The 72,089-nt window shown below is 41.2% G+C and overlaps 2 protein-coding genes, 1 long non-coding RNA gene and 1 pseudogene across 3 annotated transcripts in view; 3 read left to right on the forward strand and 1 right to left on the reverse strand.

Moving 5' to 3' along the window:
- The first annotated feature begins 10,524 nt into the window (after positions 1 to 10,524).
- On the forward strand, positions 10,525 to 22,975 carry LOC139562468 (peroxiredoxin-like 2A; annotated as a pseudogene).
- A 533-nt stretch (positions 22,976 to 23,508) lies between these two features.
- On the reverse strand, positions 23,509 to 38,461 carry LOC139562467 (sideroflexin-1-like). Its single transcript, XM_071380186.1, has 11 exons — positions 38,298 to 38,461; positions 33,903 to 34,089; positions 32,930 to 33,100; positions 31,516 to 31,614; positions 29,681 to 29,756; positions 29,492 to 29,577; positions 29,150 to 29,277; positions 28,342 to 28,391; positions 27,781 to 27,830; positions 27,506 to 27,553; positions 23,509 to 27,353 (listed from the first exon to the last, which is right to left on the reverse strand). Exons 2-11 carry the CDS (start codon positions 34,064 to 34,066, stop codon positions 27,257 to 27,259), a joined length of 969 nt encoding a protein of 322 aa, XP_071236287.1. The 5' UTR covers positions 34,067 to 34,089; positions 38,298 to 38,461; the 3' UTR covers positions 23,509 to 27,256.
- Positions 38,462 to 52,335: 13,874 nt separating this feature from the next.
- LOC139562624 (uncharacterized) lies at positions 52,336 to 57,056 on the forward strand. Its single transcript, XR_011672419.1, has 3 exons — positions 52,336 to 52,474; positions 53,183 to 53,266; positions 53,493 to 57,056. It is a non-coding gene; the product is annotated as an uncharacterized lncRNA (long non-coding RNA).
- Positions 57,057 to 62,022: 4,966 nt separating this feature from the next.
- Positions 62,023 to 72,089, forward strand: part of LOC139562623 (PDZ domain-containing protein 7-like) — a 17,536-nt gene continuing 7,469 nt past the window's right edge. Inside the window, exons 1-2 of the mRNA XM_071380442.1 lie at positions 62,023 to 71,549; positions 71,915 to 72,008. The gene's annotated coding sequence lies outside the window, so the exon portion shown is untranslated. The remainder of the gene's footprint in view (positions 71,550 to 71,914; positions 72,009 to 72,089) is intronic.

Below are 72,089 nucleotides of genomic sequence, written 5' to 3' on the forward strand. Positions count from 1 at the left end.
ATCATGATGCCATCTATTTTGTGAAGTGCACCAGTCCCTCCTGCAGCAAAGCACCCTCACAACATGATGCTGCCACCACCGTGCTTCACGGTTAGGATTGTGTTCTTTGGATTGCAAGCCTCCCTCTTTTTCCTCCAAACATAACGACGGTCATTATGGCCAAACAGTTCTATTTTTGTTTCATCAGACCAGAGGACAATTCTCCAAAAAGTACGATCTTTGTCCCCATGTGCAGTTTCAAATCGTAGTCTGTTTTTTTTATGGTGGTTTTGGAGCAGTGGCTTCTCCCTTGCTGAGTGGCCTTTCATGTTATGTCGATATAGGACTAGTTTTACTGTGGATATAGATACTTTTGTACCTGTTTCCTCCAGCATCTTCACAAGGTCCTTTGCTGTTGTTCTGGGATTGATTTGCACTTTTTGCACAAAAGTACGTTCATCTCTAGGAGACAGAACGCGTCTCCTTCCTTAGTGGTATGACGGGTGCATGGTTCCATGGTGTTTATACTTGAGTACTATTGTTTGTACAGATGAACATGGTACCTTCAGGCGTTTGGAAATTGTTCCCAAGGATGAACCAGACTTGTCTATACATTTTTTTCTGAGGTCTTGGCTGATTTCTTTCGATTATCCCATGATGTCAAGCAAAGAGGCACTGAGTTTGAAGGTAGGCCTTGAAATACATCCACAGGTACACCTCCAATTGACTAAAATGATGTCAATTAGCTTATCAGAAGCTTCTAAAGCCATGACATCATTTTCTGGAATTTTCCAAGCTGTTTAAAAGCACAGTCAACTTCGTGTATGTAATTGTTTTAATTAACAATAATTTTGATCCAAATGTGCAAATTGTCCAAACAGATCCTCAAGGTAGATGGATTATTTTAAATATGTTATTGGACAATAAACAAATATGGCTTGTTAACCTATACCGTCCGAATAATGATGATCCAAGCTTCTTTGAAAATATATATAAGAATTTATCAACTCTACAAGCAACACTAGACTCTATTATTATAGTGGGAGATTTTAATACGGTCTTAAATACCTCTATAGACCGGAAAGGAAATCACACTACAAACTATCACCCTCAGGCACTTAAGGAAATCATGAATGTCATGGATATATTGGAATTAGTGGATATATGGAGACTTAAATACCCTGATTTAGTGAGATATACATGGCGGAGGCTGAATCAAGCTAGTCGTCTTGACTACTTTCTTATACCATTCTCTCTGGCACCAAAAGTTAAAAAAGTGTTGATAGGGGACAGAATGCGGTCGGATCATCACATAATTGGCATATATATTTCTCTTACAGAATTTCCACGTGGGCGAGGATATTGGAAATTTAATCAAAGTCTACTAGATGATAAATTGTTTAGAACTAGGACAGAAGATTTTATAACTGACTTTTTCAGACATAACATAGGTACAGCAGATCCCCTTATTGTATGGGACACTTTTAAGTGTGCCTTTAGAGGCCATGCAATTCAGTACTCATCTATAAAACAAAGGGAATTTAGATCAAAAGAGTCCATATTAACAAAGGAAATTGAAGGACTAACAGTACAGTTAGATAGCAATAAAAACGGTACCATAGAGGCACAGAATAAGTTAGAGGAAAAACAAAAAGAAATGGAGGATCTTATTCAAGAAAGATCCAGTGTAATATATTATAAAAATAAAGCGAACTGGATGGAATGTGGGTAAAAATGCACCAAATTCTTTTTCAATCTTCAATATAGAAATGCTACCAAAAAAAATGTATTAAAACTTGTTACAAATGATGGAGTCACGCATGATTCACCAAATGATATTTTGAAAGAGGAAGTAAAGTACTTTAAGAATATGTTTTCGTTTCAGGCTCCTCCATCTCCACTAACTGAAACTAATTGTATGGATTTTTTTCCTATTAATAATGTAAAATTAACATCTGTACAGAAAGTCTCATGTGAAGGCCAAATTACAGAGGAGGAACTGCTTGATGCAATTGGGGCCTTTAAGGATGGGAAAACTCCAGGGCTGGATGGCATACCAGTGGAAGTATACAAAACTTTTTTTGATATACTCAAAGGACCATTATTAGCTTGTTTTAACCACTCCTATATAAATGGTAGATTATCAGACACGCAACAAGAAGGTCTGATATCGTTATTACTGAAACAGGACCCAAGTGGTATATATAAAGATCCAGTCCAATTAAAAAATTGGAGACCTCTTACACTTCAGTGTTGTGATGCAAAAATCCTAGCAAAATGCTTGGCGCATAGAATAAAAAAAGTTTTGTCAGATATTATTCATCCTAATCAGACAGGTTTTTTACATGGACGATACATTGGAGATAATATAAGGCAAGTACTGGAAACAATAGAACACTATGAAATATCGGGGACACCAGGTCTGGTTTTCATAGCTGATTTTGAAAAGGCTTTTGATAAAGTACGACTGGAGTTTATATATAAATGCCTAGAATATTTCAATTTTGGGGAATCTCTTATAAAATGGGTTAAAATTATGTATAGTAACCCTAGGTGTAAAATAGTAAATAATGGCTACATCTCAGAAAATTTTAAACTATCTAGAGGAGTAAAACAAGGTTGTCCACTATCGGCATATCTATTTATTATTGCCATCGAAATGTTAGCTGTTAAAATTAGATCAAACATTAATATTAATGGATTAGAAATCCGTGGCTTAAAAACTAAGGTGTCATTGTACGCTGATGATTCATGTTTTCTATTAAAACCACAACTAGAGTCTCTCCACGGCCTCATAGAGGATCTAGATACCTTTGCTATCCTCTCTGGATTAAAACCAAATTATGATAAATGTACCATATTACGTATTGGATCACTCAAAAATACACATTTTATATTGCCATGTAGTTTACCAATTAAATGGTCTGACGGAGATGTGGACATACTCGGTATAAAAATCCCAAAAGAAAGAAATTATCTCACTCCAATAAATTTTTATAGAAAGTTAGCAAAAATAGATAAGATCTTGCTACCATGGAAAGGAAAATACCTGTCTATTTGTGGAAAAATCACCCTGATTAACTCTTTAGTCATATCACAGTTTACCTATTTGCTTATGGTTTTGCCTACACCTAGTGACCTGCTTTTTAAATTATATGAACAAAAAATATTCCATTTTATTTGGAACGGCAAGCCAGATAAAATTAAAAGGGCCTATTTATATAACGAATATGAATTCGGAGGGCAGAAATTATTAAATATTAAAGCATTAGACCTCTCACTAAAGGCATCAGTCATACAAAAGTTATACTTAAATCCAAACTGGTTCTCTAGTAAATTGGTACGAATGTCTCATCCTATTTTCAAGAAGGGCCTTTTTCCCTTTATTCAGATTACACCTGCTCACTTTCGGTTGTTTGAAAAGGAAATAATCTCCAAAATATCCTTATTTTTTAAACAAGCCTTAGAAAGTTGGTTGCAATTTCAGTTTAATCCACCTGAAAGGACGGAACAAATAGTACAACAAATATTGTGGTTAAATTCAAATATAGTAATTGATAAAAAAACTGTATTTATCGAAGAAATGTTTAAAAAAGGTATAATTTTTGTGAATGATATCATAAATAGGACTGGTGGAGTTATGTCACACATGCAGCTAACACAGACATATGGAAATGTCTGCTCTACCCAAAATTACAACCAATTAATTGCAGCATTACCACAAAAATGGAAGAGGCAAGTAGAAGGGGAAAAAAGTAAGGAACTTGTATGTCGGCCCTGTATTAAAGAACATAAATGGTTAAAGAAAAGTGTGATAAATAAAAACATATACCAATTTCATTTAAGGACCAAAAAACTGACAGCTGTGCCATATAAATTGCAAAATAGTTGGGAAGAGATTTTCGATGTACCCATTCCATGGCACATGGTTTATGAATTGATACGGAAAACAACGCCGGATTCAAAACTTCGAATTTTTCAATTTAAATTACTGTACAAAATTCTTGCAACTAATAGAATGTTATATACAGTATATGGGGTATACAATCTTCCCAGCTCTGCAGATTCTGTTGTGAGGAGGCAGAGTCATTAGATCATTTATTTTGGTATTGTCCATATGTAGCTCGTTTTTGGTCACAGGTCCAGGAATGGCTGAAGAATTGCAACATTTGCCTAGAACTAACGCTACAGATAGCAATACTGGGGGATTTGAAAAGCCATAGTCAATCAATCAATAATATAATAATTATTTTAGCAAAAATGTTTATTTTTAATTTACAATCTGTAGAAGCTATGAGAATAGGAAGGTTCAAATCTTTTGTGAAGCATCACAGCACAGTTGAAAAATATATGGCAAATAAAAATCCGAAATGGATGATGTTGGAAGATAGATGGGAGGGGTTGAGTGGAACTGAAGGGTGGGACTAATAACAGGATAAACAATGTAGGGCATGCGGGATCTGTGAAATGTGTATAGGTGCGGAGCTTTTGGGAAATAGCACAGTTACAAGTGGAAATAAAATTGGATGGACAACAGAAATAGAGGAAGGACTAAGAACAAACAAGAGAGAACTATTGTAAAGTAGACTGTGTCTGTAAAATAGGTATAAGATGTATAAATTGAAGGTAAAAGCAGAAGTGTTTATTAGTTTACTCCAATTGGGGGAGCGGTGGTAGGGTTGCGGGGAATAATAATAAAGGTATATTCTTTAAAAAAGTATGTATGTCTATATAGGTATGTGTATGTATATATGTGTATATGTATGCATGCGTGTATGGATATATATATTTACCCAAAAAAATATGGGGGATTGGAAATGATGCAGACAATTACATTGGAAGCAACATTCTTTCCGCAATATTAAGCTGATCCACCCCTAAAAAAAAAAAAAAAAAAAAAAACTGGAATTGTGATACAGTGAATGATAAGTGAAATAATCTGTCTGTAAACAATTGTTGGAAAATGACTTGTGTCATGTGTAACGGATGTGAAATGGCTAGCTAGTTAGCGGGTACGCGCTACTAGCATTTCAATCAGTTACGTCACTTGCTCTGAGACTTAAGTAGGGTTGCCCCTTGCTCTGCAAGGGCCGTGGCCTTTGTGGAGCGATGGGTAACGATGCTTCGTGGGCGACCGTTGTTGATGTGTGCAGAGGGTCCCTGGTTCGCGCCCGTGTCGGGGCGAGGGGACGCCGTAAAGTTATACTGTTACATTGATGCTGTTGACCCGGATCACTGGTTGCTGCGGAAAAGGAGGAGGTTGAAAGGGGGGTGAGTGTAACGGATGTGAAATGGCTAGCTAGTTAGCGGGTACGCGCTACTAGCATTTCAATCAGTTACGTCACTTGCTCTGAGACTTAAGTAGGGTTGCCCCTTGCTCTGCAAGGGCCGCGGCTTTTGTGGAGCGATGGGTAACGACGCTTCGTGGGTGTCAGTTGTTGATGTGTGCAGAGGGTCCCTGGTTCGCGCCTGTGTCGGGGCGAGGGGACGGTTTAAAGTTATACTGTTACACATGCACAAAGTAGATGTCCTAACCGACTTGCCAAAACTATAGTTTGTTAACAAAAAATGTGTGGAGTGGTTGAAAAACTAGTTCTAATGACTCCAGCCTAAGTGTATGTAAACTTCCGACTTCAACTTTATATACTGTACTCTACACCATCTACTGCATCTTGCCTATGCCATTCGGCCATCGTTCATCCATTTATTTTTATGTACATATTCTTATTCATTCCTTTACACTTGTGTGTATAAGGTAGTTGTTGTGAAATTGTTATATTACTTGTTAGATATTACTGCATGGCCGGAACTAGAAGCACAAGCAGTTCGCTACACTCGCATTAACATCTGCTAACCATGTGTATGTGACAAATAAAATTTTATTTAGATTTTTGATTTAGATTTAGATTTTATTATAACAAACTCATAATCTGGAAATATACAGTACCAGCCAAAAGTTTGGACACCTACTCATTCAAGGGTTTTTATTTATTTTACTATTTTCTACATCAAAACTATGAAGTAACACATATGGAATCATTCCTCATGAAGCTGGTTGAGAGAATGCCAAGAGTGTGCAAAGCTGTCATTAAGGCAAAGGGTGGCTACTTTGAAGAATCTAAATTCTAAAATAGATTTGGATTTGTTTAACACTTTTTTGGTTACTACATGATTCCATATGTGTTATTTCATAGTTTTGATGTCTTCACTATTATTCTACAATGTCGAAAATAGTACAAATAAAGAAAAACCCTTGTCCAAAATTTCGACTGGTACTGTATATAAAACACAACAAATTACATTTTTGACTGCACTAGGCCTTTAATAGGCCTTTAATAAATTAATTTGTTGTGTTTTCACTCCATCCTTTTGATGAGAGTTATGTCTAATTCTATGGGCCATGATCTAGTTCTCCAGATGGTATATATATATAACAACCAAAGGGCACTGGGCAGACAAAAACTCCTTAGAATCAAAATGGGTAGCAGAAAAGTTAGTCAACACCAGAACTATAGATACACAATGTTCTAGAGAGGGACAATATTCCACTTGTTGCAACAAAGTAGTATCGACTGAAGCTGATAGGAAAATGCCTACCGCAGCGGAGAGTGTTTGTTCTTAAACCAGTACTAGAGCCAGACAGGTCTAGTTTGGTCATTAGGTTCAATGTTCACCTGAGGTGGTGGGCTGTGTGGTGAGGAAGGTTAGTAGGCTAAATTCTAGAAATGTCGAATTATCAAGCTTTCTACCAATAACAGCTTTTTTTATATGCATTTTAAAACTATAGTAGACATTATGTTCCATGTCTCAAATATAATAAAAACGTACTATTTATTCACTGGCCACGTTTTAGGGCTTAGGATAATGGTGTAACATCGTTTCTATGGAGATGGATGACGAGGCATCATTCAGTCATTTTTTACAAAATATTTTGTAAACCCTATGCAGATTTTTTGAAAAAGTCCGTGGGTAAATGCATTTTGGAGGGAATGCTGTCGGTCGAGCAACCTGTTAACCTCATCGATTACATAGCCCAAAGGAGAAATTAACCCACGAGAAGAGTAGCACATTTTTTGCTAGCTAGATAAGTTAATAACGTCTTTAGCTGTTGTTGTTGTAACGTTATTGACATGGGCTGTTGATATGGTTAGCAACACATTTTGTGATAGCTTGCCTATCAGTATAAGCAATTTTTTGTATCGTTTTACACAGTAGTTATACGTTTGCTTGTAAAAGCTATGGCAGTTTATTTGTCTGACTAGGGAGCTTCCCAGATACAGACTAAAGAGAACTATTTTTCATTCCTCTGGAGTCATGAAAGCTGGAGAGAGTTGAAAACGTCTTTAAACTGCAACATGGTCGATTGCCTCTAGGAGTCAGTGTCTTCTTGCCAATAAATAGGTCTGTATGACTGATCAGTGGCCAAGCAAGCAGACCCCCTCAAGACATTGAGCAAAACCATGGACAAAACCATTGATTTTTGAATTTGTTGTATATTCTTTATAAATGGGATATGCTACAATGTAGCTAAGCAATTAACAGCTTTGCTGACGTGGATATTCTGAAAAAGGAGCTTGAGATGTCCCAGGAGGAGGAAAGCAGAAGAGAGGCGGAGGAGGAGTCATAGGTGAGGTTAGAGTTGTGTGTGTACAGTTAAAGTAACAACTATCACCACAATTAATTTGTTTAATATTTAGGGTGCCCATGTCAATACACAACATACAGCACATACAGGGGCGACCCAAATCTCTATAGGAATGGCCAGCTCCCTCTGAGAGCTCCTGTGACTTGACCCCTGACCTCTGACCTATTTGAAAAGCGTGCAGAGCCAGTCGCAGAGGTTAAGACCCTTCCTGAGCACCCCGAGAAATAAACCCCTCCTGTTCTGGCGGTCCTGGATGAGGGGGTCAGTACAGTAGTAGCACAGTATAGTAGCAGTATTGTCTAATATCATATTAGAATAGTAGTACAAGTGGGCCACCTGTGCAGTGCTCCAAGTGGTAGGCTATATACAGTATATATGTGATGCCTCAATATCAGCACACCCTGACATAAATGTTATCCATTTGCTTTTCAGGAAGAAGATTTCTGAATATTCCAAATAAAGGCAGTTCAGTTGACAATCCCTACACCCATGCAACACCACTATCCAAAGGCAAAAGAAAACAGAGCACAGCCTAATGTAATGTCATTGAATAGAAGATCATTTCAGATCCCTCACATAAAACAGAGAGGAATTAGCCTGGTCCCTGATCTGTTGTCTTGGTGTGACAATGGTCAGGAAGGAAGCCCTGGAAAATTGTTAAAGACTCCAGCCACCCAAACCATAGACTGTTCGCTCTGCTTCCGCACGGCAAGCGGTACCGGTGCATCAAGTCTGACATCAACAGGCTCCTGAACAGCTTCTATCCCCAAGCCATAAGACTGCTAAATAGCTAACTAAATGTCCACAGGGACTATCTGAGTTGACCCTTGTATTTTTATTTTTGCACTGTCTCTATGCACACTCTAGGCCCTACCTCATCCCCATATTATTACTTACCCTTTTGCACCCCAGTATCTCTACTTGCACGTCATCATCTGCACATCTATCACTCCAGTATTAATGCTAAATTGTAATTATTTTTGCCTCTAGGGCCTGTTTATTGCCTACCTGCCTACTCTTCTACATTTGCACATACTGTACATAGATTTTTCTATTTTTCTTTTGTGTTATTGACTGTATGTTTGTTTATGTGTAACTCTGTGTTGTTGTTTTTGTCGCACTGCTTTGCTTTATCTTGGCCAGGTCGCAGTTGTAAATGAGAACTTGTTCTCAACTTGCCTACCTGGTTAAATAAAGGTGAAATAAAAATAACTAAAACTCACAGGGCCCTACACACTACACACACGGACACTCCAATACCAGAGTATGTGACCTGAGTGGAGCTAGAGCTGAGCTGGAGCGGAGCGCGCCCAATTTGACTGGAGCTCTGAGCAAGATTCTCAAAGGCTGGAGTGTTGGCAAGTGTGGTGATGTAGTGTTCACAACTAAAGAATCATTGTGGAATCTGAAAAGACACATCCCGAAAGCATGATGGTGTACTTACCATGTGGAAATGCTAAAAGAAAGGAATGAGGTGGGTAGATAACTAAGTGTCATTGTAGCGAAGTATTTATAAACAAAAAATCTGATCTCTTAAAAGTTTTGTTCATTTTTGTTCTATTTATACAATAGGCCATAATTGATTTTGGCCCAATAGGCTTGGCATATTCCCACTTTCAAGGAGCTTTCCATTTTGATTGGGTTATTTTGCCTAAAAACATTTTAGGCCTACCTATAATAAAACAACTCTGCATCTCTTCCCAGCCTGGCAAGAGTGGCCAAAAGGGTGTTTAGCATCCCCAGCGGCTCTGCAAGCGCAGAGATAATATATTCTCCGCTGCTGGCCTGCTTAGCAGGCACCATTGCCACAGAGCCTGAAGTCACTGACTGGCCAAAGTTGTGTTTCTAAAAATGAATTCAAAGGCACTGTAGACTGAGCCCAGTCATTTTTTGTTGAAGTTTTATTTAATTCTATGTAAATCACAGCCTATATGCGCAATTTATAGACTATAATGATTTAATACAAAGAAATGTTGGGCTCCCAAGTGGTGCAGCGGTCTAAGGCACTGCATCTCAGTGCTGGAGGTATTACAACAGACACCCTGGTTCAAACCCAGACTGTATCACAACCGGCTGTGATTGGGAGTTGGTTTGGCCGGTGTAGAACGTCATTGTAAATAAGAATTTGTTCTTAACTGACTTACCTAGTTAAATAAAACATGCTGAGTGCTTTATGTCCTTACCAGCATATTGTGTCACACTAGCAAATGCTTCACAATGTATTTTTTTGTAGGCTATAGCCTTGACATAATTTCAATAATATAGCATATATAATTCATTTTATGCTCTCTGTCTGGCTCCTGACCTATTTAGAGTGTTGATATGCTGTTTAATATGACATTTAGACTATTTGAAATGATGAGTGCTTCTTACATTCACCTTTTCATGTTTATTAAAACACTTTTCATTCAAATCATATGGTTTGGTTTCAATACTTAAAAATGGTAGGTCCAGGTAGTCACAAAAATAGGTGGGTGGTCATTAAATTGTGATTTTAATAAATGGAGAGAATTTGGAGCTGCAGTTGTATATCCTGTGAGCACAGAGCGGTTTTTACTGGCGCAGTTGGAAAGGACATAGAGCACCGGATGAGCAGGATTTCTGACTGCTCAACTCTGCTCACTTACTCTGTCCAACATTCAAACAAACACTCACTTCATCATTTGTTCACACACACATAATATGCACATACATTTACACTGACTCTACACACACATAAGCAATCTTCATTTACACTGCTGCTACTCTGTTACCAGAATTTACCACCTCTGGTGTGTGTGTGTGTGGACACGCATTGTCGGTACATTACACCTCAGTGTATCATTTTTTTTCACAACAATTAATCTGTCAACCTGTTTTTATTGTACAAAAATAAACTTGATTTGTGTCCAAGGTCCGTGTTATCTTGTGCGATTAGTTTCCCTGCAATGACTAATCCATTTATCTTGATCAACTGATACACCTACGCCAAATTTAGATATTTTGACCGGAGACGTCAATTGCACTCTTCTCCTTCAACACAATATTTGTGAGTATCATTCCTTTATACATTATTTGAAATATTGTTAAACATTTTGTCGCGAGCATTATTTCAATCAGCAAGCTAACGTCATCATGTAGCTAGCTAGCGTTAACCTAGATAGCCAGATGGCTAGCCCAAATGTGGTCTACAAAGTGAACAAACTAACGTTAAGTGTCATTGCTATTACTAACTTATACTTGGCCTATTTAATCCATTAATCAAAGAATGCCAACATAGATTTAGCTAGCTAGTAAAGTATACTTTATAATGCCACTTATCAGTCAACATGATTGTCTGTATTTTAGTGGACCTCAAGGTTACTTATCAAATAGGCAAGCTATCTATGTCAAATTGCATGGCAGTTGAGCGCTGCAAAATTGTCTCGAAAGGGTTTGCATGGGAAGCCACATTTTAATAATTTATGTCACTCAATTTGAAATAAGCGCTCTAAGACAAGGAATAAGAAGGTGCAGAATTCAGTTAATATTCAGATCTGTAACTAGCCTACTTTCCATTTAAATTTTGTCACGATAATCGATCCTATGTTCTCATATTTTCGTTGTCAATAATAACAGTCCGTTTCTCAACTCATTGTCACTCTATAAATCAGTATAGCTAAGCTTACAGTTACAATGTAAACATTCCTTTCCACTATCTATCTATATGGAATCCACTCAATCAGTTCATGGGCGGCTGCCAGGTAGTCTATTGGTTGCTGTTCTCATTAGGGTTCAGGCCTTTGTCCTCACTCTGAGAAGGGAAAGTCACACTGCAGTAGTTAGTCAAGACTGTCAAGTCACGGTGAAGTGCAGAACAGAGTACTTGGGATTGAATGAGCTGAACTTGAGGTAAATGAGTGCACACCTTCAGTGGGTGATTGTTTGATAAATGAATCGATGTTTGAAAATGGAATTTGAGTATTTTTTAGAATGACCATACGTGTAGGTTTGTGTTGTTTGGTTTCACATATATTGCATGCATGTAGGCCTAAGCATTTGGTGGACCATTCAGACTCTTGTTCAGAGAAAATGGAAAATAACTGAATGATCCATATGTTGAAAAAGCCATGTCTAAGCAAGCCCTGACAATACAGTAACAGTATTTTGTTCATGTTCATATAGACTACTAATAATTATCCTCAGTTGACTATACTGATGATTCACTGTGTACAGTCTAACATTGTATGTTAAGGCCCCTCTTGCTTATACAAGGGGAAGGAGGATTAGCCATGTAAGCTATGGGTCTGAGACATTAGGGTGTGTATGTGTGTCACACCCGTAACTTTATAACCACATACTGTGACTAACAGCCCAGTACAGTTTGATGGTCTAAAGATAAGCCACAACAAATGGAGCAGTTCATATGTTTGTAACTTAGTCATGCCCATCAGTTTCCTGAGGAAATGTAATGTAGACCAATAGGTTTGCTGTCATTCATTAAACAATGCCTAAGGTCATTTCCAAAAGGACCCATGAGCACCAACATGTGAAGTTCATAGGAGAATGTCAAATCTGGTGACCAATGAAAGCTAAGAGATTATATTTTTGATAAATAAGATGTTCAACCATTTTCTATCCTAAATATAAGTAATAAGCGGCGGCTTTGATATAAGCGATAGCCAAACAGATAGAAAAGGAGTCTTAGAATACATCTACCAGAAAAAGTCTTAAAATGTATTGGAAATAGACGGGTTGGTTGTTTAGCAACAAAACCCACAAGTGCACAACTATGGGGCAAAACAGACTGGGTTGGTTAGATTGTTTGCAACATGTCAACTATATTCAGTCTCCAATGTTCATTGAAAACAAATACATTTGCTCAATGAGCCACTTGTTGTCGCTCAAATACATTGCTAGTTGTTGATTAGCTAGCTATAATTTATTTTTGCCATATTAGCATTGACATGAAATCAGTCAAAACACCTAAAAACAAGACATGGTATCAAGAACAAGATTTAACAAGCTGAAAGGAGTTACTATTCCCCACATGGCAGTTTCTTGTCATTGTTGCTAGCTGTCTGACCGTCCAGAAACACAACAACGCAGACTTCTGCCTCATTGAAGCGTGACGTTGTCAGCTTACCCATCTCTGTACATCAACACACAATAATGTTGAAGTAAAGACCCCTGCCAACTAATATCAACACTTATATTTCGTTTGGATAAATTATTTGCCTTGTGTAAGTTTAAGAAACATTGCCCTGTGCCTTGAAATTCCGTTACCAAAAACACACTCATCTTTAAGATATTTTCTAATTTCTCTCCCTCATGAGGGACAATAATGAAAGTTAACAGAAGTAACAAGTAAAGGTAGACCTATCAATTAGTTAGTGTTTTTACTGATATCTATTTGGTTGAATCAGATTGGTTGAACCAAATCATAACAGTTTTTTTTTTTTCAATCTTTCTGTCGTCTGGTGGTCAAAGCAAAATTGAAAACAGCCTGGACAACCCATCCCTCTCTCTCTGTCTCTCCAGTTAATGTCACCTCTGTCTCTCCAGTTAATGTCACCTCTGTCTCTCCAGTTAATGTCACCTCTCTCTCTCTCTGTCTCTCCGGTTAATGTCACCTCTCTCTCTCTCTGTCTCTCCGGTTAATGTCACCTCTCTCTCTCTCTGTCTCTCCGGTTAATGTCACCTCTCTCTCTCTCTGTCTCTCCGGTTAATGTCACCTCTCTCTCTCTCTGTCTCTCCGGTTAATGTCACCTCTCTCTCTCTCTGTCTCTCCGGTTAATGTCACCTCTCTCTCTCTCTGTCTCTCCGGTTAATGTCACCTCTCTCTCTCTCTGTCTCTCCGGTTAATGTCACCTCTCTCTCTCTCTGTCTCTCCGGTTAATGTCACCTCTCTCTCTCTCTCTCTGTCTCTCCGGTTAATGTCACCTCTCTCTCTCTCTCCGGTTAATGTCACCTCTCTCTCTCTCTGTCTCTCCGGTTAATGTCACCTCTCTCTCTCTCTCTCTCTCTCTCTGTCTCTCCGGTTAATGTCACCTCTCTCTCTCTGTCTCTCCGGTTAATGTCACCTCTCGCTCTCTGTCTCTCCGGTTAATGTCATCTCTCTCTTTCAATTTGCTGTAACCAGCATCCGTACCGACCGACACCGGACATCCATGGACGTTGAAATATGGTCAGTCTGCCCTGGCCTTGATTTCAACGTCCACATAAGTCGTTTTTGAAGCAATCGTAGATGTCTATGTTTCACAAGTGTGGGTGGCACAGTACAGTAAAAAAAAGTTGAGTACAGTCCTGAACTGTACAGAAGAATAGAGTTTAGTACAGCACACTAGAGTTGAGTAAAATATAATGTACGGAACTATAATATACTATTACTGTACTGAACTGACCCATCCAGACAATACTGACCAGAGTGAAAGTTTTACACACAGTGAAAGTGTAGTTCTTCCTTTTCTTAGTCAACGGCCCACTGTACACATTTAAACTACATGCCCCAGGCTTAGGACTGTGACAGTCATGGATTTTTGGATGACGGTAAAAAATGAGGTAAAGAGGTTAATGGAACTCGACCAGAACATGGAAATGCGTGTGGGAAAAATCCAGAATCTCCTAATTTAAGCTATTGTTTATGTGTATTTCACACTATGTTTCGGTAAAAATCGGAGTATAATGCTTGTATGGATGTCAACCCCAATACATGTTCATGTCATCGTCACCAATTACCTGCATTACAGCTAAAAAAACGAATATCCACTTTGTTAGATCAGAATTGTTGAATGTGCGCCAATCTAGCGTCCTTCTTCTATCCCCCGAGGTCTGCGGTCCATTGACCTCTTTACAGCATCTATTGGCCAGCCAAATGACCTCAGTCACCGTAATAAACGTTCGATTAGCAAAATAAAAAAGGTTTTTCTCCTCTGCTCCTGTCTGCACGTGCAGCCATAGAAATATAATGGGCAACCCCATTCAAGTTGTTGGCCTTGTTGGAGAGGATCAAAATCGAAATGTATCATGGTTAAATTGTGACTGATCTACAAATAATAATGAGTAGTTCATTATGATGCAAGGTTCTTTGTAGATCCGTAAGGCGGCAGTTATCTGTACCTTCAGCTGCAATGTCGAACAAGCACAATGATGGCATAATGGATGGACTGGTGGCCATTGCGAGGCGCAAAGCAAGAAGTAGAAGTTGGAATTTGTGCTGTGATTTGTTGATTCAACTCAACTGACATTACCACAAATAAATTCCATTGCATGAGCCACATCAGTTAAAGGTGAACTCAGCAATATGATGTAGATCCAGAAAGTAAACAGCATAGTGGGTCAATTTCCGCTACAACTAAGAGGGTTGAAGTGTGAGGCTCAACTTCTCCGATGTTTTGGTGCCCTGGCCTCCACACTGTGAGCAAAGTGAAGTGAACCCATGCACATGCGCAGATACTGTGTGTGACTGTGTGAGAGCCAAGTCTTGCATCTCGCTCATCTCAATATCTGCGGTGCTGCTCATGGCAATGTCATTTCGCTGAGTCAACCTTTAACATTTTAATTAACATCCTATATTACCATGTCAAATATTGCATCACAATACCACGCAGCCATTGAGTGTACCCATCAGTTTACCATTCAACTTGTCACACTTTTCAGTCAGCTGTTTGTATTTTTATATATTTTTTGGGGGGGTTATGAAGGTTAATTTATTTTCATGATGGTCTTCATCCATAACTCACGGTTATATGGTAATTGTGCCAGCCCTACCTAGGCTGTCTCTGAAAAGATAAGCAAAAACATAGTTTTTAGCCTACTGTTTGAACATCGGTCACTACTTCCTAACAGTAGTTGCATGTTCCCATGCTATCTTTCAAACACGAGTGATTTCACGCTCACGATGAAGGCTTCTGTTTTTCTTGTTGTCTCTTCAGAGAACGTCTGTTTTATAAGAGTCAGAGAAAGTTCTGATAGGTTGTGTTTATACAGTCACCATGGCCCTGGCACTGGTCCAGGCCCTCTCCAGACGCTCCGCTAAAGCCCTAAGGGCCAGATGGAGGATATCTCAGACTCTGCACATCTCTTCCCTGCCTCTGGGGGGTGCCATTCACAACAGACAGCCCTCTAGCCAGACGAACCCTACAGCCAGACTCCCTTGTCTAAAAGACTTTCACCTCAGCACAGCCTCATCCAGCCCTGACCCTAACAAGCCCAAATCAGGCAAGAAGCATTACATTATCTCACTCTAGTGACACATTGCATGGAGTTTGTAATAGGCTAGTTCCCTTTACTTGTCTTATGGCCTATATCAGTGACCCTGACCTTCCCACCCCCTAACCCATGCCTAGGAATGTTGCCTCTCGCTAACAGTAAAGTACCGTTATCTAACAGTACCAGAAATCATTAGACATGTACGTGTGGCATGACAGAGTAAGAAGACCGGCCCTCTTCTCTAGGCTCTGGTTCCTCTTAGTTTCTCCTTCCCTAAGAACAATAAATCACTCTGATAATCATGTTTGTTATTTTTTTTTGGCTGCAGGGTTGTCCTCCGGCCTCGAGGTGGAGCTGTTTGAGATGGGGATGTGGTCTCTGGGTCTGGGGGCCTTAGGAGTTGCCATCGTTGGAATCCTTCTGGCCAACACTGACTTGTGTCTGACCAAGGCTGCCCAGGCCTCGCTGGAGTACCTGGAGGACGCAGACCTCCGCTCCACTGGAGACGGTACGAGGGCCCTGGTTCACCTACTTCACCTACTGGGCATGGCTGGAAAGTGCAGAAAACTGTCGATCATATTGGCACCAAACATTCTACAGTATGACAATGACATTCTGTTTTACATTCATACTAGAATGTAGCAAGGTTAGAGCTTTTGGGGCCAACATGGCAGCTGTTAAGATTTGAAATCTCAGAGTTTCTAGAACTCTGAATATCTTTTGCATAGCTCTGAGCAAGGCATTTTGTGGTCCATAATATGCTAACGAATATCCGCTCGCTTTTTTCCTGCGACACTCGGAAACAATGGTAGAGCAAAGCCTAATTATTACAATTATTATCTGGGTGGTTAAAAAAAAATGGTCTAGGCACACTGGTGCTCCAAGAATAGTTTTTATCCAGGTTGCACAGCAAAATATTTAGGAACATATGCGACCAAAATTGTCACACTGCAGAGCCCAGGTACCAATGCATCACCTGCGTATATGTGTGTGTCCTGCAGATGAGAACACCATAAAGGCCAAAGCTCTGTGGGAGAAGACGGGAGCAGTCGTCATGGCTGTACGACGGCCCGGATGATTTTTGTGCAGAGAGGTGAAGTAATGTCACTGATACTATACAGTATAGTCAGCTTTTTTACTTACAGGGAAAGTTCATCCAAAATGTCAGAAATTGTCTTAAATAAAGTCTATATTCCACACCATATGTTTTTGTTGTGTAGATTCCGCTGTATGCATCAGGAGAATAAACAAGACCCCATCCTATTAATGAAATTGTACTAATTGTGTGTGTAGGAAGCTTCCAAGCTGTCCTCTCTGAAGACCCAGCTTGAGGATCTCGGGGTCCCTCTAGTTGCCGTGGTGAAGGAGAACATCGGCACGGAGATCCAGGACTTCCGACCGCACTTCGCTGGGGACATCTATGTAGACGAGAAGGTGAGACCCTGGGTGTTTCTCAGTATGCATACTACCGTGCTCCACACTATCATGCTCCAAGTGCACCACGTTCTCTTGACTACGTTCTTGTGAGGACGAGAATGTGGAGAATGCATAAAACGATACATTTGAGAAGCACTGGTACACCCCTACTATATTATCTCGCGCTTTATCTCCTCATTCACTGAACCTTCTTCCAGCCAGGACAATGGCAATAATAGGCAAAACAAGATATACACAAAGAAAATGTTTTACTTCACAACTACAGCTAGGTATAAGTGAATCTGAATAATCTAGCTATCCAGCTAGTTAAACAGACAAAAATGACCTAAAACTAATGTCATGCAAGGTAGATGTACGTTTTTTGTGCGTAGCTACCAATTCGTTGTGGCTAGCTAGCTAGCCCTATGGACTTACCCATTCAATGAACCATCTTCCAGCCAGGACAACAATGGCAAAAGTGACAAAACAAGATATACAGAAAGTAACCGTTTTACCTCATAAATATCAGCTAGCTATAAGTGAATCTGAATATTCTAGCTATCCAGCTAGTTTAACAGACAAAAATGACCTAAAACTAATGTTATGCAAGTTAGATGTAAATTTTTTTGTGGGTAGCTACCAATTCTTTGTGGCTAGCTAGCTAGCCCTATTGACTTACTATGGACTTAACTTACCCATTCACTGAACCATCTTCCAGCCAGGACAAGAATGGCAAAAGTGACAAAACAAGATATACACAAAGCAACCGTTTACCTCATAAATATCAGCTATGCGCATCGTAAATATGTAGCTAACCAGATAATGACCTAAAACAAATATTATGTCAATTCTTCGTGATTAGCTAGCTAACAATTCTTCGTGGCTAGCTTGCCAGTTAGCCCTATTGACTTATTATGGGCTTGTGATCTCCGGTACGTAGGCAGGTAAACATGCCAAAATTAACACAGCATGTATTTATTAACGTATTAAGATAAAGTATGTTGCCTGACTACAGTACTTTATGAGATGTGAACATGTTGAAGTGTATTTTCTCTCGCTTCAGCTCAAATGGTATTGATTTCAAAACATTTTGTGTAATTTTGTTTCTTGTTTTGTTCTTCAAATTTCTTGTTAACAAACTATAGTTTTGGCAAGTCGGTTAGGATATCTACTTTGTGCATGACACAAGTAATTTTTCCAACAATTGTTTACAGACAGATTATTTCACTTATCATTCACTGTATCACAATTCCAGTTGTGCCTTTAAACAGCTTGGGAAATTCCTGATAATGATGTCATGGCTTTAGAAGCTTCTGATAGGCTAATTGACATCATTTGAGTCAATTGGAGGTGTACATGTGGATGTATTTCAAGGCCTACCCTCAAACTCAGTGCCTCTTTGCTTGGCATCATGGGAAAATCAAAAGAAATAGGCAGGACCTCAGAAAAAAAATTGTAGACCTCCAAGTCTGGTTCATCCTTGGGAGCCATTTCCAAATGCCTGAAGGTACCACGTTCATCTGTACAAACAATAGTACGCAAGTATAAACACCATGGGACTAGGCAGCCATCACAGCGCTCAGGAAGGAGACTTGTTCTGTCTCCTAGAGATGAACGTACTTTGGTGTGAAAAGTGCAAATCAATCCCAGAACAACAGCAAAGGAGCTTGTGAAGATGCTGGAGGAAACAGGTACAAAAGTATCTGTATCCACAGTAAAACAAGTCCTATATCGACATAACCTGAAAGGCTGCTCAGCAAGGAAGAAGCCACTGGTCCAAAACCTCCATTAAAAAAGCCAGACTACGGTTTGCAACTGCACATGGAGAAATGAAACAAAAATAGAACTGTTTGGCCATAATGACCATTGTTATGTTTGGAGGAAAAAGGGGGAGGCTTGCAATCCAAAGAACACCATCCCAACCGTGAAGCACGGGGTGGCAGCATCATGTTGTGGGGGTGCTTTGCTGCACGAGGGACTGGTGCACTTCACAAAATAGATGGCATCATGAGGAAGGGACATTATGTGGATATATTGAAGCAACATCTCAAGATATCAGTCAGGAAGTTAAATCTTGGTCACAAATGGGTCTTCCAAATGGACAATGACCCCAAGCATACTTCCAAGGTTGTGGCAAAATGGCTTAAGGACAACAAAGTCAAGTTATTGGAGTGGCCATCACAAAGCCTTGACCTCAAACCTATTGAAAATTTGTGGGCAGAACTGAAAAAGTGTGTGTGAGCAAGAAGGCCGACAAACATGACTCAGTTACACCAGCTCTGTCAGGAGGAATGGGCCAAAATTCACCCAACTTATTGTGGGAAGCTTGTGGAAGGCTACCCAAAATATTTGACCCAAGTTAAACAATTTAAAGGCAATGCTACCAATTACTAATTGAGTGTATGTAAACTTCTGACCCACTGGGAATGTGATGAAAGAAATAAAAGCTGAAATAAATCACTCTGTACTATTATTCTGACATTTCATTCTTAAAATAAAGTGGTGATCCTAACTGACCTAAGACAGGGAATCTTTACTCGGATTAAATGTCAGGAATTGTGAAAAACTGAAACTTTAAATGTATTTGGCTAATGTGTATATAAACATCCGACTTCAACTGTACAAACGGAGTACGCATTAGAGAAGTGTCCGCCGTGCTCCGTTTCGCATACTTTGATTTTGACTCCGACCCTCCCATGCTCAATATGTGTGCTCGGAGCATGGTAGTATGCATTTTGAGAAACACCCCGACTCTCTATGGGTGCATCTCAATAGTCTATAGAAGGTGAGACGGACTTGACTATGGGTACATCTCAATAGTCTAACAAAGGCTTCCTCTCCTTGTCTCCATTCCTTCATCTGCACTGGCCTTAATGAACTGTGAACATGTTTGAATAGATTTCTACACAGGCCTGCTATGAAGGAGAGGAGCTGAACCATGTGTAGATATTGTCTGTGCCTGAGTTTTGAGTTTTCTTTTCTCCGTTGATTGATTGGTTTACTTGTGTTCTTTGCAGCACCACTTCTATGGCCCAATACAGAGGAAGATGGGGGGGCTGGGCTTCATCCGTCTGGGGGTGTGGCAGAACTTCATGCGGGCCTGGAAGGCCGGTTACCAGGGCAACATGTTGGGGGAGGGCTTCGTCCTGGGAGGCGTGTTTGTCATCGGAGCGGGGAACCAGGTACCCCACACACGGCTGTGCATCAATGGAGTATGCTCAGCCACAGCTGGGAATTATTAACTGGAGCTGTTAAGGTGTCTGTATTCTTCCCAGCCGAAACAGTAAGAGTTTGTGCATATATGACGACATTTTGTGGCGTTTTTATTCATTTTTGACTTCGGTAAGCGTTTTTTCGGCTGTTCGGGCACACAATTTTTTCTTGAGGCAAGCCGAAGTCTACTCCCCTTCGTCTGTGATTGGTCAACAGTAGGGATTCTCCAATAAAGTCTTTGTCATTCAACGAAAGATGACTCGTTTTCATTCAAATTTTACATTTAACTAAGATCTCCTCGGCAAAAAACTTAAAAATGAATGACAGCTTTCTTGAGTTATCTTAGATTAATTCGGACTATTTTGAGGAACTGTAATGTATACTGGCTACAGTGTCTCAAAATGGACAAACAGTACTATTGCTGCTTTTTTTCTCGTTTTTTAAGCAGAGGTCTATTAACTTCTCTGCGCTATGGATCCCTTTAGCGGGATCATTTTCTTAAACAACCGCTGAATTGCAGGGCGCAAAATATTACAAAAAATATTTATAAACATGCAATCACAAGTGAAATATACCAAAACACAGCTTAGCTAGTTGTTAATCCACCTATCGTGTCAGATTTTGGAAATAGGCTTTGCAGCGAAAGCAATCCAAGCTTTTGTGTGTGTGTCAATCAATGCTACAACAGCTAGCCACAAATTAGCATGGTCACGAAAGTCAGAAAAGCAATAAAATTAATCGCTTACCTTTGATAATCTTCGGATGTTTGCACTCAAGACTCCCAGTTACACAACAAATGTTATTTTTGTTCTATAAATATTACTTTTATAACAAAAAAATGCCATTTGGGTTGCGCGTTATGTTCAGAAAACCAAAGCCTCGTTCCGTTCGACGAAAATTCCAAAAAGTATCCGTAATGTTCGTAATCAATCCTCAGGTTGTTTTTAACAAACATAATCGCTAATATTTCAACCGGACCGTAACCTATTCAATGAAAGAAAATGGAGAGCTACCCCTCTCGCGCGCAGGAACTAATCAGAGGACACCTGACTAGTTTCGAAAGATCTCGCTCAGTTTCAGGCTTTTATTTTGAAAAATATGTCTAAAGCCTGGTCACAGCCTGAGGAAGCCATTGGAAAAGGAATCTGGTTGATACCCCTTTAAATGAAAGAAAGACGGGCCAGGAAACACAGATTAAAAAGATAAATAAATCACTTCCGGGTTAGATTTTCTCAGGTTTTCGCCTGCAGAATCAGTTTTGTTATACTCACAGACAATATTTTGGAAACTTTGGAGTGTTTTCTATCCTAATCTGTAAATTATATGCATATTCTACGATCTAGACCTGAGAAATAGTCCGTCTAAAAATCTGACCCCTAGCATCAAGAGGTTTTAAGGGAGAATGCTAGCACTCTGCTGGGTGCCAGCCTAACTGAAGCATGCTGACACCTTTAGAGTCCAACTGCCGACACATGTATGAGGGGAGAGACTCAACCATGAAGGATCAAGTGCAGCAGATGAGGCACACACACTATCTGTTATCAACTCAGTAATCAGTGGCCATGAGCAGAGACAAGGGAAGGAAGTCCTCCAGGACAATATTGATACAAACACATAAACCAAGAGCAGCAGCATTGTTGTTACATTGTGTTGTGAGCTTGTTTGGTATTATGTAGGTCCCTTTTTAAAATTGTACTTTTTCCTTAGGGAATTCTTCTGGAGCACAGGGAGGAGGAGTTTGGCAACAAAGTGGAGAATGAAGATGTTTTACAGGCTGTCAAGAGAATTGTTCCAGTGCAATAGATGGTTAGTTTTGTGTTCACAAACTTAGTAGCATTAGATCAATGCTGATAAAAAGGCCTCTGTTTCATTCACAACAGAACTTTATCCCAACATCAAGTGTTTTTGAGTTGTGTATGACATTTAAACTTTTTCATATCTGTACTCCTGCACCAACCTTACATGATTTCTATTATTGCAAGCTCCGCCTATCATAGAACGTGTCTCGTCCTCAATAACAATGTGAATGATGAGCTCCACTGCTTATAATATCCTGACCTCTTAACTCCCTGCACTCATAAACCCATTGGAAGATGAGGTGGACCTTATTACCATCTATTTTCTCTAGATGTGGAAACTCCCAAGTTGTACCAACTAGACAGTGTTCTGTAGGCTTATGGTCTTGGTCAGGTTGTTATTGTAAAAGATGTGTTCTCATGACTTACCTGGTTAAATGAAGTTATTGTCAACCAGGGACCTTACTGCTTCCATTTGAACATTTTCACACTTGTATTGAAGTCACTCAACTTGAGGAATGCATGGTTCTTTGCATTTTGTATGTAAAGTCAGTCTTGTAACTTTGCTATGTGTTTCATGTTATACCTGTGAATGAATGTACGTGTGGTCAATGTGTGTTTATTAATGAAGACCTGACTGTAAACTCAGTGATGAGGGGAGCAGGTTTGATATCCAAAAACACACTGCCTCAATATACTCACCATGGCCAGGTTGGCGAGAGACGGGTGCAAATCACAATAAACCCATCACACCATCCTCCTCTCTTTTCTTCTCTGGACCGGCATGACATTCTAGAATACATTCTGAACATTTACATATGTAGATGTTTGTTTCCATAACATAGTCACAACTTCAACTTCTCAGCTGTGCACCGTAATCTGCTACTTATTGTATTTTCAAAGGTGGCCTATGAAACAAGTGGAGAGTTTCTCAGTCCATGCTTGAGTACTAAAGGGAGTAAGGGCTGAACTCAATCCATAGTGCAGCATATTAGCCTTACAGCAAGATGAACATTTAAAGGCAATGTTTCCGAGGAGACAGCATTCATTGTAAACGCTGCATATGTCGGCTCATTACCTTTAAATTTCAACACGACAACACAGCTCTTCTGTGCTACGGACTGAATGAAGCTAAGTCAGGCTGTAGGACCATTCCTTTGTTGTTGGAAGACTGCTAGCACTGCGACATGAGTGACCCACCCTCAAATGGGCACAATGGTGTGGAACGTTCACTTTGTCTTAATTTTGTTCCTGAACAGTACAGTAGGTCTGTGGCCTGAGAAAGAAAACTCACATTTCAATCACTTTATTCTATAGCTCTTAGTAAATGTCTTACATAGTCCAGGTGTGCCAGAACATATTCCAACTCAAAATGGAGAGGGGAAAAACAAGTAGTGAGCACCAATACTGACAACTACATGGGTACTGAACAACCGTGAATTACTGGACATGGACACACATTAACATGAAAACATTCATGGAGTGTAGCGACGTCATAGATTGTCTTCAGTGTTGTGCCTTCAATGTGCTGCCAAGACCAAATTCCATGACATGCCAAAGCTAACCTAGAGATATATTTAATAATATATAAATACAATAATGACATGCCTAAGCACCTAGAGATATATTTCATATGAAAGTTATTGCATGAAAATATCCTGACAGAGGATCGTCATATTAAGCTGAAGCCGATGACAAACGCTAAAGACCACTGCTTTTTCAATCTCAAGCCTTGCATGTTTCTGTCAGCACAATCTAGCTATAAAAAGGCTGGGCTATAGGTTCATTTTTGTTCTAGTCACATTTCCTTGCCCTCCCCTCCAAAAGGACCAGAAAACAACTAAATGGGGAAAGCTAAATGGCGGTGATAACATAAAGCTAGCTACTGCTGGATAACTTACTCTAAGCTCATAGTAAACTGTGACTTGGTTTATATCATACACATTGTCAAGCACATTATGGAGACAGTACAAACATTTCCAATACATATGTGTATATATAAAAAAAAATAAAAGAAAGAAAAGTGGTACCCCCACCCTTTACATTGGTTATTACACAGCACCCAATCCAGGCCCAAACATACAATGAAGAGGGTACCTCCTTTTATAGTAATAGGTGAGTGAATGACTTTACAATGGTGTCAACTTGCTCATGAAATATATGGTATTTTATTCAATTATGGACACAAAAACATTGTGACTAGTGGAATAACAATTTACTCTGTGTGTGTGTAGGTACAGTACAGATGAACCAGTATCTACTGGAATTGGGGTTAATTCCATTTCAATTCAGTCAATTAAGAAGGAACTGACTCCAACCCTGGTATTTACAGTTGAAAGCCATGGCATAATGTAGTGTTTACTGTATGGCCATAACACTGTGCTGCAGTGCATCTGATCGTCTATAGACAATATACATTTTCAATAAAATGTATGAGGAGCCTAGCCTGGTTCCAGATCGGTTTGTGTTATCAAAATCCTATGGTCATTGTCACCCTAAACAAGACCACACAAACAGAACTGGGACCAGGCTATGCGGATTCATTACAAAAAAAAGCGTGGGGGGAAAAAAACAAGTTTCGTATCAGTCTGTGAGGAGGAGATTCATTCATGTCTTCTTTGCATAAATATCCACTGATTTCATTCAGAGGGAACTACCAAGCAGAGTGGTTTGGTAGACATGCAATACTGACTGACAGAGGAAAAGGTGACCTATAACCTGGCAAGACCGCACAAAAAGATTTGGGACCAAGCTACATGGCGAAGCCGTACTAAAGTCAGCCGGGACAATATTGATGGGTAGTTTTGACAACTATATTCAAACTCTGACTCACAAACACACTGAAAATGTGTAATAGTTGTTCTAACTTCTAGCTGAATAAAACATTGCCACCAGGTGGAGAAATGGAACAGTGCACCCTGAAGTTTTAAATCTCCTAATACCTCGCCACCATTTATTTGTTAAATATATCCTCTGTTACATCATCTTAATCCCAGAAAAATATACCTGTTGTACATACTATATTTCCACCACAAAGTTACTCAGTTGATACGGTACTATGAAATTGTCTAGACTACTAAACAACCATATCATTACTACACTTGACATCTAGCTGGATATTCAACAACATTAATATACTGTATTATAGCCCAGGTTTGATCAGGAATGCTCTAACTAAGCCCAGATTTTCCACACAGGAACTAAAGATCCAAGCATTACTTCCAACTGTCCTACAATCTAATCGACGATTTCCTTTTACACAAGGTTAAAGGGATACTGCCAGATTCGAGCAATTAAGCGTATGCTAGCGAACATGTAGACTACCAATCATTGTGCTAAAACTAGTTAGCCTTGGCCCGCAGAAATATCTCTAACTTCCATCACACTGCATGTAGAGACATACAACTGGTATCCACGAGTTCATCAGAATCTGGGTAAGTGGAAAATGCCAGAATCTCCCTGTATCCCTTCATGACCATGGGCTGCATTTACTAAAGACAACCACGGGCCACATTAAATCAGCTTGGGAGCCACATTTGGTCAGCGGGCCTGTAGTTTAAGAGCCCTGGTTCTCACAACTTTGTTTTATGACAATAAAACGATATTTGGTACACATCACCACAACACAATTAATCTAAAGCTAACATATAGACTGGGATTCATATTTACTCCCTTGCCTCTTATTGCATAAGTTGGCCCCACCACACATCTAGGTCACCACGGCAAGTTAACTCTTCTCTATTGTAACAGAAGAATGACTAAAGAGTCAATAAGCGTCACAAACTGACAGGAGGGCTGTGGCAGGGTGGTTAGGACAAAACAGACACAATTCCTTTAACATTTAGACAACACAGTACCTTCCCCTTCAATGGCAATAGTGATACACGGCACAAATGTCACCAACAATCATTCATGAGTTCCGTTGAAACTGCACAGACACGATCCAAATTCATCCATAGTGTTTCCAAATCAAGAGAGGCCTTGATATGGGGCTTAAACATTAAGCCTTGGATCCTGTCCTATAGAAACCTTTATTCTGCCATATCATTGACATCAGTGCTACTGGGGATGTGCTTACTGAAATCTAATTTAGGAGTGCTCATGCAGTGTCATTGCACCTCTAAAGGTTTTCTTGATAACACAAACACACAGGGTTCCCGGTGCACTAGGCTGAGGTGGGACAGCGTGTGTGCAAATACACTTCCAAGGGAGATAGAAACTGTGCTCGTCAACTGTGTCATGTTCATTGGGGCACACTCACTGGAGCAAAACATTTTGCAACAGAAAACAAAACCCTGGTAGACCCAAAAAGCAATTCAATAACAGGTCAGTCTAATGTGCTCATAAACCAACTGTTATCCTTCACTACCTGTACTAGACTACAGTTAAGCCAACTTGAGGGAGTGGATATCTAGCAGATTACATTTGACTATTTTCTAATTGCAAGTCATGAATGGGTTTCAGTGCACACAGCTCAAAATGGTACGATCTCAAACACAAGGGCAATAAATAACAACACACTTTGGGGAGAGAGAGAGAGGGAAAAAACAAACAAAAAAACTCTGGGGTCAAATACAAGGGGTGACATGTATGTAGTTAGTGGTGATGGAAGTAGATTTTGTCATTCTGTAACATTCACAGCAGTCAGTAACTAAACAGCCACAACCCCAGGAAGGACAAATACACCAGACTAAACCATGGTCTGTTTGTCTGTCACACTACTCTCACCTCAGGTGCATCTCATTACTCTGAAGTGGCTTCCTCGTCTCCTTTCCTTCATCTACAATGATGACCAAAACCTGACTGGTAGGCTCCCCCCCTTATTCCATCCTTTCAGATAAGGAAGCAACTTTTTAGGATTGAGACGCACCCCTCACCATCACCCTAATCAAATCCTAAAGCCTATAACAAACATAGTAAACAAACAGGTAAATACAAAAATAAGCATAAATATAATATTCTCTTTGCCCGCTGAGCTGTACTAGCAGGGTCCAGCCAGCAGAGGGGGCTGGTCTGTGGTGTGTGTGGTTGGGTGGTCCTACAGGCCTTTGTTGAAGAAGACGGTAGTAGTGTGGGGACTGTTCTGTCGTATCCTCTCCTGCAGATCTGGCTCCAGGCTGCTCACAGCCATAGAACTATATAGAGAGGGAGAGGTAGAGAGAGAAAGAGGGGATGAGAGAGTGAAAGAGAGAGGGAATGAGAGAGAAAATGATTGATTTGACAGTTGTGTAGGAAAAGCAGATCCACGGTCTATCTCTAAAGTATGTAACAGATGGCCATAATGTACCTCTTCTGTGGGAACAGGGCACAGCACAGAGGAGTGGCAAACACCAGGCTGAAAGAGACGGGAGGTTTTGTCCAACCAGAGTTTAAGTAAACTGTGCAATACACATGGTTTGCAAATCGCGACGTTCAGTATTCAAAGCTCCAGTCCATTTAAAATGTTATGGTTAGTTTGCTTACAGTGCATGTCATTGTGAGAGGACTTATAACTGATAACATGGATGAAACGTGTACCAAACAAACAGTTTACAGTAACATTAACTATAGATAGATACTTACCACAGACCCACCAGTCCCACCTGTACTGGAGCGTTTAGGACTGGGAACCGCTGAGTAGAGAACACAGTGAGAGAGAGAAAGTGAGACTCCAACCTGAAGCAGTTTTTCATAAAAACAAAACGTATACAGACATTACACTGACAGTATTGTAGAGATTTACAGGCGTGGTCCAGATCTGTTTGTGCCATCTTGCTTATTCATATGGTCATTGGCAAAACAGCACAAACAGATCTGGGACCAGGCTAGAGATTTACTGGATGTCAGACAGACAAAGCACAGAAGCCTGGATTTCCAACAAAAATTGCATTGCATGTGTAACACAGCTGAACCATCCAGATTGGTTTGAACTCCAAATAGAGGGTAGGCCTAGTGCACCAGAGGGTAGGCCTAGTGCACCAGAGGGTAGGCCTAGTGCACCAGAGGGTAGGCCTAGTGCACCAGAGGGTAGGCCTAGTGCACCAGCAGCTACATGCCACACTCTCCCTACTGACTATAGAACCAGCTCCAGTATGCCCATTTGCTGTAGAAAGCATGACAGGCATCTGGCTGTTGTAACATTACCTTCATAAAGGCTTTCTTCTCCAGGGCGTTCATGATCACAGGGGGGATAGCTGTAGACAGACAGAAAACAAGGAGTATTTTCAAGAGCAACATTTCTGTTATTTCACAACACGTTGCTGATTCTGATAGTCATCTACGGTTTTAAGGAGGCTTTGCTAAATCATCTTTCCCAGAAGTACTGCTGTGAGGACAGTGAGTTTCAGACCAATTGATCTGGTTTGAAACTGCATGTTAACTCCTTACCCAGTGGTTCCCAAACTTTTTTGCGCTGAGGGACAAGTCAAGTCAAAAGCAACATTCATTGAACACCGAACGTGACAAGTCAGGCAAAGACAAGATGCACCAATAATGATTGGAATGGCCCCCCAGTCTACATGCTCGTTCCATGACAGACACAATTCCTTTAACATTTAGACAACACAGTACCTTCCCCTTCAATGGCAATAGTGATACACGGCACAAATGTCACCAACAATCATTCATGAGTTCCGTTGAAACTGCAGACACGATCCAAATTCATCCATAGTGTTTCCAAATCAAGAGAGGCCTTGATATGGGGCTTAAACATTAAGCCTTGGATCCTGTCCTATAGAAACCTTTATTCTGCCATATCATTGACATCAGTGCTACTGGGGATGTGCTTACTGAAATCTAATTCCATCCTCTGGTTTGATCTGGTTTGAAACTGCATGTTAACTCCTTACCCAGTGGTTCCCAAACTTTTTTGCGCTGTGAAATATTGTGTCCCACCAGATAAAAAAAACACTAAACAATGTTCAATCCATCATGTGTGAAACACAGTGCTTACCCATAGCTGGCACAGCCATGCCAATCCTGGACACCACCACCTGAATGATGCCCGACTTGGCAGCGGTGACTGACTCCCCTAACCGGTTTCCATTCTCATCTGTCACTGGGATGCCGTACTTCAGCTCCCTAAGGAGAGGGACATAAGGAGAGGATGGAATTCAACCAAACCTGCCAGTCATGTTAATCCATGTATAACTTTTTTTTTTTTTTTTACAAATACATTTGAAACAAAGTGTGTGACAGCAACCCAGTCCTAACCCCTCACAGAGCTGACCAAAAAGACAGTGCTAAGGAAAACCTTTGTCCCTAGTTAGGAGGTGTGGTCTAAACTCTAGCTCACCTCTGCCTCATGAAGGGGATGTTGATACAGTTGGCAGCAGCTACAGCAAAGAAGGGGACGAACCGGCTCATGACGGCTGGAAGGCGCTGGGGAGGGATTTTGTTTCAATGTAGATTTTTCACAGCGCTCAAATAAAATGCAAAGCAAATGTGCAAATCCACTAGAACTAAGATGATCCAGAGACAGTACCTTGGCTAGAGACTTGAGTCCCAGGGCTGTGACTACGGCTCCGGTGGTCGCACTGACGTACGCTGCAGCCAGCTGACTGAGAGAACGTCACACAAAGACATTTACACCTCTCAATTTACTGAGCCTCAATACGGTTCCTGTTCCAGGCATTTACCAAAGTCAAGTCTATCTGATTGATAAAATAATGTATATGTTGAAAGATAATGATAAAATAATTTGACTCTGAAACATTATAACTGTATGAAATTGATTAGAATCATATTATAATCGGATGATGTGTAGTTTTAGTCGGAATTAGGTTAAACAATGTATCTGTATAGTGGAATAACACAGACTGTCTGAGCAAGGCGTAGCTTAGGATTTGAACTTGGATGTGAGTGCCTAGGAAAATACCGAAGAACAATTAAACCTGTGTTTGAACCGACCTGGCTAGACCTCTGAGGAACCTATGAGAGCATAGGGAGTACTTCTCAAGGTTTCCCTAATCTCGGGGGGATGGAACTGTCGGCTGGGCAGTGATACACAGTGGTGAGAACTAGAGAGATAAAACTCACCTACTGTTTGTGCGCAGCTATAAAATGGATGTCTTTGTATAATGGACTTCAGAACATTCTCTGAATAAACTGTACAAGCCTTTTGCATAAACTGAGTCTTTTGACTAATTATTATTAAACTCATGGTCTTACAAACCTCGGGGATTGGTCAAAGCTATTGATTGATTGATAGTTATTATGATTGGGATTGAAAATTCTCGTGACACTGATACACAGACAGAATGATCCTAAATACAGAGGTCTCAGGTCACAATACATACGGAATGTAGTCAAGGCGGTCAAGTCAAAAGCAACATTCATTGAACACCGAAACGTGACAAGTCAGGCAAAGACAAGATGCACCAATAATGATTGGAATGGCCCCCCAGTCTACATGCTCGTTCCATGATGGTTGCCATCTGCATATGAATTGAGAAGCACCAGCATCGCTGGCTCCTATTCCTCATGTGTCCTGGTTAGAGTGGGTGCATCTCAATAGTCTAAAGTGGAATCATTTCCTTGTATCCTTCACTTCATCTGCACTGATTTGAAGGAACTGGACAGGTGAAATCTGATAGCAACATAGTGTAAACCTTTCACCGATCATGTTTTCAAATTGGTGCAGATGTACGAGGACGCCCCTTTAAACTATTGAGATACAGCCCTGGTTTGTACAGCCTCTCCACCAGAGGCTGTATGTATCAAAAGCCTCAGAGTAGGAGTGCTAATCTAGGATCAGTTCTCCCTTTTAGATCACAATGCATGGGATTACATGCATGGGGGGGGTGACATGATCCTAGATCAGCACTCTTACTCTGAAACATATGTTCCCAGACCAGAAAGATGTATGCAAATGCCTTGCTTCCTCTACCAGCTGCAGACATGGACGAAGGGGTACAGCTACAGCCATTCAGTTCGAATGGAGGAGCATGCTGAACTAAACAGTGGGGTGTAATACCGCTGTAAGGGGAGGAGTGTAGTGGACTGGGGTTCCACTGGCTAGCCACTGCCGTGCCCTGCAGGCCTCCATACAGAGCTAGGGGTGCATCGCAATAGTCTACTATGGTCTTCTCTCCTTGCCTCTTTTCCTCGTCTGCACCAATAGGAAGAGAGAAGACGGGTGAAAGCAACATAGGGGAAGTGTTATGGGGATTTGCTCCCACCTATCCATGTCCTTTCAGATCAGTACTGATGAAGGAAAGCAGATGCAGAGAGGAAGCTAGCTAAGGCTATGAGATGCACCCTAGTACAGGTACAGCAGGGCTGGTTAAGTAATGTGGCGTTAGTGTTCCCAGTCCCTACTTGGTGGTGAGGGCAGCATCTCCACTGCGGTTGGTGTAGTTGACCACAGCGTTGAAGGACTGGTTCACCCACTGCCAGAACACCACTGCTGGAGTCGTCCTGGAGGAGAGATGATGAAAACAAGGGAGAGAAGGGTAGGGCAAGGATAGAAAGGGAGACAAAGAAAGTGTGTGAACAAGCATTAATCATTTCAGATATTTAATTCAGAGGCAGAATGCTTGAATTAATCATTCAAACAAAGCCAAACCACAACTTGTAAAAAGGTAAAAATGTCACTTTCCACTTCTGTGCACGGTTTACATAATTTAGTGTTTTTATTTGATTTAACTAGGCAAGTCAGTTAAGAACAAATTCTTATTTAGAATGACGGCCTACCCCGGGCCAAACCCTAACAACGCTGGGCCAATTGTGCGCCGCCCTATGGGACTCCCAATCACGGGCGGCTGTGATACAGTCTGGATTCGAACCAGGGTCTGTAGTGACACCTCTAGCACTGAGATGCAGTGCCTTAGACCGCTGAGCCACTCTGGAGTCCAGTGTGACTATGATTGTATGCCCTTTACTCTTCAGACACACAACAATAGCTGCAGTGTGCTACTCTGGTCTTGCCCTGTGAGCAGGAATGTAAAAGGCACAGTGGAAGGTATGCAGACAGAACATGAAAACAATCCAAGGCATCCACATGCTACAAGGACAATGGCGGTATCCTGACCCTCATTAAACGGCTTAGGAATTTTCCTTTCCGATGCCCTCAAGATAAAACATTTGTTTTTTAAAAGTTTGACATATTAGCATATGCTCTTATCCAGAGCAATTAGGGTTAAGTGCCTTGCTCAAGTGCCCATCGACAGATTATTCACAGTCGGCTTTGAGATTCTAACCAGTAACCTTCCGATTACTGGCCCAACGCTCTTAACCACTATGCTGCCTGCCGCCCGAATACACAGAACACTGCCATCGAACCCAGTCTTCAGTTGAAAGAGAAGAGACCACACCGTTTGGGAAAGTCAACTGCATAGGTTGTTTATGCCATTTGGTGAGAAATTCTAACATGCTACATTTATTCTATGCACTTTTTGTCCTGGCATAACTTACTATACAGCAAGAGAGAAGAGCATGAGCAGCCCATATGGTGTATGTGATTAAGTTAAGCCAGCCAGCAACAGCACGCACCATCCACAGCGTGGGTGGAGATTTAATCCTCATGAAGAATGTTGAAATATCCCTGCTGTGCGGTTAGTTGCCGCATCTCTGACATGTGCCTCTACATTTCAATCTGCAACATTCTTAACATTTCACCTCATCAGATCTTCCTCTTCCAGTACGCTGCTCTGTGCGTTTTTAATTTAGGTGTTTTACACACAAATTGCATTTAACATGTATTGAATTGAAAGGTCATCCACCCCAGTGGTACCTGTAGAATGTGAGCATACAGCCGGTGATGGTCATGTTCATGGGGACCTGGGCAGACATGCGTCCCACCACCACCATCTTCTCTCCGGTGTCAGGGTGGAAGGCAGAGTCATAGACGTACTTGGCTCTCCACAGCTCATCTTCTGTCAGACCTGGCTTCACCACTCCTAACCTGGACACAAGCACATCCTCTAAACAATGAATGAAACACATCAATTCTTAGCATCGGGGCAAATTATTGCAATGTTTGATTCACAGAAACAAGGGCTAAAATAAATATAGGCTAAAGCTTCACCTACCTACAATGTTTTAACAAATCAAATTGTATATTGGACATGTTTTGCAGATGTTAGCACAGGTGCAGCAAAATGCTTATGTTTCTAGCTCCAACAGTGCAGTAATACCTAACAATACACACAAATCCCCAAAATATTTTTGCATTTCTTTATAACAAAGACAGTCTTAGACATTTATTTTGGTGTTTTCAGTTCATCTCTGATGTAAGAGAGAAACCGGTATGACAGATGTTCCAACCTACAAGCCTAATTAGTGGCCTATGTCTACAGATGTTTGTTTGTTTATCTTATTACACCGTGGGGGGACAAGAGAGATATCAGGTTAAGGTGACCGCTAGCTAGCTCCTTGAACTCCTCAGTTTAGACTAGAGACAATGTTGATTGAGTTCATACTCATACATAAATGCATTAATGAAAATTGATTCCTACCCAGAGGCCAGTGTAACTTCCAAATTACCATTCACATTTTAGGCCACAGTAAACCACCCCTCTAATATAACCCAATGTCAACTGCACTACCACCCCTACATTCATCTCATCCCATTAATCTCTCACTCTACACCCTTTCAATACCTGTAGAACTCTACAGAGACTGGTGTGTTCTCCAGCATCAGAGAACTTGAGGATGTTCCTGGGATCAACCACCCTCCTCCCTTAGGTGTCCTCCCCCCTCCGTACCTGTAGTTCTCCACAGTGACCCGTACGTCCTCCAGTGTCTTAGAGGACTTGAGGATGTTCCTGGGGTCGGTGACGAAAAAGAAGTGCTGGGCGCGGCCCATGAATGTGCTCTGGTCCCATCGCGGCTCCTTGATGTTAATGTCCAGGGACAGATCTCCAGACATCCTTGAGTTTACTATAAAACCGCCTGACAACAGAAACAAGTGTTAGTTAGAAATGTGATTATTCTCTGCATATTTGACAAAGACTTTCTCATTTAATTTCTTTTTTTTGCCCTGTAACATTAGAAAGACAAAAATTGGCCTTGGATGAATTCAACCAGCTCATGGAGCCTAGTGACTCGAGCAGAACTCAAAAGGCAAATGATAAAAGATTACTCCTCCTTCCTAGTTAGGACTAAGCCCCCCCCACCTCTCTGATCCATGTATAACTCCCTCCCTCTACATAACCTACCTCAACAGCCAAAACACACCTCCTGATTGGAGGGGCCCTCGCCACCTCTAGTATTCTCCCCAAATCATAATAAAAGGACAAGGAGGCTATCATCAGGGCTGTTTCTATTTGAGCCAACTGGTCACTGTAGGAAGGTAACGGTGTTGTTAAATACAGAAAGTCTGGCCTTAACCAAATTCTCTGACTATGGAGATTGTCCCAAACTGCATCAGCATTATTGAAGTGAATTACATTGCCATCCTGAATCTTCTGCCAGCATTTTACACCCAAATTCAACCTGAATGACGAGCAGCCCAGCACTCAGTTTGAGAATAGGCCTACTGGCTGTCTTTTACATGCATATCTAGGCCATGAATCATCTGACCAAAGCTATATCAGAGCCTGGCAGTACAACAATAAACAAACTGAGGCATGAAAAGTCTAGCTTCAAACCACTGGAGTTATCATGATGTTTGGTTTCCTAGGTAATGAGGTGATAAACAGTTCTTTCAAGCTGAAGGTTACCAAAGTAAGTTCATTGCAATGTGGCTCAAAACATGATTACCGCTACTTCAAATTAATGTTGTTTCTAGCTGCCTGAAACATGTTTAGGCTATGTGCAATGACATGTTTAGGCTATGTGCAATGAGAGGATTTTATTTATTTTATTTTTATTTATTTTACCGTTATTTTACCAGGTAAGTTGACTGAGAACACGTTCTCATTTGCAGCAACGACCTGGGGAATAGTTACAGGGGAGAGGAGGGGGATGAATGAGCCAATTGTAAACTGGAGATTATTAGGTGACCATGATGGTTTGAGGGCCAGATTGGGAATTTAGCCAGGACACCGGGGTTAACACCCCTACTCTTACGATAAGTGCCATGGGATCTTTAATGACCTCAGAGAGTCAGGACACCCGTTTAACGTCCCATCCGAAAGACGGCACCCTACACAGGGCAGTGTCCCCAATCACTGCCCTGGGGCATTGGGATATTTTTTAGACCAGAGGAAAGAGTGCCTCCTACTGGCCCTCCAACACCACTTCCAGCAGCATCTGGTCTCCCATCCAGGGACTGACCAGGACCAACCCTGCTTAGCTTCAGAAGCAAGCCAGCAGTGGTATGCAGGGTGGTATGCTGCCGTAGTGACACGTCATTTTAGCAAAAAATTACATGTCACATATCAGTTTGCAAACAATGTAAAAAAAAATATATAATTGAGTTAAGAAAGCCGCACACAAACATGGTCTCTTTTTTGTTTTCTTGAGTAAGGCAGCTCCAAAATGCAGGTGTTTCAGTCTAGCTCAGTGCTTTCTGTGGTCGTAGGGCAAGCCAGCAGAAAATACGGAGCGTTGCACCGTTATTGGCTAAGTGTTTGGTCACTCATGGGGACACTACATCACCGCCAAGTCTAAAGGCAGAGCTAGAAAATTCAAGCCCCTTGGGTGCTGCCATAGAGTTACATTAGAAGTGCCCATCTAAGAAGGCTCAAGGTCATTGGCCACAGATAAAACTACATCCAATCACGCTAGATCTACAGTAGTTTTCAAAATCTTAGCTAGTAGTCATCATCATGAATCAAGTCAACAATGTACTGGCAAATCCTTTTTAATCTTGGTCATATGAAGAGAAATTATAGATAAAACGTATCGGTGCTAACCGGCCATAAACATTACACAACAAGCTGGAAATTGTAAATTCAACAATGAGTGGTTTGGAAGGAATCAGTGGCTAACAGCAAGCATTGCAAAGCAATCATTAGCCTGGCTATATGGTCCCAAGTCTAAGATTAAGGGTCTCTTTACCTAGTTTAAAATTATAAACATTCAATATTAGCCATGCTGTCAATGAAGCATGATTTGTGCCCCCAATCAAAACAACTTAACTCGGGAACAGCAAAATCTGACTTTAGTGAGTTCAAGACAACTGGGATCTCGGGAAAAACAAGCTACGGCTGGGAAAATACATTTTGAACTTTCATCCAACTCGGAATTGTAAATCGGGAATCTTTCTAGAGCTACAACCTCATCATGATTCAACCTTTTTGTTTTGTTCCCAGTTGTCTTGAAAAGCACCATAAATCCAGAGAACGACAGACCTTGATGACAAAATTTGCCCACGAAGGACCGCCGTGCTACCTTCCTGTTCAAGTGAGCACAGCACAACAAGGTGAGTCCAAAAATGTATTGTATGCTGCTGCATAAATGATGTAATATGCCAGGGAGACGTGTATACTGTAGCTAAGAAAGTAATACTAAGTGTATGTTGTGTAGTAAGCTGTTAGTAGGCCATGTGCTTCACCCTAATAATTTGGTCCTTTTCCCCCTCATAACTTAGCCTACTGTTCTAACTTGTGGTGCACATGTAGCCTATAACCTGTTTTTGAGGAATGTAATTGAATATTGTAAGAGCTTTCATTGTCTGCATATATGCCCCCTTTATTTATCCTATAGTTCTGACTTGGTGTACAGGGAGAACACTAAGAACGGCCAATGATTATTAAGGATTTGCCTGTATATATTGTTTTTTTTTACTGCTGCTCTTTAATTACTTGTTACTTTTATCTCTTATCCTTATTTTTTTTAAACTGCACTGTTGGTTAGGTGCTCGTAAGTAAGCGTTTTACTGTAAGGTCTACACCTGTTGTATTCAGCGCATGTGACAAATAAAATGTGATGTTCTGAATTCTGTACATTTCAAAAGTGCTGAACAAATAGTTTTATTGACTACATCCGTCCTAGCTCACTCATTAATGTCTTAATCGAAATTACAGATGGCCTCTTATCCGCTTGTCTTCCCCTTATGCCTTAGCTTGTACATCTCAATTGTCAGAAGAATCCACATTTGTTAAAGTAAGTCAGCCATGTTTTTTTAAGACCGTAAATGAGTCTGAATGAAGTGCTTTGCTGCCAGACACGGCACCGCTGATAGCCAGGTGTAGCAGTGGTATAGTGCAATTACTGTATTGTTTAGTGTTGTGGCTTTGCTGGCATGCATCCCATCCCCAAAATTTTTTTTGTTGCCCCACCAAGATTTACATGCTAAAATCGCCACTGGAGAGGATAGTGCATATGCATTGGCCTATATTTTGTTATGCAAATCAAGTTGTAAGCCTAAACACATCCAAAACAATTTGCAGTTGTTTTCACATAATAGTAAACCAATTGTTATGTCTATACAATAACCACCTGTGTAGACGTCATTGCGACATGGTATGAATTTACAAATTCTGTACTTAAGCCAACTGGACAACAAAGCTGACCATCAAATACATTGTTACACCTTCCTTCTCTTTGTCAACATATTTCAGTAAGACAACGTGGGAAAATAAGTAACGTTAGCTATTGTAATCAACAAAGTGAACCTTAATGAACCCAAGCTTTATTGCAATAAGGTACGTGACCGGTGCAGAAGCAGATGGGCTGTCTGTCACAAGACATTTCTGGCATTACTATAGGCAGTATCACTCAATGCGTGACACTCACGAAAAGTAAAGGAGAAAGCAAGACCAAAACAGAACTGTGCCTAGGTACAAATTGTTAATATTACTTGAATATAACGTTAGGTGACTAGAAATCAACCTGCACTTAGCATCACGCTATTGACAAGTCATTGATTCAGCGATGTGACATTTAGTGAGTGCAGTTGACATTAGCTAGCTAACGTTACTTAGCTAGCTAAAGTTAGCATGCTCACGTTTAGTTAACCAGCTACTTTTCTCAGTTTGCGTGTCAAATATTGAAGCAGTAGAATGAGAGTCTGACAGACACGGTCTTGGTATGAATTACTATATTGTGAACGAACATGGTGACTTTAGTTAGCTAGTTATATGGCTAACCTCTAACTAGCACGTCACCACGTTGAAAAAAAGGAAACGACCGAACGACAGCATCTTCGTGTTAGCTCGCGCTAGCTATACATTTACTGCATGCACAAACCCTGCCAACAAAAACATACATACCTTGGTTCAATGTCCACCAGCTGTGTTCACTATATAATTGCAGAGAGCTGTAAAACTGTGACCTCTCAGTGATATCACCGAATGGATTGATGTACACGGTGCCAGTCTCTCTACCTTGAAAGCTGAGGAGAAAAGACGGGGTCGTCCTTTGTTACCACAACCACAAAGTCATAATTATGACTAAACTCCGCCTATTTCTACAATTGATCTTCTTAAAATCTTAAACCTGGCCCTAACCTTAAACTTGACAACTTAGCTAACCGTATGCATAGCCCTAACATTAAATTAAGACCAAAAAGCAAATGTTTGTTTTCATGAATGTTTACGATATAGCCCATATTGACTTTGTGGCTGTGATTACTAGCTAGTGACAACCGGAAAAGGGCGGTGTAGAACTACAGCAAGTTTGTCATTTGTTCCATAGCGATGGGAGGTTGGCTAGAATCACTGGGCGTTGGTAGCAAACGGAAAATGATTGGTTTATTGTATCTGCCTAGCCAAATACTTTCAAAAACAAACTTCTCAAATTGTAAAATATATGTATTTCAATAAGATTGACCTGGACAAATCAAGATTATATAAGAGATAAATCGTTTTTTCCCCGGACATAAATATATATTTTAAATAATATTTTTCTATTTCTCAGTCTATCAACGTTGCTACATTTTGGTGCGAGACCTTCCTCAAGCCTTCAAATGTTCCTGTGTCCCTCAACTGAAGGTGAACAAAACAGTATTTTCCAATCCCACCAGAGCCCAACTATGCATGAACAGCCCAGTGGAAACTAACTGTGTGACTCACCACAGTGATCCCATGACTCACCAGAGGTTCTTTCACACCCACTATTTGAGAAACAGCTTGAACTGAGCAAAGTCTTGAGAGAGGGAAGTATAAGAAGTATGTTTTGCATCACAATGTGTGCGTATGCAGCACCATATGATTCATCATATGATTAATGATTGATTCACTGACAATCTATATTTAATAATAAACTGAAGATGCTTTCAGTCATAACTGAGTTTATAAACTACAGTAGACTACTGGCCTACATTTCCTTCATTATCCGAGATTTTATACTACTACCATGATATGGGGCATTACTCAGACAGAAGATTGTAGCATTACATCTCTCCCTGTCACCCAGGAACACTAGCCATGTATTCTTGTCAATTACAATAAGTTCTAGCTTTAATACCTAAAATATTTGTAATTGTGCTCCTACATTTCCCAACTTTGGTGCTCTGCCCTTTGCCTACTTTGTGAACCTTGTAATGTAATTACAGAGGGATAGACACAAGCTATAGTATGGGAGTAGTTAAGACACTAGCTATAGTATGGGAGTAGTTAAAGGAGTAGATAAGACACTAGCTATAGTATGGGAGTAGTTAAGACACTAGATATAGTATGGGAGTAGTTAAGGGAGTAGATAAGACACTAGCTATAGTATGGGAGTAGTTATGGGAGTAGTTAAGACACTAGCTATAGTATGGGAGTAGTTATGGGAGTAGATAAGACACTAGCTATAGTATGGGAGTAGTTAAGACACTAGCTATAGTATGGGAGTAGTTAAAGGAGTAGATAAGACACTAGCTATAGTATGGGAGTAGTTAAGACACTAGATATAGTATGGGAGTAGTTAAGGGAGTAGATAAGACACTAGCTATAGTATGGGAGTAGTTATGGGAGTAGTTAAGACACTAGCTATAGTATGGGAGTAGTTATGGGAGTAGATAAGACACTAGCTATAGTATGGGAGTAGTTAAGACACTAGCTATAGTATGGGAGTAGTTAAGGGAGTAGATAAGACACTAGCTATAGTATGGGAGTAGTTATGGGAGTAGTTAAGACACTAGCTATAGTATGGGAGTAGTTATGGGAGTAGTTAAGACACTAGCTATAGTATGGGAGTAGTTAAGTAGTATTCTTATACCTCCCAAGACAATTGTCACTGTCCAGAGCAAATGAGATGGTGCTAATGTGTCCTAAGCCATCCACAGGTGTCCAATGGTAGGGCAGATGGGCGTGCTGTGCATCTCTGTGGGCGGATTTGATTATGCTGAGCCGCGGGGCACCGGTCTATGGCCTGTAACGTGAACAGGCAAAGCGGTGAGGGAGGAGCACTCTTCTCAAATGGAACAGTAATCTGCACCGTTTGGTGATGTTGTCAACAAGGCAGCATGGTGCATTGCCCAGAAACATACAACATCTCTTTTCCATAAAATATACACTACCGGTCAAAAGTTTGAGGTCACTTAGAAATGTCCTTGCCTAGAAGGCCAGCATCCCGGAGTCACCTCTTCACGTTGACGTTGAGACTGGTGTTTTGTGGGTACTACTAATGAAGCTGCCAGTTGAGGACTTGGAAGGCATCTGTTTCTCAAACTAAACACACTAATGTACTTTTCCGCTTGCTCAGTTGTGCACCGAGGCCTCCCACTCCTCTTTCTATTCTGGTTAGAGCCAGTTGTTGCGCTGTTCTGTGAAGGGAGTAGTACACAGCGTTGTACGAGATCTTCAGTTTCTTGGCAATTTCTCGCATGGAATAGCCTTCATTTCTCAGAACAAGAATAGACTGACGAGTTTCAGAAGAAAGTTATTTGATTCTGGCCATTTTGAGCCTGTAATCGAACCTACAAATGCTGAGACTCCAGATACTCAACTAGTCTAAAGGCCAGTTTTATTGCTTCTTTAATCAGAACTACAGTTTTCAGCTGTGCTATCATAATTGCAAAAGGGTTTTCTAATGATCAATTATCTGTCACGATCGTCAACGGGACTGAGAGAGGACCAAGGCGCAGCGCGTGGAAAGTACATCTTCTTTTTATTTAAAGAAGGAAACAACAAAACAAACCAACAAAACAGACGACCGTGAAGCTATACAAACATAAGTGCTGACACAAAACACTTCGACATAGACACAGCTAGACTACTATACTAAACATAAACCCAACTACTCTAATAAACCCCCTAAACCTTACAACCACCCTAGACACTACAAAAAACACATACATTCCCCATGTCACACCCTGACCTAACTAAAATAATTAAGAAAACAAAGAATACTAAGGCCAGGGCGTGACATTATCCTTTTAAATTGATAAACTTGGATTAGCTAACACAACGTGCCATTGGAACACAGGAGTGATGGTTGTTGATAATGGTCCTCTGTACGCCTATGTAGATATTCCATAAAAAATTTGACGTTTCCAGCTACAATAGTCATTTACAACATTAACAATTTCTACACTGTGTATTTCTGATCGATTTGATGTTATTTTAATGGACAAAAAACATGCTTTTTTTTCTCCAAAAACAAGGACATTTCTAAGTGACCCCAAACATTTGAACGGTAGTGTTAGTTTTCATTGAGAAAGCAGATAAAGCATTTTAATCACTTTTGCATGTGAATATGCAGAATCAAATCAAATCAAATTTTATTTGTCACATACACATGGTTAGCAGATGTTAATGCGAGTGTAGCGAAATGCTTGTGCTTCTAGTTCCGACAATGCAGTAATAACCAACGAGTAATCTAACCTAACAATTCCACAACTACTACCTTATACACACAAGTGTAAAGGGATAAAGAATATGTACATAAAGATATATGAATGAGTGATGGTACAGAACGGCATAGGCAAGATGCAGTAGATGGTATAGAGTACAGTATATACATATGAGATGAGTAATGTAGGGTATATAAACATAAAGTGGCATAGTTTAAAGTGGCTAGTGATACATGTATTACATAAAGATGGCAAGATGCAGTAGATGATATAGAGTACAGTATATACATATACATATGAGATGAGTAATGTAGGGTATGTAAACATTATATTAAGTGGCATTGTTTAAAGTGGCTAGTGATACATTTTTACATAATTTCCATCAATTCCCATTATTAAAGTGGCTGGAGTTGAGTCAGTATGTTGGCAGCGGCCACTAAATGTTAGCGGTGGCTGTTTAACAATCTGATGGCCTTGAGATAGAAGCTGTTTTTCAGTCTCTCGGTCCCTGCTTTGATGCACATGTACTGACTTCGCCTTCTGGATGATAGCGGGGTGAAAAGGCAGTGGCTCGGGTGGTTGTTGTCCTTGATGATCTTTATGGCCTTCCTGTGACATCGGGTGGTGTAGGTGTCCTGGAGGGCAGGTAGTTTGCCCCCGGTGATGCGTTGTGCAGACCTCACTACCCTCTGGAGAGCCTTACGGTTGTGGGCGGAGCAGTTGCCGTACCAGGCGGTGCTCAGCCCGACAGGATGCTCTCGATTGTGCATCTGTAGAAGTTTGTGAGTGCTTTTGGTGACAAGCCGAATTTCTTCAGCCTCCTGAGGTTGAAGAGACGCTGCTGCGCCTTCTTCACAACGCTGTCTGTGTGGGTGGACCAATTCAGTTTGTCCGTGATGTGTACACGAGGAACTTAAAACTTTCCACCTTCTCCACTACTGTCCCGTCGATGTGGATAGGGGGGTGCTCCCTCTGCTGTTTCCTGAAGTCCACAATCATCTCCTTTGTTTTGTTGACGTTGAGTGTGAGGTTATTTTCCTGACACCACACTCCGAGGGCCCTCACCTCCTCCCTGTAGGCCGTCTCGTCGTTGTTGGTAATCAAGCCTACCACTGTAGTGTCGTCCGCAAACTTGATGATTGAGTTGGAGGCGTGCATGGCCACGCAGTCGTGGGTGAACAGGGAGTACAGGAGAGGGCTCAGAACGCACCCTTGTGGGGCCCCAGTGTTGAGTATCAGCGGGGTGGAGATGTTGTTACCTACCCTCACCAACTGGGGGCGGTCCGTCAGGAAGTCCAGGACCCAGTTGCACAGGGCGGGGTCGAGACCCAGAGTCTTGAGCTTGATGACGAGTTTGGAGGGTACTATGGTGTTAAATGCTGAGCTGTAGTCGATGAACAGCATTCTCACATAGGTATTCCTCTTGTCCAGATGGGTTAGGGCAGTGTGCAGTGTGGTTGCGTCGTCCGTGGACCTATTGGGTCGGTAAGCAAATTGGAGTGGGTCTAGGGTGTCAGGTAGGGTGGAGGTGATATGGTCCTTGACTAGTCTCTCAAAGCACTTCATGATGACGGAAGTGAGTGCTACGGGGCGGTAGTCCTTTAGCTCAGTTACCTTAGCTTTCTTGGGAGCAGAAACAATGGTGGCCCTCTTGAAGCATGTGGGAACAGCAGACTGGGATAAGGATTGATTGAATATGTCCGTAAACACACCAGCCAGCTGGTCTGCGCATGCTCTGAGGACGCGGCTGGGAATGCCGTCTGGGCCTGCAGCCTTGCGAGGGTTAACACGTTTAAATGTTTTACTCACCTCGGTTGCAGTGAAGGAGAGCTCGCAGGTTTTGGTAGCGGGCCGTTTCAGTGGCACTGTATTGTCCTCAAAGCGAGCAAAAGAGTTATTTAGTCTGTCTGGGAGTAAGACATCGGGGTCCGCTACGGGGCTGGTTTTTCTTTTGTAGTCCGTGATTGACTGTAGACCCTGCCACATACCTCTTGTGTCTGAGCTGTTGAATTGCGACTCTACTTTGTCTCTATACTGGCACTTAGCTTGTTTGATTGCCTTCCGGAGGGAATAGCTACACTGTTTGTATTCGGTCATGTTTCCGGTCACCTTGCCCTGGTTAAAAGCAGTGGTTCACGCTTTCAGTTTCGCGGGAATGCTGCCATCAATCCACGGTTTCTGGTTTGGGAATGTTTTAATCTTTGCTGTGGGTATTACGTCACTGATGCACTTTCTAATGAACTAGCTCACCGAATCAGCGTATTCATCAATGTTGTTGTTGGACGCAATGCGGAACATATCCCAATCCACGTGATCGAAGCAGTCTTGAAGCGTGGAATCAGATTGGTCGGACCAGCGTTGAACAGACCTGAGCGCGGGAACTTCTTGTTTTAGTTTCTGTTTGTAGGCTGGAAGCAACAAAATTGAGTCGTGGTCAGCTTTTCCGGAAGGAGGGCGGGGGAGGGCCTTATATGCGTCGCTGAAGTTAGAATAACAATGATCTAGGGTTTTACCAGCCCTGGTAGCACAATCGATATGCTGATAGAATTTAGGGAGTTTTGTTTTCAGATTAGCCTTGTTAAAATCCCCAGCTACGATGAATGCAGCCTCAGGGTGTGTGGTTTCTAGTTTACATAGAGTCAGATAAAGTTCGTTCAGGGCCATCGATGTGTCTGCTTGGGGGGGAATATATACGGCTGTGATTATAATCGAAGAGAATTCCCTTGGTAAATAATGCGGTCGACAGTTGATTGTGAGGAATTCTAAGAGTTCCTGTATGTTGTTGTGATCACACCACGTCTCGTTAATCATAAGGCATACCCCCCCCGCCCCTCTTTTTACCAGAAAGATGTTTGTTTCTGTCGGCGCGATGCGTGAAGAAACTAGCTGGCTGCACCGACTCCATTAGCGTCTCTTGAGTGAGCCATGTTTCCGTGAAGCAAAGAACGTTACAGTCTCTGATGTCTCTCTGGAATGCTACCCTTGCTCGGATTTCATCAACCTTGTTGTCAAGAGACTGGACATTGGCGAGTAGTATGCTAGGGAGTGGAGCGCGGTGTGCCCTTCTCCGGAGCCTGACCAGAAGACCGCTTCGTTTGCCCTTTTTACGGCGTCGTTGTATAGAGTCGCCGGCTGGGATCAGATCCATTGTACTGGGTGGAAGGCAAAACACAGGATCCGCTTCGGGAGAGTCATATTCCTGGTCGTAATAATAGTGAGTTGACGTTGCTCTTATATTCAGTAGTTCCTCCCGACTGTATGTAATGAAACCTAAGATTACCTGGGGTACCAAAGTAAGAAATAACACGTAAAAAAACAAAATACTGCATAGTTTCCTAGGAACGCGAAGTGAGGCGGCCATCTCTGTCGGAGCCGGAAGTAGAATCCTAGTCATTACTCATGCTTAATTACGCCATTTTTGTTTTGAGCTCACTTCGCCGTGGGCAGCCCAGTTCCAAAACGAATGCAAAACGCCTTCATGGGCGCCCAGGCCAGATTAATCGAATCTCCTCAGTGTTAGTCACAGGTGAGGTCATTGAGCATAACATGGATACACGTAATGTTATTTAACTTAATAGTGTGCACGAATGGAGGCTGGTGAGAGGAGCTATAGGAGGCTGGGCTCATTGTAATGGCTGGAATGGAATTAATGGAACATTATCAAACAGATCAAACATATGGAAACCACGTTTGACTCCGTTCCATTGATTCCATTCCAGCCATTACAATGAGTCCGTCCTCCTATAGCTCCTCCTATGAGCCTCCACTGGTGTGCATGCATGTGTGAATGGGGAAGGTGTGTGTGTTTTTCAACTTTAGCCTACTGTTTAGGTCTTTACAAAAGAACTATCTATAATTTGATACCGAGCCAATTTTGGTGATGTGTTTTGTGTGCCCCAGTTGAGACTCTCTGACTTGTTTAGGATCCTACTCTATATATACAAAGTATGTGGACACCCCTTCAAATTAGTGGATTCATCTATTTCAGCCACACCCATTGCTGACAGGTGTTTACAATCGAGCACACAGTCATGCAATCTCCATAGAGAAACATTGGCAGTAGAATGGCCTTGCTGAAGAGCTCAGTGACTTTCAACGTGGCACCGTCATAGGATGCCACCTTTCCAACAAGTCAGTTTGTAAAATGGATGCCCTGCTAGAGCTGCCCCGGTCATCTGTAAGTGCTGTTATTGTGAAGTGGAAACGTCTAGGAGCAACAACGGTTCAGCCGTGAAGTGGTAGGCTGCACAACCTCACAGAACGGGACCGCCGGGTGGTGAAGCTCGTAACATGTAAAAATTGTCTGTCCTCGGTTGCAGGACTCACTACTTCGTCGGGAGCTTCATGAAATGGGTTTCCATGGCCGAGCAGCCACACACAAGCCTAAGATCACCGTGCCTAAGATCACAATGCCAAGCGTCGGCTGGAGTGGTGTAAAGCTCGCCGCCATTGGACTCTGGAGCAGTGGAAACGCATTCTCTGGAGTGATGAATCACACTTCACCATCTGGCAGTCCGACGGACGAATCTGGGTTTGGACGATGCTAGGAGAACGCTACCTGCCCCAATGCATAGTGCCAACTGTAAAGTTTGGTGGATGAGGAATAATGGTCTGGGGCTGTTTTTCATGGTACAGGCTAGATCCCTTAGTTCCAGTGAAGGGAAATCTTAATGCTACAGCATACAATGACATTCTAGACAATTCTGTGTTTCCAACTTTATGATTTCAATTTGGGGAGGGCCCTTCCCCAGATTCTACAAGGTGTCGAAAGCATTCCACAGGGATGCTGGACCATGATGCCACCAATGCTTCCCCGTCTCCTTATACTGGCCCAAGAATTCTGAGCATTTACATTTTTTTTAAATTGTTGAACATAAAAGACTGTTAAAACACCAGCAAATCAGCTCCAAGGGATTTTCATTTTGGTAATCTGTTCCAAAGTATTCCCCGAATAATTTTGAGATATGTACTGTATGTACAGTAGATGATCATATTATGCAAATGTAAGCAAGGTTTGAAATGATTATGTTTTAGTCTAATATTATATCTGTTTGGGCTTCTTGCGGTCAATTTTCAGTCTACAAATTATTTGTAATTATGTGCTGGCCCCATGACCATCCACTCTCATGAAAAAAAACAGTCAATACAGTGCTTTCAGACAGTATTCACACCCATGTACTTTTTACAGATTTTGTTGTGCTACAAAGTGGGATAAAAATGTATTGAATTGTCTTTTTTTTGTCAATGATCTACACACTCTATTTTATAAATTAAACACTAACACTGTATATCTTCATTAGATAAACCCCATGAGTCAATACATGTTAGATTCACCGTTGGCAGCGATTACAGCTGTGAGTCTTTCTGGGTAAGTCTTTAAGAGCTTTCCACACCTGGATTGTGCAACATTTTCCTATTATTCTTTTCAAAATTCTTCAAGCTCTGTCAAATTGGCTGTTGATCATTGCTAGACAACCATTTTCGGGTCTTGCTATAGATTTTCAAACAGATTTAAGTCAAAACTGTAACTCGGCCACTGACTTCTTGGTCAGAAACAAAAACAGGAAACGCCCATGCTCAGGTCTATTCAACGCTGGTCCGACAAATCGGATTCCACACTTCAAGATTGTTTCGATCACGTGGACTGGGATATGTTCTGGATAGCCTCAGACAACAACATTGATGTATACGCTGATTCGGTGAGCAAGTTTATTACCAAGTGCATTGTTGATGTTGTACCCACGGTGACTATTAAAACCTTCCCCAACCAGAAACTGTGGATTGATGGCAACATTCGGCAAAACTGAAAGTGCGAACCACTGCTTTTAATCATGGCAAGGCGACCGAAAACATGACCGAATACAAACAGTGTAGCTATTCCCTCCGCAAGGGAATCAAAAAGCTAAGCGTCAATATAGATACAAAGTAGAGTCGCAATTCAACGGCTCACGAGGCGTATGTGGCAGAGTCTACAGTCAATCACGGATTACAAAAAGAAAACCAGCCCCGTCGAGGACACCGATGTCTTGCTCCCAGACAAATTAAACAACTTATTTGCTTTGCTTTGAGAACAATACAGTGCCACTGACACGGCCCGCTACCAAAACCTGCAGGCTCTCACCGCGGCCAACGTGAGTAAAACATTTAAACGTGTTTTATTTTTTTTTTTTTTTATTTTTTTTTTAATTTTATCCCCTTTTCTCCCCAATTTTTCGTGGTATCCAATCGCTAGTAATTACTATCTTGTCTCATCGCTACAACTCCCGTACGGGCTCGGGAGAGACGAAGGTCGAAAGTCATGCGTCCTCCGAAGCACAACCCAACCTAGCCGCACTGCTTCTTAACACAGCGCGCCTCCAACCCGGAAGCCAGCCGCACCAATGTGTCGGAGGAAACACCGTGCACCCGCCCCCTCGGTTAGCGCGCACTGCGCCCGGCCCGCCACAGGAGTCGCTGGAGCGCGATGAGACAAGGATATCCCTACCGGCCAAACCCTCCCTAACCCGGACGACGCTAAGCCAATTGTGCGTCGCCCCACGGACCTCCCGGTCGCGGCCGGCTGCGACAGAGCCTGGGCGCGAACCCAGACTCTGGTGGCGCAGCATAGCACTGCGATGCAGTGCTCTAGACCACTGCACCACCCGGGAGGCCTTTAAACGTGTTAACGTTTAAATCCCTAGCCGCGTCCTCAGATCATCCGCAGACCAGCTGGCTGGTGTGTTTACGGACATATTCAATCAATCCCTATCCCAGTCTGCTGTTCCCACATGCTTCAAGAGGGCCACCATTGTTCCCTTTCCCAAGAAAGCTAAGGTAACTGAACTAAATGACTATCGCCCCGTAGCACTCACTTCTGTCATCATGAAGTGCTTTGAGAGACTAGACAAAGATCATATCACCTGCACCCTACCTGACACCCTAGACCCACTCCAATTTGCATACCGCCCCAATAGGTTCACAGACCATGCAATCGCTATCACACTGCACACTGCCCTAACCCATCTGGACAAGAGGAATACCGAGGGAGCAGCCCCCTATCCATATCGACGGGACAGTAGTGGAGAAGGTGGAAAGTTTTAAGTTCCTCGACGTACACATCACAGACAAACTGAAATGGTCCACCCACACAGACAGCGTGGTGAAGAAGGCGCATAAGCGCTTCTTCAACCTCAGGAGGCTGAAGAAATTTGGCTTATCACCGAAAACACTCAAACTTTTACAGATGCACAATCGAGAGCATCCTGTCGGGGTGTATCACGCCTGGTACGGCAACTGCTCCGCCCACAACCGTAAGGCTCTCCAGAGGGTAGTGAGGTCTGCACAACGCATCACCGGGAGCAAACTACCTGCCCTCCAGGACACCTACACCACCCGATGTCACAGGAAGGCCATAAAGATCATCAAGGACAACAACCACCCGAGCCACTGCCTGTTCACCCCGCTATCATCCAGAAGGCGAGGTCAGTACAGGTGCATCAAAGCGGGGACCGAGAGACTGAAAAACAGCTTCTATCTCAAGGTCATCAGACTGTTAAACAGCCATCACTAACATTGAGTGGCTGCTGCCAACATACTGACTCACATCTCTAGCCACTTTAATAATAAAAAATGTGACTAGTCACTTTAATCAATGCCACTTTATATCATGTTTAGTTACCCTACATTACTCATCTCATACTGCATGTACGGCCATCGCTCATCCATATATTTATATGTACATATTCTTATTAATTCCTTTACACTTGTGTGTATAAGGTAGTTGTTGTGAAATTGTTAGATTACTTGTTAGATATTACTGCACTGTTGGAACTAGAAGCACAAGCATTTCACTACACTCACATTAACATCTGCTAACCATGTGTATGTGACCAATAAAATTGGATTTGATTTGACTTTATTTGAAGCAACTCCAGTGTTGTTTTTTAGGTTATTGTTCTGCTAAAACGTGAATTAATCTCCCAGTGTTTGGTGGGAAGCAGACTGAACCAGGTTTTCCTCTAGGATTTTGCCTGTGCTTAGCTCCATTCCTTTTCTTTTTTATCCTGAAAAACTCTCCAGTCCTTAACGATTACAAGCAGACCCATAACATGATGCAGCCACCACTATGCTTTAAAATATGGAGAGTGGAACTCAGTAATGTGTTGTATTGGATTTGCCCCAAACATAACACACGTCTAAAGTAACACACAGGCCACATCACTTCAACTAAATCCTCTGCTGTGTTCATCACAGTCCCCAGATCTTATCCTCTGCTTTTTGCTTAATATGAGTGGGTCTGGAAATAGCCCCAGAGTGGTGCTGTGTGCTCAGATACAGTGGGGCAAAAAAGTATTTAGTCAGTCACCAATTGTGCAAGTTCTCCCGCTTAAAAAGATGAGGCCTGTAATTTTCATCATAGATACACTGCGGCAGATCTCTCATCATAGGTACCTATGATGAAAATTACAGGCCTCTCTCATCTTTTTAAGTGGGAGAACTTGCACAATTGGTGGCTGACTAAATACTTTTTTGCCCCACTGTACAGAGCAGCAGTCTGGGGCACGGCTTGTTACGGCAGATGGGTGGCTGGATGGGTCCGAGTCCCAAATGGCATCATATTCCCTATTCCCCTCAAAAGTAGTGCACTATATAGGGAATAGGGTGCCATTTGGGATATACTGTGGGTGTATTTAGGTTACTGGGATCTGAGAATACTGAGCCATTTATGCGATTTACATGATTGTTCCTGATGATTCATGTAGTTGAATTGATCCTCTGTTCCTCTGTACTGTAGTTAAAGCCAGTGGGATTAGCTGAGACTGAGTTCAGCCAGATGTCTGTCTGTACCAACTACCAAGACTAGTGTGAGAAATGTGATGAGTGTTATGTATACTGAATGAAAATATAAACACAACATGTAAAATGTTGGTCCCATGTTTCATGAGCTGAAATAAAAGATCCCATAAGTTTTCCATACACACAAAATGCTTATTTATCTCAAATTCTGTGCACAAATTTGTTTACGTCCCTGTTAGTGAGCATTTCTCCTTTGCCAAGATAATCCATCCACCTGACAGGTGTGGCATATCAAGAAGCTGATTAATCAGCATGATCATAACAAAGGTGCACCTTGTGCTGGGGACAATAAAAGCCCACTCTAAAATGTGGAGTTTTGACACCCAACACAACAAAACCTCACGGAAGGCTGGGTACAACGGAAACCAGCTGGAAATAAAAGCCTATGATAAAAGCCTATCCACAGCCTATGATCTGTATGAAAAGCCTATGATAAAAGCCTATCCACAGCCTATGATCTGTAAGGAATCCAAAGGCATAAGAGAACAGAGGCCACAAAGCTACAGATTTCAAAGTATCAGAAATGGGAAATGCATCCCTCCGTCCTGTTTTTTTATACATGAATTAATTTCTATATCTAATCCTAACCCAGAGCGACTATCCCCTTCACCACACTAGAGTTTACACAGAGTTCAGTTTAGTGCCTCTGGCTGTGGGTGCCTCTGGATAACGAGATATGCCCTCGGAGCTTTAGGGAGATCCCCTCTGAGCTGTAGTCTGTTGATCTGCACACGACCCCACTAGTCCTCCCTCTCACTAAGAAATCAACAAAAACAACAACACTTTACTGTTTTGTTTGAGGGTACAGCTCAATAGTTTTCACCCGCTTCCTCTCCATCATCTGCACTGAACTGAAAATAAAGAATAGGGGAAAACAATATGGTGGGGATACCTGAAGTTACAGGTATTTGATTTCACTCGATTGCAGTTTTCACAGATAAGGGAAAGGAGACCAAGAAAGACACTTCAGACTATTGAGATGCACACCATGAGTCACACTTTATTTATGTTAGTCAGAGGACTGCGGCAGATCTCTCAATACACCAGAGAATGTAACCATCTGTCTACAACACATCAATATTAGCGTGTTGTCTATGAATGATTACTGGAGAGAACAGAGAATGTGACTGGATTAGGGATGACCAGTCTTTAACCTTGTAGTGAAGAATGTGTTTCATCCACTTTTATTGGCCAGCGTGAGCATGGAACCTAATGAACTAATGTTTGGTATCCCAGGAGACCTACCCCGGGGGATGGTAATAGAGGGGAGGTACGTGATGAGACGTTGGCTCCCTCTGCTGGGAATACGGGAGATGGGCACCCCAACACGGACAGCTCCAAGTGAAGGTAATTAGTGGAAAGTGCCAACCAGCCGTGGAGGCCAAATAAAATGAGCACTGTGGCACACCGCGATGGAGAACGGGGAGAGACCGACACAGAGCAAAAGCAGAGAAGAAGGACTGAGCTAAACCTACGTGATTTTCTTTGTAATGTTTATTTTCTGTCCTAGTAAAGTTGTTTTTGCGGCATAGGCGGAAATCCCAGGGGGGACGGGGGGGACACGACCCCCCCATCCTGGGGAAAATATGATTTGTCCCCCCCAATATATCACTGTAAACATAACTATGTAATTTCAATAATATTAATAATACGCAATGAAAGCACTTGTACTGATTATAGACACTTAATAGCGCGTTTTTAAATTTCACAAGATTGCGACCCCCCCGCCCTTTGCCTCACAATGGTTTGATCCACTGCCAGTTCTTTAGCTGGCAAGGTAATAGAGGGCTCGTATCTACTGTCCGAAAGGCACTCAATGTACGTAACTGACGTGAGGTAATCCAGTCAATCGCGCTTTAGCAATGTATATATTTTTTTCATGTTGCAGGGTTCACACACTAGCTGAATTTGCAGAGCTAGCGCGCAAACTAAAGCAAACATTAACTATCAAGCTAGCTAGTACCTATTCCATTTATGTGGCGTCGTCAAAGATGGAATATTTGCTATCGTCAGTTTATTCCAAGATTAGCATGCAGCTGTAGTGCTTCAAAGTCCCTGTGATAAGGTTAGCGATAAACTGAAGTCCAAACTGAACAAAACTACACTCTCTTATACCATTGTCTTAAATATATTTAATGGTCTCGTTGCAAAAACTAAATTGTCGCTAGTGAATTTTTTATTTTTTTCACCTTTAACCAGGTAGCAAAGATTATAGCAAACACCACAGAAACGGAATTGGTGCTCGCTAGCTTTGCAAATTCAGCTATTGTTGGAAGCCTGCCAATATGAAACAAACTATGTTAAAATTTCAAAACGTTGCAGCATGTGTTGTGTAAATGTGTGTGTGCAGCTAGACCGGTCAGCCAGCCAGCCAGGTAGAAAAATGTCAGAAAAAAGTAAAAAGACGCACATCAGAGTATTTTTCAGTACACCAAAACGCAAAGTAAGAACTCCAGTAGCCTAATATCTCAAAGACCAGTTGATAAAATGTTCATAAGAAAGAAGTGAAATGCTAATGGAAATATTTCACAATGATGTCATTAGGCAGAGCAGGCAACAGATGGCACACAGACAGCAGAGCTGGGGACAGATATGCAGGGACAGACTGGCAGAGACAGGGAGTCTCAGGTAAGTTTGTTGAGTCTTTGTTTGGCAACATTATGAAAGGTTCTCAATTTTTTTGATTTGTAAAATAGGGACATAATTGGAAAATGCCATGAATACCCCCACTCTCAATTTAAACTGGTGACTGAACCAAGATTTGTTTAAGGCAATGGTATTGCTGTTGTGATTAATTGTGTAGTTTTGGGTACCGGTAGTTAGGAGTACAGCAAACACCTTATTTCTTTTCTAGGAGACAGACTGTGAGTCAGTGAGGGTGGTGAAAGGGAAAGAGCCAAGGAGAGAGACTTCAGAGGACAGTGTCACAGCCACGGCAGGACCAGGTGTCACCCTTGTTGCCAGCAGCACCAGTATAGGGGACAGTGGCACAGCATCGTCCAGTTACCTCAGTGATGACACAAAACCATATCAGCCACACCCACAATTTATAGAACCGCAAACGTTTCAAGAGAGCGGAACACTGCACTGATAAGGAACATTGCTATAACTATTATTATGAGTAGTATTATAATGATTTAAACAAGTTGGGACAACTCTTCAGTTAACTACTGTACCTAACAATTATCCAGTAGTAGTGATTATGGTCCCTCAATATACATTTAACATATTACAACATAGTCTATGTGTTACAGCACTACTTTTGGTGTCCCCCTCAGGAATTGCTCCTGAGAAAATTTCATGTAATTGTCCCCTCCAAGGTTGATATCAGATTTTCGCCCCTGTTTTGCGGACTAACCGCTCCCTGTCTCTGTGTTAATCTCTGCACGCTCAACCCAACACCCCACGGGTTACCACATATGCTTTGAAATAACACACACATACAATTATTTTTGTCATTTTTCTCTGTAAACCTCAATCTGGCAAAGCTACATACACAAGCAAGGCATTTCTAACAAAGACCCGTAAGTTACAAATCAAATTCAAATTACGTGTTATCCGTCACGTAAGGATAGATAAACAGTAGCAGCAGCTTATGTGATTAATCAAAAATGTTTGTGCAAAAAGGATCAATGCAGATAGTCTGGGTAGCTATTTGGTTAACTATTTAGCAGTATTATGGTTTGGGGGTAAAAGTTGTTCAGGTTCTTGTTGGTTCCAGACATGGTGCCGCTTGCCGTGCAGTAGCAGAGAGAACAGTCTATGACTTGGGTGGCTGGAGACAATTTTTAGGGCCTTCCTCTGACACTGCCTGGTACAGAGGTCATGGATGGCAGGGAGCTCTATCCTCTGTAGCGCCTTGCGGTTAAATGCCAAGCCCTTCAATACCAAGCAGTTATACAGCCAGTAAAGATGTTCTCAATTTGTTAGGGTTGCGAAAGTTCAACTGAGATAGGAACAATAGGACACTTGAACTTGATTAAAATAATTGTTTAATTCAAAAGTAAATAAATGGCAAATGCATTTTTCGTATATACGGGTCCACTGCCCCACCCCGCAGGGTGGAAACAGAGAAGACACTTGTTACTGACAAAGACATTATAATAAATACTCATGACAGAGATAGTTCCCACTTCCGAGCCGGCCTGTCAGAGTAGAGACTGGGCGTGGTTTAGACTTACCCAGCCTATCGTTGATGTTGGCACATAAGCTAGTCCTAGCCCCTTTGCGCTCTCTGTTGTCCCGTCGCTGTTGCTGTGTAGATTACGCTTCTTCACCCCAAAGACTGGGGTCAGACAGCTCTGTAATATTGTCTGAGCTATTCACACCTGTTATACAATGTCCACTGTTCTCGCTCAAGGCTAACTACAGCTTCCCAGCTTCTTATCTGAGCTAACTGTTACTTTCGGCACACACACACAGACATCCAGGCGCCCAGACCAACAGTTAGCTAATATTCAATCACGTTTGTTGTAGTATTCAATCACATATCATACAGTTGCTAATATTCAATCATGTTTGTTATAGTATTCAATCACATATAATACAGTTGCTAATATTCAATCATGTTTGTTTGTATTGGGTTATAGTGCATGACTCAGAACCTCACATATGTTTTTCGTGTGTATAGTTTATCTGTTATTGTCTGGTCAGCAGTCTCCTGATTCACCCCCCTCCTGTGTCTCTCTAAGATTAGCACAGTCCCGGTCACATAGTACAGCGCCCACACTACTGATACATTTGTTGCATACACACACATATTTCATACACACACACATTTCAGACTGCTTGTTCATGGTTAGGCCCTGAGCACTGGTAAGAGTGAGAACAATGGAAAATGCAGGTTCACAAGAGTCAGCAATTCAAACCTTAATACATAAGAAGCCCTACTAGCTTATAGTTAGTTAAGCATGTCAAAAAACCTTTATAAAACCCCACAATCCCCCGTTTGACACCAAAAAAGGTGTCAACATAAACATTTTTGATTAACATAGACATTTTTTATTTTATTTTTTGATTCCCCCGTTTGACACCAAAAAGGTGTCACATACAATAAACATTTCATCCCTTTTCCATATACTAGGTGGGCTCGTTACCACCCAGGAACTTATAACCTTCTTAGGGAGAACAGTTTTATTCATAGACCTTTCTATAGAAATTTCGACTCCTCCTTTTGATAGCATTTCATGAAAATAATAAAAAGTTTATTATTATTAATTAATTAATTAATTGTATTTAATCAACAAAGAAAAAATCAACAAATGATATAGGCCAAGTTGCATTTCGACTCCTCCTTTTGATCTTAGAATACAAAGATCAAAAGAAACACACCTTTATTGTATAGAAAATAAAAAACATCTAGTCCACCCTGCTACCCCTAACAGGTACTAGGTTGGCTACCTCCCACCCAGGAAATTTAAACCTTGACATAAGGTAGGACAACATACAGGGTAAAAGATTACAAGGATATATTGTGCAACAAAAAGCAATGAATTAAACTAAAAATAAGCACATTTTTATTATTTTATAGCAAACCATGGATCACCCTCAGTTGACCCCATCTGTTCACGATAGTTTGCTTCAGTATCCTCCCCGCTGGCTGTAAGCAGGGGCATCATGCCAGAAGCTTTGGCAGCATCTGCAATAGATCTCTTGGCACAAGGTAAAATGCAAGCAACGCAGCAGATTAACACAAGAAATACAATTATTAGGGTCAGAAATCCAGTAACCATCAATGCAGTGTACTCACCAAACCAACCACCCAGCCAGGGGAACAGTCCACTCTCCTCCACACCTGCAAGACCCTTCATCTCCACAGATAACTTTTCCAACCCGCTCAGAGCTTTTGAAATGCTCCCATCCGGACTGGTATTGTTAGAGATAAACATGTAATATTGTTCTACAAACATTTTACATACACCTCCCTGGTTGGCCAGAATCATGTCTAGTGCTAGCCTATTCTGTCTAGCAGTTCGAAAGGTGGCATCCAATTGTTCAGTCATCCCCTTAAGTGCTGTGTGGGTGTAGTTAACAAATCGTTGTTGATTATAGTAGATATAATTGATCCAGGCATTCTGCTTAGCATCAACAATAGCTGGGCCAGTAATGGGCAACAAATGCCACAGGCCATCATTCCTGTTTAATGTCTGGAATTCGTGGGGGACCCCTATTGGGACCCCAACAGGTTGGTGTGGATGTTATCTGTACCCTCGGACCAAGGAGCGTCACGGTTCTGCCGTCTCCTGGGTTGGTACCGAGTCTCTGTGTCATGTGCAGCTCCCAGAAGTTGGTTAGCTATAACCTCAATAATAGGCAATGGTGGTATCAGACTGGCCAAAACACATGTGCAACGACAATTTCCTTTCAAAATTGGGGTCAATCGCCTGGCAGGTCCACACATCCACCATACATCAGCAACACCTCCAGTTAATAGTGACATTAGTGATGCAGGCAGTAGTAGGGAGCCTCCCATAGTCTATACCCCTACCTGTACCAGTGTTACAGCTGTAATATCCCCCATATGCCTTAACCCCCCATGGTGTCTTCTGGGGAGGGACTTCTGGGAACACAAGACTCAGAGTTTTACACAGGGTTGAATTTGGCTTATTATAATAGAAACTTTCCAATATGCACATCCAACCTTTCCCATTGCTTAGGGCAAATGGGTGAGTAGCCAGAGTAGGTCTGGCATGTCCACAGATCACACAGTCTTTTCTGTTAAGTGTTTTGGTTGTGTATCTCATATAGGCCAACCACATATTCTCCCTTCCCTCATAACCAGTTTCAGTCCCCAATTGGTCACTATCTGAGATGTCATTCACATTTATTACCTGTACCGGATTGGAGAGCTTAGGTGATGGTGTGGGACTTGGTCTTGAAGTGGTGGAGGAGGCCGGCTGAACCCCGGTCCGTTGGAACTGGTGGTGGCTCTGGCAGCACTGTGATGGCAATCAGACAGCTCAGGACTACAAGCAGTCCTGTAAAGCCCCACCCTCTCCCAGAGAACACATCATCAGCCAGAGATCAAGTCACACCTTCACTTCTATGAACGCTCACAGTGATGAAAGGTCGGGATCAGGGATTTTTCATTAAGGAGTTGACCCCCGAGCTTTATTAGCATCAGTTCTTCTCCTTAACTCTGTGATCATTCGGCAGTGCCAGTGTGTCTCACCCTCCAAGTGCGATATGCCCCCAGGTCGAGTGAATCACCTACTCCTTTAATTCACCTGTAATGCATAAAATCTTGGACATACAGGTTTGGTTAACAAACAGTTTCTCATTTGTTCTGATTTGTTAGCTAGAATTTTTTTTATTTTATTAGTTTATTATCCAATAGGCCCCATCCTATCCTAGATCACAATGTACCCCTCCCCCGTTTGATACCTGGCACTGGCCAGGTAACAACCTTACCTACTCTAAATAATGACTTAGGTAAGATTAGTAAAATATTCTTATGTTCTACATTATTGAACTGTCAAGTGACCTATCTACTTTAAAATGTATCTGTGCTGCTTATATATGTTAAATATTTTAATACTATTTAAATAAAAATCTTCTAATGGCCAAAACAAATGCTAACCATATAAAATCCTTTCTTTACTAATAAGCTCTCTTTTCCTCCAGGATCACTCCTCTGAGAACTGAAACCTATTTCTTTACATTAATAATTTAAATGTTTATATACTTTCCTGCCCTATTGGCTTAAAATATCTCCTGTTCAAACCTCAATGTATGATATCATCCCATATTTATTATTGATGACAAATGGGATTTTTTCTGTTGTAATACCAAATCAATAATAGCCAATTCAAACTACAATTATGTTCAAGAGCTATAAACTCCATTATATGATTTACCTCAAAATTAGTATTCCAAATGACCACAAATTCTTTATCTTCACCACATCCCCCCGTGGGTGATCAAACCACAGGAAAAATGCAACGAAAATAGGTCAAAAGGTTACACCTCCCCCTTACATTCGTGTTCCATACCATATCTAGACATATCAAAAGAACCCTTTATCTTAAAAAAGTCCCTTGTCTAAATAAAACTCAGAAAGTAAAACTCCTAATATTATCTTGTCTCTCGGGAACACGGAAAACCCCTTAACCCAAACGTTTACCACAAAAACAAAAACTAATAATTATGATAATACCCTCAAATCATTCGTTTTAAATTTCCCCGATGTTTCATGTAACTCATTCACACAACTGTGATAAACGTGTACTGTCCCTTTAAAAATTCCCAGCCAGCCATACCAGTTTGCGGGCCGGTCATTGTTCACCATAATGAAAACAGATCACTTTTAGACTACGTTTACTTCTTGTTCGAAATCCCTGGTGTTACCTAAACAAAAGCCAATAACTTTTAGCCACTTTTGAAAAGTGAAGCAAAGCTATAATGCACGCATTTTCCCTCTAAATGACACAAACAATTTTCTCTGGCATAATTTGATACGACCACACCCGGTGGGGAAAGTACAAATTGTATTCCGTTTCTCCTATAATACTGTTAACTAACTGCAACAGGCAATAGTACGGATTCGATAAACCAAACCCAATTTATCACAAAGGTTGGATCTTGAATAGAATATACAACGTCAATCAACATCTCTTAATCAAAACTATACTGCAAGAAGTAAAGGAAATAGTGTACCTGAACAATGACCAAATCCATTCGAGTAACGTAATCGTGTATCCCCCCTAGTGACGTTGTTCTACGTCGTTACAAAACAAATCATCCTGTCCCTAGCAACGTACACTGATTATTAGATACAATACCAAAACAACTCTGTTATTCATGCCTCTAGGCAAAACATATACTTACTCCAACTGAGTTTTGCATCAAAACTATCATATAAGTAAAATCAACTTCTCAACTTTCTCTACTCCAAAGTGTAAACGTACCAAAATTTAACCTAAATAAGTTATTAACTGTATTCTCTCTACTCCGAATTGGTTTTAAGTTTTCTGTTATGTGACCAGCACTCAAACAGGCCCCCCGTCGACTGGGAGACCGTTGAGTGTGGCAATACTGCCATCTTCTGTCCATTCTCTGCATAGCTTTTCTCCCATCCACCTTTTCAACTTGAGCCATATGAGGTAGTTATTTTTTATTTTATTTTTTGCTTAATTTTATCGTTATTTTGTTCTTATCTATTATTACCCAGTGACTAGTGTGTCTGTGACTAATAATGTGAGAATATAGTATGTGGTTAATGTGTAACTTGAGTATATATGGTTACGTTATGTATATATGTCCTTACTCCCCTTCACATAAAAGCCTGATACAGTACATACAGAGGGATACAATCATAAAGCAACAGACATACAGTGTGACTTGTCTTATATCCAACACGTCTTATTCAATCAGTAAACTTGTCTTATCTCCAAAACATTGCCGTTAGATCATTTGCGCATATAACCTAACCTCTCTTCACCAACGCTTTGCCGTTTACTTGTAACAGGGGACATGTCTTATTCAGTGAATTGCCGTCGAGGGTCGACCTAGACTTGTCTTATATCCAATTCTTCTGCCTTCCCCTGGACTATGTTGCCGTCCACTTTTAGTCGAGGGTCCACCTAGACTTATTAATCGACAATTTGTCTTATATCCCACATACCATGTAAATACATAAAAATCCGTGAAGTCGGTATATTGCCGTTCAATTATTAGAACTTGTCTTATTTCCAATATTCCGCCTGTCACGGTGGTTATGTGGCCATTGTCCTCAATCACTTCCCTAAAGTCTTATATATAAGACTTTTAATAAAACAACCCTAGCTTAGATACATACACACACACAAACAGGCTTTTAATATCACGTCATACACACAGTCATTACATTGTCATTCTGTTGGCCAATTGAAAATGCATTCGCCATCAAGTAGTACGTAATTAAATAATACGTAATTAGTTTTATCCTTACTTTACTGTAATGAACATATGGTTCGAAAATTTAGCAACTTACACCAGTTAGGTTTTCTCACAAAATAAATTTGGTTAAATCCAATATGCAGAATTTCAGTTTTGAAACAATAGGCTCTGCTTACCTGTTTTTTAGTAGACCCGGGCTTTTTGTGAGAGGACCCCGTCTGGCGACAGTCTAGGCCAAAGGCTGGATGCCTCAATGTCCAGCGAAGTTCCCTCAGATCACGTCGTGGTCACCAATTGTTAGGGTTGCGAAAGTTCAACTGAGATAGGAACAATAGGACACTTGAACTTGATTAAAATAATTGTTTAATTCAAAAGTAAATAAATGGCAAATGCATTTTTCGTATATACGGGTCCACTGCCCCACCCCGCAGGGTGGAAACAGAGAAGACACTTGTTACTGACAAAGACATTATAATAAATACTCATGACAGAGATAGTTCCCACTTCCGAGCCGGCCTGTCAGAGTAGAGACTGGGCGTGGTTTAGACTTACCCAGCCTATCGTTGATGTTGGCACATAAGCTAGTCCTAGCCCCTTTGCGCTCTCTGTTGTCCCGTCGCTGTTGCTGTGTAGATTACGCTTCTTCACCCCAAAGACTGGGGTCAGACAGCTCTGTAATATTGTCTGAGCTATTCACACCTGTTATACAATGTCCACTGTTCTCGCTCAAGGCTAACTACAGCTTCCCAGCTTCTTATCTGAGCTAACTGTTACTTTCGGCACACACACACAGACATCCAGGCGCCCAGACCAACAGTTAGCTAATATTCAATCACGTTTGTTGTAGTATTCAATCACATATCATACAGTTGCTAATATTCAATCATGTTTGTTATAGTATTCAATCACATATAATACAGTTGCTAATATTCAATCATGTTTGTTTGTATTGGGTTATAGTGCATGACTCAGAACCTCACATATGTTTTTCGTGTGTATAGTTTATCTGTTATTGTCTGGTCAGCAGTCTCCTGATTCACCCCCCTCCTGTGTCTCTCTAAGATTAGCACAGTCCCGGTCACATAGTACAGCGCCCACACTACTGATACATTTGTTGCATACACACACATATTTCATACACACACACATTTCAGACTGCTTGTTCATGGTTAGGCCCTGAGCACTGGTAAGAGTGAGAACAATGGAAAATGCAGGTTCACAAGAGTCAGCAATTCAAACCTTAATACATAAGAAGCCCTACTAGCTTATAGTTAGTTAAGCATGTCAAAAAACCTTTATAAAACCCCACAAATTGTGCAGCTGTATAACTTTTTGAGGCGCTGAGGACCCGTGCCAAATCTTTTCAGCCTCCTGAGGGGGAAGAGGTGTTGTGTCCTTTTCACAACTGTAGATGTGTGTGGACCATGACAGTTCCTTAGTGATGTGGACAAAACCGAATTGCACGGCGGGAGAATAACGTCACGTTCGTCTGTAGCTGTACCCCAACTAGCCACAACCACCTGACGAGGGACTTAAAGAGCTACTTAAAAATTCCACTCCGACGCATGCTGCTGCTAGCTAGCAGGCGGTTTTAAGAAATAATGCTGAACAGATCTGTGAAGTCAACTTTTTGTGTCTCGATTTTCTTTAAACACAATGCAGGCCAAGGGATTTGCTGTAGTCCACCACCAGTAAGGGTAACGGTACGTTATCTTAGGTAGGTAGCCTAGTAGCAAACTTAACGCTAACTAGTTATGTTACGGACAACTAGCTAGCTTGCTAACGATTGGTTAGCAGTTGCTAACCGCATTAACCTAGTTAGCAAAATACAATAAAAAGTTAAATCTAAATAGCTAACGTTAGATACATCGCCAAATACGATTTAGGCGTTTGTTGCCATTTAGCTAGCTAGCTAGCTCGTTAGCTAGCTAGGAAGTTGGCTGGCTAGCAGCTAGCTAGCTAGGAAGTTGACTGGCTAGCTTGGTCAGATCAGTTGTATGGTAATTTTTATAGCCCATGCATGTATTGGAAAGACACGGGTAGTCGCAAATTGGTGAATTATATATTTTTAGCAGTCTGACAGGGAGTATGATTCCCGGGGGGGTCTGAAATAGAATTTACAGTGTTTATCAATATTAAATAAATGACCAATTGCTGCTGGTGACTGGTTGTACCGTAAAGTGACGTTGACATTCCTTTTTTTTTTATAAGTTGTTCTGTCAGATATCTAACAATCGACTGTTCTCAGTTTAGAGATTGTCATTTTTGACGAGTTTGTTTTTGTAGTTTATTGGTGCAAAATGGATGTTAAGATGGAGGACGATGAAGCAGAGAGTTCCCAAGTAACCATTTGGTCTGATTCAATTAATGCCTGCATAGATTACCCACATTCTCCAGTGTCAGGAAACACAGAAACAAGGTATCTGGAAACCAAAACCAATTCAACATATGAACATGACTATACAGTGATCCAAACTACCAACAATTTATCAGACAGTTATTTTCCTTCTGAGATTGATGTAAAGCTTGAGGAGAATGACATGGGAATAACCCCAACTGTCCCATGGTCTTCATGTTCCTATGTGGGTTTACCAAAAGAGCATTCACATGTACCTTCCATCAGTTCCCAAACAACAAGTCAAGGGCAGATTTTACGTCTTTTCCCTGAAAAGACAGGCACAAGTGATGGGGAGAATAACGCTGTCAAAGTGGTTTATTTCTGTAATGCCCAAGATCCCGTTAGTACATCTGAAGGGCATTTTCTCAAAGAGGAGTCATGGCATGGATCACCGTCCAGTGATATTCCCATAGCAAATGCATTCACCCTATGTGGTTCATTTGAAGCTCAAATCAACCCATCTTCACAGGTGTTTAGCGTAAACCAAACCCAGACCAATAATGAATTGCCATTGCCTGCTGAAAATGTTCATCTAGCAAGATATAGTACTGACATTCCTTCTGTGCTAACCTCACCTGCTACAGAAAGCGGATGTAATTTAGCTGTATCTACTAGATCGAGGCCTATTCTTTCTGACTACTGTGAGCCATTCAACTTTCCTTCTGATGAAGACGAAGACTACAATGGCGATGGAAGACGAAGACTTCAATGCCAAAAAACAGTAGAGGATGAGTATATACGGCAGTGTCGTGTCAGTTACTCAAGAAAAACCCCAAGACATGTTGGAACGTATTGGAAAGCTCCATACAAGGAGTGCAAGGAAATGGGTGTAGTTTTCAATGTTGGATCTGGAGCGAAACAGAAACTTGATCGTCATTTACTGACAAATGGTGTAATCGTTGAGGTGTCTGAATATGCTAAAGAGATTAAAAGAGCTCACCGGCATGTTATCTATGATATTCTAGAATACAACTTTGATCTTGGTGTTGGTAGTGAATTACAATTTGATTTTGGCAGCCGGATTATGTTAAAACTAAAAGACATGAAAAAGAATTACAAGAGGACACAACCTGGATGGTTAGCAGAAGTGTTTGAATTTCCTGATCCAAAGACAATGAAAGCAAGTAACGTCTCTCTTCAATGGGCAGGGTCCAATTTGCATAACGGCGTCTCAAAAAATCTAACACCCTTTGACACCTGTATAAAGGTTGTGGACCTGATATCTCCTCCGCATGTGAAGACTGAAAGCCTCTTTACTGAGACAGTTTTAACACGGTGTGCGGATGAGACTGCACTCCTTGGCCCTGAAAATGGACCTAATGAAATATGCACAAAGGATGAGGCTGATCTGGATGAGATCTATCCTCAACATGTCCAGACAGAAAGCGTCTTCTCTCAGACAGACATAACAATGGAGCAATCCTCAATGATGCCCACATTAGAAGAAGCATTGGAGTACCTCTACCCTCTCTGTAAGGAAAAGGGACTTGACCTGGATGTGAAATCTAAATGTGTGAAAAAGGAGAAACTTGACTTGCATCTATTGACCAGAGATGTAATGTTTGAAGTGGCTGATTTTGCTTCAGACGTGTGTGGAAATTACAGGCAGATTGTCTGTGATGTTCTAGACCAAAATTTTGATCTGGATTTACAAAGTGGGGAAACTGAGCTGGCTCAAGAGATTATGGTTGCGTTAGCAGCAGTTTGGCAGAGAAAGAAACATTTACATGGTCGAAAGAGATGTGAATTTTACAAGGATACTTTCATGAAAAAATGTCGCAAACGAAAGAATCCTGCAGAGATTTGCAGTAACCAGAATTTCACTACATTATCACTTGAGCTGAAATACCGAAGACGGAAAGAAGTAACAAAAAGGAGGAGGTTGGATTTAATGAGAAAAAAAAAAGAAATGGACATGTTATTAGCCAGGGTGTCGAAGGGAGGCGATTTGCTGGAAGTCAGACAAGTAGAACCTCATTGGGTCAAGCTAGAGAGCATCTCTGATAAGATTGCCCTTGCACTTTGTGCTGATGAAACGAAGCAAAGTGTTACCAACTTAGACCATTCAAATGTGACGTTTAACACCAAAGAACTGGTGAAAGACTGCTACCCACTCTGTCATGAAATAGGTCTGGGCCTTGATGTTGCATCCAAACCTGCATTCACTCACTGTGGTTATTTTGAAGCTCAAATCAACCCAACTTCACAGGTGTTTAGCGTAAACCAAACCCAGACCAATATTGAATTGCCATTGCCTGCTGAAAATGTTCATCTAGCAAGATATAGTACTGCCGTTCCTTCTGTGCAAACCTCACCTGCTACAGAAAGCGGATGTAATTTAGCTGTATCTACTAGACCGAGGCCTATTCTTTCAGATTATTGTGAACCATTCAACTTTCCTTCTGATGAAGACGAAGACTACAATGCCGATAGAAGACGAAGACTGCAATGCCAAAAAGCGGTAGAGGATAAATATATACGGCAGTGGCGTGTCAGTTACGCAAAACATAACCCAAGAGATTGTGGAAAGTATTGGAAAGATCCATACACGAAGTGCAAGGAAATTGGTGTAGATTTCAATGTTGGATCTGGAGTGAAACAGAAACTTGATCGTCATTTACTGACAAATGGTGTAATGGTTGAGGTGGCTGAATATGCTAAAGCGATTAAAAGCGCTGAACAGCGTGTTATCTATGATATTCTAGAATACAACTTTGATCTTGGTGTTTGTAATGAAGTACAATATACTTTTTCTGCCCGGACTATGGCAAAACTAAAAGACATGAAAAAGAATTACAAGAAGAAACAACCTGGGTGGTTAGCAGAAGTGTTTGAACTTCCTGATCCAAAGACAATGAAAGCAAGTAACCGCTCTCTTACATGGGCAAGGTCCAATTTGCATGACAGCGTCTCAGAAAATCGTACACCCTTTGACATCTGCATAAAGGAGGAGCCTGTTGTGGACCTGATATCTCCTCCGCATGTCAAGACTGAAAGCCTCTTTACTGAGACAGTTTTAACACGGTGTGCGGATGAGACCGCACTCTTTGGTCCTGGAAATGGACCTCATGAAATATGCACAAAGGATGAGGCTGATCTGGCTGTGATCTATCCTCAACATGTCCAGACAGAAAGCGTCTTCACTCAGAAAGACATAACAATGGAGGAATCCTTAATGATGCCCACATTAGAAGAAGCATTGGAGTACCTCTACCCTCTCTGTAAGGAAAAAGGACTTGACCTGGATGTGAAATCTAAATGTGTGAAAAAGGAGAAACTTGACTTGCATCTATTGACCAGAGACATGATGTTTGAAGTGGCTGATTTTGCTTCAGACGTGTGTGGAAATTACAGGCAGATTGTCTGTGATGTTCTAGACCAACATTTTGATCTGGATTTACAAAGTGGGAAAACTGAGCTGGCTCAAGAGATTATGGTTGCGTTAGCAGCAGTTTGGCAGAGAAAGACACATTTACAAGGTCGAAAGAGATGTGAATTTTACAAGGATACTTTCATGAAAAAATGTCGCAAACGAAAGAATCCTGCAGAGATTTGCAGTAACCAGAATTTCACTACATCATCACTTGAGCTGAAATACCGAAGACGGAAAGAAGTAACAAAAAGGAGGAGGTTGGATTTAATGAGAAAAAAAAAAGAAATGGACATGTTATTAGCCAGGGTGTCGAAGGGAGGCGATTTGCTGGAAGTCAGACAAGTAGAACCTCATTGGGTCAAGCTAGAGAGCATCTCTGATAAGATTGACCTTGCACTTTGTGCTGATGAAACGAAGCAAAATGTTACCAACTTAGACCATTCAAATGTGACGTTTAACACCAAAGAACTGGTGAAAGACTGCTACCCACTCTGTCATGAAATAGGTCTGGGCCTTGATGTTGCATCCAAACCTGCATTCACTCACTGTGGTTATTTTGAAGCTCAAATCAACCCAACTTCACAGGTGTTTAGCGTAAACCAAACCCAGACCAATATTGAATTGCCATTGCCTGCTGAAAATGTTCATCTAGCAAGATATAGTACTGCCGTTCCTTCTGTGCAAACCTCACCTGCTACAGAAAGCGGATGTAATTTAGCTGTATCTACTAGACCGAGGCCTATTCTTTCAGATTATTGTGAACCATTCAACTTTCCTTCTGATGAAGACGAAGACTACAATGCCGATAGAAGACGAAGACTGCAATGCCAAAAAGCGGTAGAGGATAAATATATACGGCAGTGGCGTGTCAGTTACGCAAAACATAACCCAAGAGATTGTGGAAAGTATTGGAAAGATCCATACACGAAGTGCAAGGAAATTGGTGTAGATTTCAATGTTGGATCTGGAGTGAAACAGAAACTTGATCGTCATTTACTGACAAATGGTGTAATGGTTGAGGTGGCTGAATATGCTAAAGAGATTAAAAGAGCTCAACAGCATGTTATCTATGATATTCTAGAATACAACTTTGATCTTGGTGTTTGTAATGAAGTACAATATACTTTTTCCTCCCGGACTATGGCAAAACTAAAAGACATGAAAAAGAATTACAAGAAGAAACAACCTGGGTGGTTAGCAGAAGTGTTTGAACTTCCTGATCCAAAGACAATGAAAGCAAGTAACTGCTCTCTTACATGGGCAAGGTCCAATTTGCATGACAGCGTCTCAGAAAATCGTACACCCTTTGACATCTGCATAAAGGAGGAGCCTGTTGTGGACCTGATATCTCCTCCGCATGTGAAGACTGAAAACCTCTTTACTGAGACAGTTTTAACACGGTGTGCGGATGAGACCGCACTCTTTGGTCCTGGAAATGGACCTCATGAAATATGCACAAAGGATGAGGCTGATCTGGCTGTGATCTATCCTCAACATGTCCAGACAGAAAGCGTCTTCACTCAGAAAGACATAAAAATGGAGGAATCCTCAATGATGCCCACATTAGAAGAAGCATTGGAGTACCTCTACCCTCTCTGTAAGGAAAAAGGACTTGACCTGGATGTGAAATCTAAATGTGTGAAAAAGGAGAAACTTGACTTGCATCTATTGACCAGAGACATGATGTTTGAATTGGCTGATTTTGCTTCAGAAGTGTGTGGAAATTACAGGCAGATTGTCTGTGATGTTCTAGACCAAAATTTTGATCTGGATTTACAAAGTGAGAAAACTGAGCTGGCTCAAGAGATTATGAATGGGTTAGGAGTAGTTTGGATGAGAAAGACACATTTACAAGGTCGAAAGAGATGTGAATTTTACAAGGATACTTTCATGAAAAAACGTCGCAAACAAAAGAATTCTGCAGAGTTTTCCAATCACCAGAAGGCCACTACAGTAACACTTGAGCCGAAATACCAAAGACTGAAAGAAGTAACAAAAAGGAGGAGGTTGGCTTTAATGATGAAAAAAAAAAAGAAATGGACATGTTAATAGCTAGGGTGTCGAAGGGAGGCGATTTGCTGGAAGTCAGACAAGTAGAACCTCATTGGGTCAAGCTAGAGAGCATCTCTGATAAGATTGACCTTGCACTTTGTGCTGATGAATCGAAGCAAAATGTTACCAACTTAGATATGTGAAGTTTAACACACAAATGGGTGTAAGAGTGCTACCCGATCTCTCATGAAATAGGTCTGGACATTGATGTTGGATCCTAACCTGCAAAAACAAAACTGGAATTGAATTTACTGACTAACAGTGTCGTTATCGAGGTTCATACATACTTGCGTAAGAATCGTTGAGGTAAGATTGGAAAAGATGGGTGGATATTTTGTTTGCTCTCTGATATTCTAGAATACAATTTTGATCGTAGTTTGCAAAATCAGAGACGTTATCAAGCTCAATTATGGATTTAGAGTAAAGTGACGGTTCCAAAACACAAACCTGAGCTCTTGGGAAAGGGTAAAATGTCGAAAGAAGTGTTCATAATACCTAATGTTTATTTAAAGCCGTGCAACAACAAAAAAAAAACAGTGCTTTCAGATGATTTACCTAAAGGAATATCAAAGAAATCTCACGGAAGACCATGGAACAAGATGCAAGACTGGTATATCCTAATCATGGCAAACTCTATCGCCACGAAGAGCATTTAATCAAAGATTGTTCATGGCATGGCTCAACGCCAATTGATATTCTGACAGGAAATGTATTCAGCCTCCCAGAATTGTCACTACACATTGCAGAAAAGGGTTATTTTGAAAGTCAAGTCTACCCAACTTCAGATATTTAGGCAAACACCAACTGAACGACAACATCAGGCCAACAATCTCCCAAAACATGGTACTGCCATACCTTTTGTTCTATCCTCATCTGCTACAGCAATCGGCTGCAATGTAGAACTACCTACTAGTCCTCCTCTTCCAGCTAATTGTGAATCATTTGAACTTTCCCTCTGAAGTCTACAATGTCAAAACTGTAGATGAATATAAACTCAGCAGAAAAAGAAATGTCCTCTCACTGTCAACTGCATTTATTTTCAGCAAACTTAACGTGTAAATATTTGTATGAACATGATTCAACAACTGAGACATAAACTGAACAAGTTCCACAGACATCTGACTAACCGTAATGGAATAATGTGTCCCTGAACAAGGGGGATCAAAATCAAAAGTAACAGTCAGTATCTGGTGTGGCCACCAGCTGCATTAAGTACTGCAGTAAATCTCCTCATGGACTGCACCAGATTTACCAGTTCTTGCTGTGCGATACCCCACTCTTCCACCAAGGCACCTGCAAGTTTCCAGACATTTCTGAGGGGATTGGCCCTAACCCTTATCCTCCGATCCAACAGTTCCCAGACGTGCTCAATGGGATTGAGATCCGGGCTCTTTGCTGGCCATGGCAGAACACTGACATTCATGTCTTGCAGGAAATCACGCACAGAATGAGCAGTATGGCTGGTGGCATTGTCATGCTGGAGGGTTAATACAACTTTGATCTTCTTTTGCAAAATGAGTAATGATATGACTTTAAAAATGGCCAGAAGCAAGATGCATTACAAGAGAAGAAAACCTGGGTGGTTAACAGAAGTGTTTGAACTTCCTGATCCAAAGACAATGAAAGCAGGACAATACTCCCTTACGTGGGCAAAAACCTATTTGCATACAGTGCCTTCGGAAAGTTTTCAGACCCCTTGACTTTTTCCACATTTTGTTACGTTACAGCCATATTATAAAATGTATTAAATTAAACAATGTCCTTAGCAATCTGCGTTCAAAAGTGCTACCCACGCTGCAAGGAAATAGGCCTGGACCTCGACATTGCATCCAAACCTGCAAAAAACAAAACTTAAATTTCAGTTACTGGTAATGGTGTAAATATTTACTAATAGGATGTAAAAAGGCTAAAGGATATGCGTCTTCTCTCTCTGATAGCCTAGAATACATTTTTGATCTTAAAGTGGAACTGACAGCGTTTTAGCAATATGTAATCTTAGATCTGTTCATATACATCCCAGGAAGATTATATATATATATTTTTACCGTTTTCAGACACGTGATCACTTTTAGATATGGTCGTTTTTATAAATTCATTGAATGTTTGAGAATGAAGTATAGTAAGGCATTTGTGAAAATTCTATAAGAATATAGTCAGAGGTGTCCACATACTTTTGTGTATGGGATTTGTGTTAACGGTTAAATCTTTAAATAGTGGATTTTGCAGATTCCCTTGGCCTCCTGTTGGTTCACTTTTGTTCTTGCTGTGAAGACTGATTTATTTCTAGACTTATTTTTTCTTCACCATTAAACGACATGTTCATTGACTAGCCTAACTTTTCTATCTTTGAAAGCCTCTGTAGATGAACCTCCTGATCTTTTTTGATGTAAATAAGGTGAACAAGGATATTTTTTCTAAATAAGAGTAGCCCTAGGCACTGGTAAAAAAAATCCTATGGATAATCTTTTTCTTTTTGCAAGTTTGTTTTTCAGCCATTTTTGGAGTGACTTATCAGTGGGCTATTTCTATTTCATAAAAAAAAAAAAAAATGAGGAGAGATTAAGAAAGACACTGCATCAAGACTTGCTTTGCAGTTACCCATACTTTTCTATTCTAAGGTCAACTATGAAGTGAAAGTATTTTTATTTTTAAGGACACTTTCATTGACATTATCAGGTGTTCCTCTGACACCTGTGGCATTACAAGGTATGCAAGTAAATGTGTGACTGAGATGCACATTGCAGCTTTTTCTACTGCTTGCCATTCAAACTTTAAAACTTGCAAACCGGTCTATCCGGGATCCTTGAGACATCGCTACCGCATTGTTTTGAAACACCATGGAAACACTAAGAATGTACAGCAGCTTTTTTTTTATGTCTACTTGGCATTTTCTTTGTTGGACTTTTTGTCACCTTTTTTAGACACATGAGTGGATTGTCTTTGTTTATATTTTAATGAATAAATATCTACTTTTTTTGTCATTTAGACACTTATCCAAGTGCTTACAGGTTCGTGGATGTTTTTGTGATATACATTTTTCTGAGCAGATGTTAGTTTCAGCCATTTTTGGAGGCTGATTTATTTTATTTTTTTCCTTTTTTTTCTTGGGAGGATTAACACACGTTTTTGAAAGTCTTCATACTTCTCCCATTTGTGGACTGCCTAAAAGGAGTTTCTTTCTGGCATACTTTGGAGTGTCTTTGGAACAAAGGGTATGTAGCCTTTATGCTGCATTTTTGTTAATGAAATGTTAACTGTTAATTAGCTTATTCAAGACTTTTGCTATTTCAGTTATCATCTTGTGTTATCATGTAGTGTTGTAAATGTATATTTCTTAATTTCCACTCTTGAATGTATTTTGTAATCACTTGGGCCCTCCCTTGAAGCGACCACTATCCCCCAACCCCTAGGATTAGAAAGTATTTGATATGTTAAGGCCATATGGTAATAGCTCCAGCATGCCTTCTGATGGTCTTTCAGCATTTGAGCCATATTCTTTTCCTATCTAAGTGTAAGGGTTAGTAGTGTTTGCTGGATCCTGCCCTGTTCTGGTAACTGAATACACATTTCTTCCCAGGTGCTGCGTCTCTGTGTCAACCGGCTGAGCATGCGCCCCAAAAGCAGAATGGTCTTTCCGTCCTTTCTGTCATGTTTGACAGAACTCTTCAGAAGTGAGTAGCCTACCTCAAAGCCCTGAAGGGGTGTTATAGTCAGAGAATCAACTGGCAGCTTTAAAAAAAAAAAAAAAAAAA

Source organism: Salvelinus alpinus, chromosome 32 (genome assembly GCF_045679555.1).
Source record: "Salvelinus alpinus chromosome 32, SLU_Salpinus.1, whole genome shotgun sequence".
NCBI lineage: Eukaryota > Metazoa > Chordata > Actinopteri > Salmoniformes > Salmonidae > Salvelinus > Salvelinus alpinus.

Coding starts and splice junctions, on each gene's coding strand:
- LOC139562467 (XM_071380186.1), bottom strand. CDS start 34,066: ATGTCTGGAGATCTGTCCCTGGACATTAACATCAAGGAGCCGCGATGG. Junction 33,101..33,902: donor GTCACTGTGGAGAACTACAG/GTACGGAGGGGG, acceptor GCTTGTGTCCAG/GTTAGGAGTGGTGAAGCCAG. Junction 27,831..28,341: donor AGAAGAAAGCCTTTATGAAG/GTAATGTTACAA, acceptor TTCTCTACTCAG/CGGTTCCCAGTCCTAAACGC.